Here is a 62,332-nt window from a genome sequence, read left to right as displayed (position 1 = left end):
TGGTAAGGATGTTGGATTCTTGTCTGTGGATCCATATTTGTTTTGATCTAGCCGTCCAGTATCTTTTAGATTTAATTGAGTTTCGGTCAGAAAGTTTCAATCTAATTGCTAGAAAACCTGGCCACGAGTCAAGGTTGGCCTTGCTCGCCCCTCACTCGGCCTTGACTCATCCGATTAGGGTTATTCCAAAACTCGACCAAGTCAACGAGACAACTCACTGACCCAGTCTCAGTCATGGGTTTGCCAACTATGGCTAAACTAGCTCAGCTCATTTCCCTTTTGGTCTTCAAAGTTTGAAGCCCAAACAGGATGCTCCGGACGAGATCATTCAGGGATTGAATTTGGTCCTCACAAGTCGTTTTGGCAAATTCACGGTGCTTTATATAGGTGTTGGATAAAGTTTTTAGGTCCGTTCATCAATGATATCAACGATTAAGGACAGGGGTGATGCTAAGATATGTCTATGCTTACCATTGATTTTGCATGAATAGAGTATGATCATGCATACAAGGTGATTATGTTTAACATATTTTATGGCTTCATGAACATTTGTTTCTTGGTGTTGATCACATAGGTGGTAAAAGGCATGATTGATACGCGTTAATTATTTCTCTGGACTACTTTAAAGGTTCATCAGTGTGCATACGCATTATTGATTGATTATCATGTGACAGCGAATGCTGTATTAAACATGTTATACCAATGCATGTATTTTTTGTTGCTTGATTATCAAGTATACATAAGAACAGTTATTGACATCAAGAGCAGTAAAATTGCCTAAATAAGTATGCATTTGTGACCAACAAAAATGGCTGGGTGCATGAATCGCTATCTACGTAGTTTGATACTGGATTGTACTTAGACTTATTGAAGAAATGTATGCTACCCAAAAGTAGTTCAGTATGTTCAAAGTTTAAGGAGGGTAACATGTGAGACATACCCTAATGAGCTCTTGCACTTCCCTTGGAAGAGCCTTGACAAAAAACTGGATAGAAAACCTACATAATCTATTTTTTTCTTTTTGTGATAATCTTTCATCCACTAACTTAGTTTTGACCTTGTCATCGACGAATTCAACACAAATTAAATTATTTTTGCCAGCATCCTTATTAGAACCATGATTTGTTAGACATACATATATAATACTCATTTATATGTGAAGAAATAGTTTTAATTTATATCATGAGAGGGAGTTCCTTGTGAATTGATTTATTGTTACATAATTATTCAATAATATTTTCACAACCCCGATAAGATTACAAGGGTAATTAGTAATATCTATAAGTTGATCGTATAGATATAAACTGTATGCTCTTCGGGACATATATGCAATGATGTATTATCTAATTTGTTTTTTTCCATAGATAAAAAATATATATATATTTGTAAAAATAATATGTTTGATGTCAGTGTATAACTTTATGGTGTAGAGATGATTGTCACACACAAAATTATGATACTTATAAATATTACATTATCCTGAAGTTTTTTTGGCAATAGACATTTGATAATAGAAATATGATAAGAGATACTAGAGTCATGTTTATCTCTTTGCTGCACTATATACCTTTTCGAAAGCTTTAACTTAACATTGCCGAATAATCAAATATAGTTCCTACGACAATATGCATAGGACTTGTTTAAAATATATTTTCCTCCTTGTCAATTCTTAGTATATTGTTGGTATTTATATTTGATATACAATATCACCCTCTTGACACTATATATCCATATAATTTATTTGAAGCATATTATTTTCATTTTCATTGATCAGATAAAAATATTTTTTACTTTTCATTAATAGTTTTTAAATATACCAAATGCTTCTAATTTATTAAGTACAATGCATCCCATGTGTTTAATTTAAAAAAACATACATACACAAAAAAATGATGAGGCATAACATACCTTTTGAATTGTTATTTTAAAATGATTTCACATATTAGTTGTAATTGTTTCTAACGAATTAAAAAATCTAATGACTTTTAAGGAAAATGGTTCATTACTAATTCTATTTTATATATACATGATCATATTTTTCGAGTAGTTCATCCAAATTGAGTAATAATACAAATTTTATTAGTTCCTCATTTTATTCAAACTTATATTCCTTAATTAAACTACAAACCTTAATATCACACTAGAAATGAATGCATTATCAATATATAAAAGGCAAAACATGAAATCTTATTATTGTTAGTATTAATTTAAAATAATTCATCTACAATATTGGCCAATATATTGTCAGTGTTATCGTCAAACTTGACTTGAAACTTGACCTAACTATGTTTTTTTTTTTTTATTCACCAACTTGCTATCAAAGGAATCTCACTTCAAACGTAGATTAGGTTGGTGCAAACACCAAATTACAATTCATTGCCGACACTAATAACATGTTTGTCAATAGTACTATACTTGCATCATTAACATATAGTACAAACTAAACCAATTTTTTTATGGCATTTCAAACTAAAAATATATATATATATACTGCAAGTTTTCATGAAAGCTTAATGTTCATTAAGTTACTAACTTAAAATTTGGGCCTTTAGTCCACTTGACATGAGAGATTATTTTGTCATGGCTTTTAGAATATTAGATTTTTGTTAAATTTTGACTTGGTGTTTTTAATAGGTGATACTTATTTGGTCATTTACTACCAATTTGCAGCATTGGGAAATATTAGTAATTTGTTTTTATTATATTTTCGCAAGTACTCATACTTGATGAATTATTAGAAAGATAACTTGAATAATACCAATGATTTGAAGTTAAGCTGAAATACACTAGGAACGACTTTATAGGCAAATGACAAACTATTTTTGCTAATATATGACACTTCTTGCCATCTTAGTCTTTAACCATCTATTTTTATATATTTATATGATTATCATATTATTATTTGGTTTATTTGACATATGAATGTAGGTTTGTGATGGCATAATGTCATCATTTTCTACAATAGATTGAAGCATGCCTTTTGCCACTTGTGCCTTCATCCAAAATTTTGGTTTAAGTCGTCCTTCCCAAGATGATAACAATAGATAAAATATTATAATATTTAAAACGTTTTATAATTATTTTTTGTTAAACAAGTTATGTTCAAAGAAATACTTTATTTGCTCTAAAGTCCAAGCTAATAAACAATGGCAGAGTTTGAAATTTCTGACTGAGGGGCACTATTAATTTATAAAAAACTTTTAAGAGGCAATCCATGTGTAAATAATGAAATAATCATGATGTTTCAATATAAAAATATTCAAATTTATGTGGGTTGGTATCTCAAGTTCGGATATATGAAAGTTCATTCTATTTATCTAATTTTTCTAGTTCAGTGATGACAGTCTTGGCAAGAACTATTTTATTTTGTAATTATGTCAAAATAGTTATTAGATACAAAAAATATAAAAAAGGAAACATGAAACTGGAACCAGCTAAACTACATTTAATTGTTGTGCAACACAAATAACAACCTGTTGTTATTTGTGATTTTTAGAATATAATTTTTTTTTTACTGATATATTACAAAAACATATGTATTCACATGAAAAGCTTAGAAGCTGGAATATACGCCTTTGTGAAATATGTCAACACGGTTTTGTGTTTTTATATATATTTCCGACTGCTCTATAATTTTGTAAAGTTAGGCCTCTTTGACTAATATAACGAAAAGGATAAGTGTCTTTGAGGAAAAAGTTTGTTTGATTGGGTGGTACACTGTGCCTTCATTGAATTTAATGTTATTTTATTCAAAGTCAAACAACAGGAAAGAGATGGTTGAAGATCTAGCAATTCGTGTCCGGAGCAATCATTTTTTTGTTTTTTATTATCTTTTATTGAATTATATATATATATATATATATTATATAATTATATGTATGATCAACTATATAGTTAATCATCAAGTCATCACATCAAGACCATAAAAATAAAATAAAAAAAATAAAAAGGTATGAACTAATAGACTATGAAAATATTCAATTTTTTATTGTTTTTTTAACTATTTATTATGTTAGATCGAACCACCCCAATTAAATGATTGAGTGACTTTAAAAAGTTAAAATTTCCATTCAATTTTTTTATATACATAAACACATATTTCTAACCATTTATTTGCCTTTTATTAAGTATGCTTTTAGAACTACTAAAGTTTTTTTTTTTTTTTTTTTGGATGATCCGCTTTATACCACGTCCGAGAGGCATCAGGTAGCATTTTAAAAGACAACAATGCTATGTAATGATCGTTAGACATAAATATTTATGGTCTACAACATCGGCTGCGGGTAGAGCTAAGGTGGGTGTGCTTAAGCCTGACCCCACTTCAAAAAAAAAAATTATTTATAAATTTAAAAAAATTTACTTGTTTTATAAAAAAATTTCGAAAAATGATATTTCGGTTTTAATCAAAATTTAAAAACTTTAATTCTATTCTGCCCCCTGTTATATAATTTTTTGAGATATGAAATTGTGGCGGTCATGAAGGTTTATTGGCAACGACTGAGTCCCTTTCCCGGGGCTGTCATTCATTGACTTTATGAATGGTATTGTATTTTTTACTTGCATATAAGAAGCTCGTGTCATGTTTAATAAAAAGGTTCATTTCAGTTCTCTCTCTTTCTCTCTCCTCATGCAACTCATGGCTTTTTTTTTTTTTCACTAACGACGATTTCTTTTCTTTTTTTTTTTCTTTTTTTGTTTAAAAGTATTTTAGGTGTTTGACTTCTGAATCGGTCTACCGAGTGATATTTCTGATATGGACTTGAGTTTAGAAAAATATCCGTTGTGTTGACTAATCATAAAAAAAGAGCGAGCTTTATTTTTAACAGTTTATGATTAGTGGTATTTATATATGTATATTTAAAAAGAATAAATCAATTTTGACTCTTTCACCAAATAGTTATATTTTTTGGAGTGTTTTATGAATTTACCTCAAAGATTTGACAGATTCATAAAACATTAGAACTAAATAATGCTCGATCTTTAAGCTAAATTAATGAAACAGTGTGTTCCCTTTGCCAAATGATCCCTTGATTTTTAAATGTATCATTCACCGGAATGTTTACAGTTAAATATTTACTGAGAAAAAAGTAAGCTCAAAGATCAAGATTTAGGTCGGTGATCTAAGATCCCAGGATTTGAGATTCACAAATTTAAGATCAGATTCACCTTTTTATGATATTAAATCAGACATTTCTCAATTCAAAAAGGTAAAAAGAGGATTTCAAGTTGGATCAATATTGGTTATTTTGGTAGTTTTTAATCATATATATATTTTTTAATGTGGATTGTTCCAAACTTATTGTTTGAAAAAAAAAAAAAAGAATCACGTGAATTTTATGCCCACATCAAATTCTATGACACGAGCAATTCAAACAATCTTTTTAAACCTATAAAATCTGATTGAAAATTATTTAAACATGCATATAGATTCAAACCATTCTCATGACTCCAAATGTCATGGTTGGTTTGCCAAGAACCAGCACCATTATGGTTGAATGGGTTGGACGAACATATGTCTGATCTCACTATATAAATGTATACATTAAATCCCTATAAACATCGAAAGAATATGAATTAAGGCCACAACCAAAAAATTAGCTGGAGGGGCACTGTTTAGAAACATTTATGTTTGATCTCTTTCGACATTTATAGGGACTTAATATGTGTATATATATACATTAAATCCCTATAAGAGTCGAAAGCATATTAATTAAGGCTAGTGGCAGAACTAGAAAAACTAGCTACTAGGACACATGTTTGGAAACATTTATATTTATAGATACAACTATATATGTATAAAAGTGAATATCAAATTTACTAATATAAAAATAAAAAAATTTTAGAAAGCTAGTGTGCAACTGTCCATACCAACTCACATATCTATGAATTAGCATTAGCATCCAGCAGTATATATATATATATATATATATAGAGAGAGAGAGAGAGAGAGAGAGAGGACCAAACACAAAATTCATTAACAAATTTTGGCAACAAGTCACCCAAGTGCAAGATGGGAAAAAACAAAAACAAAGAAAAAGAAAACAAGACGGAGAGAACAATAGTAAGAGAGGAGGAGAAGGGAAGGGGAAACTAAGAAGGAAAGGAGAAACAAAACAGCGGCGGAAGACAAGCAGCGTCCAATGCAAAGCCCAAGGTGAACAAAAGAGATGGGAGTCATTTTGCAACCGATCTCCACCTCTATTTTAGGTCAACTACAAACTTTTTCAAAGAGAAAATTAAGCGCCACATCTCTTCTAGTTTTCTTTCTTCCGAACTCGAGAAAAAGGATTCGCCTTCGTCACCAAGATCAAAGAGAAAATTCTTCACGTTGTTTTGTTATACCGACTTCCACCTGACCTCACATCTACCGTATTCAATCGTCCTCACTCTGACCCTTCGTCCATATGTACATATCATAGAGTAATGAGGAACTTTGATTAATATTGTTCAGTTATCATATTAGCTGCTTAAGGGCCCTTTATGTTACATCTAATATGGTTCTGAATTTATGTTAACTACTTCATGGCGATGGAGAGAGATCTTTGATTGAGATATTAGCCACATGTCTTGTTTCAAATAAAAAACCTCTGATTTACATATTTTAATTTTTGGTTGAGTAAAAGGTTAACAACCCATCGCTCGGAAAAGAGACTTGAAGGCTCTTGCATTCTCCTTGCCCTTATCGTCTTAGGATGCATGATGACCTATATGACGTACGGTATATCTGTCAAGTTAGAACATTGCGATCCCATGCACCGTTTAAGGTCTAAGGTTGTAGCACATATGAAAAATCAAACCGATGAAAATGATGCACCCTCTACACGGCTTGCCTGCCCGACCAGTTATGTTATGTCTCTTGAGATAATTTTACATATTTACATATTAAAAAAAAAGCACATATACAAACTCATTCTTTATTTGTTTTGAAATAAATTTTTTTGCTTACAGTAATAAATGCTTGAAATTATTAAAAATAATATGGTTTAGGTTTTGTATGCAAGTAGTTGAGCTGCCAACTTCTCATATTCCACTAAGAATGTTAGGAAGGTGAGTCGTCGGTCGACGAACTGGTTTGGTGTGGTTAGATGAATGGCAATTTAACGGGCGGATATTCTACTCCGCAAAGTCAATGTCTGCAAATTTTCTGTTGGTTGGGGAGTGTGGTAGGTTTCGTTAGGCTTCCATTTATTGTTAAACTGGTTCTGGCTTCTATCAGCGGGCCTGTGAAGCACATTGGAACACGACGTATTTTAGTTTAATTTTTAAGGAGGTTGGCGCAATGGACGGGGTAAAGGTGAGCAACTGGTCAGTCTCCATTTCAAATCTCTCCTGTGTCAACTCTTTGTGCTATAAAAAGAGCGCCACTGATGCTCAAGTTAAAGCGCAGCGAGGGTGAAACTTAGAGACACTAAAACCAGGTCATGTATTCAATACGGGGATGAGGGGTTGGGTAAGGTGGGAAACAAAAACTAGTTTCAAACAATGGTGAACATTTTAAATGGAATAATTTCTTTTCAATGTAACTTGAATTTAAGTGGGCTAAGAGAAGCTACGCGGTTGCAATATTTTTAACTGGCATTACTAATGGGCATCAGCTTGCATTCAGTTCTCTCAGTTAGTATATATGACTTGAATTAGCTGAAAATGATTCATTGATACGAAGAATTTTCCGTTGTTGAAATATTGTGATTTTTTTTTTGTTTTTGGCCTTTTTGCTTAATCAGATAAGAAAAAACCGGCATTTAATTTAAGTTTGAATTAGTTGATTCGATTCGGATTTTCTTGTTCAAAACAAAAAGATTATGCCATTTGAAAATCCAACAAATTACAAATAATGGTATATCCTTAACGTTAGCTTTACTCTTCCTACATTTTCCCCTAAAACTGTTGCTCTGTAGACTTTATTGTTTAATTAATAACTTCATTGAAAAAGTTACATCCAATGGTCCAAGAGAAATATTTAATTCATTGTCACCGCATGGTTTAAGTCCACATAACATAATGGCTAAATTAGCTCGCTTTTACTGTTACATCCCTTTAAATAATGGCATTCAAATCCCAAATCCCAACAAAAAATCTGTTGTTTTATGCAGTTCTCCTCGAAACAAATACAAAAATAAAACTTAAAATATGAGATAAGCAAGTCAATGCTCTGTACAAGCACAATCTGATATCCAATCCAAATCCAAATCTGTAGTCAAATTCAACATAATTTGGATCTGGTCATTTATCATATTAGAGTTTTATGATATGAGAATCCAACTACATGTGAGAACTGTCATTCATTTCCAAATGATATGAATCTGCTCTTGAGTTTGATGTAATATCTAACAAGTTGGATATGATAATAGTTGTATCTGATCATGAAGATCGCCCCATTGACGACAAATTTCATTTAAAAGACAATTGCTTCAACATAAACATACAAATGTGTAAGCTTTTGGATGCTTTTCGGCATGAGCTCCACTTTGGTTTGCAACTATGAATGAACACCTGCTTATATTATTGTCCACCAACTAAGATTTACTTAACAGCATTAAATGACAGTAACCTTCTCTAAGTAACAAAAGACTTTTTGACGTGAAATTGTGATAAAACGCGTGAATTTTCAAAGCTTCTTAAATGATAAGTTTGACATGAGTTTTTCTTTTGAAAGTTGTAAGCAAAAAGCGACGCCTAACATCAATGCTTCTTAGAGTTACTTAAAAAATTGGGTCATTAAATTAGGTTTTAAATCAAACACCATGCTTCTTTTATCTTCAAGGCAAGATCCAAAGTCGTCTGCAGTTCTGCTGAATGATGATGGGCGGGTTCCGTTTGGATCAATTTGAATCAAAATTCACATGTTACTTAGAATCCGAAATTTAAATATAGATAGATACCTTAGGGTTTGAGATGTCAGCTTCAAAATTTAAGCAACTCATCTCTACATTGAACTAAACCTGAGAACATGAAAATTTGGAAAGTGTCAGATCCAACTGTGTAACTCATGGGACAAACTAAATCTGCATCAAATTTGGATCTTCACTGAGCATTTTCGAGTTAGTTTCCTACGGAAGCCTTTTAATCAAATAAACTGCGGAAAGGTTAACTTCATTTGTTAGGATAATCTTAGGTTGCTCCAATGGGCTTAGCATAGCAGGTTTGACACCTCAGTAGCTCAGTGGTAGAGCGGTCGGCTGTTAATTGACTGGTCATAGGTTCAAATCCTACTTGGGGGAGATTAAATTCAAGGGCTCGCTGCTTTTTTGACCAAGCACAAAGCCTAGGAGCGAGTGTAGCCAGCCTATAGCGAGTGCAGCCTTTCTGCGAGTGACACCTACCCTTTCGGAACTACGAGTGCAGCCTACATGGAGCGAGCCTCCACATGATCGTGCCCGCCCATCTCGAAATCAGACCTGGAGCGAGAGACTCAATTAACCGATATTCGGAAGCTCAAATTTCACGCTTCCCATCGAGAGGTTTTGCTAGGGCATTTATAACACAACCCAAATGGTCTTTGGTTTGATTTTTGAGAGTGTCAACCCCTTATACAAGTCAATGCAGCTCTAGGCCGTGAGGGCTTAGCTTATTGTAGAAGAGCCATTTTGTTTGACTCCGATGTAAGAGTTATATATATATATATAAGGATTTCTCCGGCCTTCCAGATACTCCGGCATCTCACACATACAGCCTGAAAGAGTTTGGAGTGTGAGGGTGGAGCATCCGGCCAGCCTCAAGATTTCAGCTGATAAAAACACAATCTAATTGAACCAAAAAAAGAGTATCGATTCTTGGAAGATCGTTCAAGCAAATAGTTCTTTTACAGTTTTGCTTTGTCATTTTTGAATACTCATAAGTTTTATTATATATAGAACATACTACGAACGTGTCCATATAATTTTTTTACTTTTTCTTTTTGTCTGCATGTGATGATGGCTCATAGATTGTACAAATTTCACTCAAAGATGCAAATTTTGTTGCAAACTTGAATCTGGATCTGAATCTACGTAAATGGCAAAGAGCACGCTTGTTGTGGATCAGACAATTCCACAAATTTCAGATTACAGTGAAGTTTTCGTTAACGAACAAAGTTGCCAATGTTAATTAATGAAGTGATGGGGACATTACTTAAAAGATTCATCCGCATCTGAGTTAATGTCAATAAAAGTTCTCGTTCTGAAATATTAAATAATAGATTAGGATTGCAAGAATCCATATGGTCCGGATCATGTCCGACCCAATAGTATCATATGTTCGGGGTACTTAATACTTTCTCTCTCTCTCTCATATATATATATATATATATCAATGTTCAAAGCATTGTAAAAATTGGTTCCAACTGAACCAAAGCAATTCATTGTTCATATAGCTCCAACGGATGTAATCTAGTTGGCTGCTGATTGCCCAATCATCAGTTTAATTTTTGTGGGTACTATTCTTTGAATTACAAATGTCCTCAAAGTTTATATAAGTTCCAAATTAATCCTAAGAACGATAGGAAAGGGACTTTAACTTTTATTCGGGCAACTTCCATTCACCTGAAAATTCATATAAAGGTGCAAATGAGTTATATTAATTTTAATATTTCTAAATACTTTTAAAGCTGGTATTTTTCTTCATCACTTGTAATTTTTTTTTTTACCGATTCATGATCAAGCTGAATCGCAGAATCCGTCAATCCCTGCGGACTTTACAACACTGGTTTTTGACATTTAAGTGGCACTCTAAACGAACAGTCTAAGTAAACATGTTGCGATATTCTGTTTACCATTTTTGCAATAGATTTTGTAGGCCATGATATTTTTTTCTCTTTTAAGGGTGCACTCTTCAAGATTCAAGACAAAGGGTTCTCTTTTATCAGTTTAATGTTTTTTTTTTTTTTTTATTTGGCTCTATATATCCATTCTATAAGTAGGCTCTGATAAGAGCTATTAATAAATATAATCAAAAGGTTTCATAAGAGTATTCGCAACCAAACCTCTCTTGTTCTCCAGTCAAACCAGTAATTGGCCAACTAAGAGCAGCCATTTGACCGGAGCAGGGCCGGGGTGCCGACTTCGGGTATGATACTGAGACCATAATTATGTAGGATCAAAATGCTTTCCAAAATGTGATCAAACTTATAAGACAACTTCGAATATGATTCTGAATTCAGGTGAAATTGGACATACGAATCTATGTCTGACCAGATACAAAAAGAAAAAAAAAAATTGGACCTAATAAATGGTTCATTACTGGATATACGATAGGATCCGATCCGTGATACCTTGTTGAAAGATGATGATGATGATGGCTATGGTATAAGATGATGCTCATGGAGCATGCACGCATGCTGGGGGGGAAGCATTGAAGAACGACTCTGGCTTGTGAGGGGAAAAAAGTATACGCGCATTTCGAGTACAATATATGTTCATAGCATTCATAAGGGAAAAAGGGGTGCCAGGAAAGGGAGAAGCAGAGGTGGGGAGGGCGAGAAGAAGAAGAAGAAGAAGAAGAAGGGGTAGAAGAAGGAAGACGTTTTTGTCACAATTCTCCTCCCTCTTGCATCTCGGTTTCACGACGAAGGCGATCCATGGCGTCTAAGATCGTGAAGTAGAACTAATCCTTTTTCTTCGCTGGTTCTCAGAGGTAATTTTTGTCTCTTTCCCCTATTGTGTGTGAGAGAGTGGATTTCTAGGGCGAAAAATGTGGTGATCGAAGAAGAAGAAGCGGGGAAATAAAGAGGTTAAAGAGAAGGTTGGAGAGGGAGAGAGCGAGAGAGAAGAGAAATATAAGGAATAAGGGAGGCCGTTGATCTCTTGCAGCCATGGCCGTGGTGGAGAACGCCGGCGTGGATTTGGGGGTGAACGTCGGATCGTCGTTGGCTGGCCGGAATTTTGGTGACGAAGTGCCGGCTGACCGCTTCGAGGCAGCCGCCACGGAGCCGTCCCCAGCTAACGATCACGAGCAGGCAAAGGCGAAGCATTTCCCTAATTTAGGCCAAGCAGGCGGAGGGCCGACGCAGGGGCACGGCCTGCTGAGAAATGGTGACATGAGGTTGAAGGTGCAGCAAAGGCCGTCACCGCCGGCCCCACTACCGCAGGCTCTCGGCAACCACAGAGCGCCGGTGGCGGCGAAGACGGAGATGGTGCTGAAGAATGGGATTCACGGGTTGCAACATGCGGCACTTGTGGGCGGGCATCAGCACCGCGCAAATGGCCACGACTTATGCGAGAACGGGGATGTTGATGGCGGCGACGGCTTCAAGCGGGATATGAAGGAGCTTGTGGATCTTCTGTCGAAGCTCAACCCAATGGCAGAGGAGTTCGTTCCGGGCTCTGGCGCGCCTTTAGCGAACAATTTTGTATTGCAGAACAGCAACGGAAGCAATGGAAACCTCAGAAGGGTGAGGAGTGGAAGATCACCAAATTCATTTCTACAACTAAAAATTTACTGCTGTGTTATTTTTTGTGTACTCTGATACTGATATTTGCTGACATTTTCGTCAGAAGAAGAGCAGTTATAATCAGGGGAAACGCAGAATGAACAGTCGGACAAGTTTGGCTCAGAGGGAAGAGGTTATCCGGAGGACGGTTTACGTTTCTGATATTGATCTGCAGGTAATTCTACTGTAAATTTATTAGTTCTCTATTAAGAACTATTCTCCTTTAAATTTTGTGCTCTTTTGGGATTTTTTTTTGCCGAAGCTCCTAATATGATTTGACCACTTGAGTGAACTGGATTGTGGACTCTGTCACTTTTCCTTGGGATTTTTGTACATTATTCCACCGTTATTGTTCATTCCGTTGGTCTATCTTCGGACGTGCGCTTCTCGTTTCTAATTTCTGAAATTAAGATGGTCGTAAATTTGTTATACGTGAAAATGGCGATGGTATCGCCCTTTACTTATCTCGTCTTGCCTTTGTGGTGCTTACTAACTTGTATATCTGAATATCTTTGAGAACAATCTCAATTAGGAATAAGCATTTGGTTTAATGAGTGTGGAATGCCCCTATGATTGACTAATTTTATGATTGACTAATTTTTGATGATCATCTAGGTTACGGAAGAGCAGCTTGCCTCCCTCTTCAGCCATTGTGGACATGTGAGACTTACGAAAACTTAGTTTTTCTGTATATTGCGTTACTATGATCCTCGTTCTACTTATGCTTGATCCTTGGCTCTGCAAGGCATAGAGGTGTTTCTTTCTCCTGATTTCATAATTTTTTTTGGGCTGAAGATTGTCGATTGCCGAGTATGTGGTGACCCAAATTCAGTTCTTCGTTTTGCTTTTATTGAGTTTTTTGATGAAGGTATGAATTTTGTTTGGGCAGTTAATACATTTAACTGGTTATCATGCTTATAATTCTTCTAATTCACGGCTGTTGAAATTTCAGAAGGTGCAAAAGCTGCTTTAAGCCTTGCAGGAACTGTGCTTGGATTCTACCCAGTGAGGGTGCTTCCATCGAAAACTGCAATCGCACCTGTTAACCCGACTTTTCTGCCAAGGGTAGATAATCTTTTCTCTCATCAGTAGCTCAGAATAATTTTTTCTCTCATCAGTAGCTCAGAAAATCACAATAATTGGTAGAATCTGGCTTTCCACGCTTGTTTCTTGCTCGTCCATGCCTAACTGTGTTTTTTGGAGCAGTCTGAAGATGAGCGTGAGATGTGTACAAGGACTATTTATTGTACAAATATTGATAAAAAGGTGAACTGTGTTAGAATGAATCATCGTCAGCCATTTTTTTGTGGTGAAGTTATAAACACATTCTTATTTCTTCTTTTAATTTTTCAGGTTACCCAAGCAGATGTTAAACTCTTTTTTGAATCACTGTGTGGAGAGGTTAGAGAACACGTGTTCCTTCACAATCTTAAGATTTCTGGTTTAATTTGACTGTTTTATTTTGAGAACTGCGAACTGATATTTTTATGCTTAGGTTTATCGATTAAGGTTGTTGGGAGATTACCATCACTCAACACGAATTGCTTTCGTGGAGTTTGTGCATGTAAGTCTTACTTGGCAACAGGATCTACTTATGACAATTTTTTGGGGTTAATGTGCTTTATTTCTCATGTGAGTATCCTTGAAATGAATAGTGACGATTTTATTTATTATGATCTAGTTCCAAAGTTTTTGGTGCTGTTTTTCTACAAAAAATTAGGTTATGCATTAATTAAAAAATACCTTTGTGCATTTCCAGTAGTGTGAACCACTACTTGTTTAAAAAAGTGCGGCCAAACTTGATAAACTAGATTGCGTCAGTGAGGCTGTGAGCATCAATTTAGAGTGTGTGTTTCTCTTTCTTTTTGTTATGTTCTTTAGAGTGTGATGATCATCAGACTGGATCCTGTTCTGACCCTAAAAATGTTCATTTAATATTATCGTTGTTTCAAGGTTGATGATGCTGTTATTTTATATTAAACAGGTAATACATTACATATATTAATTATTAACCCATAATGACCTATGAAGTATGACTCTGCAGTGGCATGGGCCACCTTTTCTTGAAGAAACTGAAAAACGGACATTCCAATTCAGTTGCATAATGCTATTTATCCATTTTGTCTTCCATGTCATGACAAATGGTCCAAGAGAATCTCATTTGTGTTATTCAAGTGCATGTGCATTTGTCCATTTATGATTGAAAGGAAACTATGCAGACTATCTATTCTTAAAGTTGAACTAAATTTATGCAACTGACCCATTAAAATTGTAACCTCTCATGTTTAACATGGAAAATCAAAGTTAGTTACTACACAGGCCTGTGATTTTACTGTCACCGAGCACCTTATTTTAAAGTTTTTGTTGAATCGTGATTATGACAGTGACTGTTAGATAGTGCTTGTTGCCAGTTTGACCTGGGACAAAATTATTTGACCAGTCTCTCTCTCTCTCTCGCTCTCTCTCTTGCACACATATTTATGTGGGTGGGTAGAAGAAATTTGGGGAAGAATGTTTTCTGTTTATACTTCTATTGTGTGGCCAAGCCTACACACACACCCCACAACTATGTGACATAGGATGCAACTGAAATGTTCACCCTTAGTTTTTCCTTTTCTGCAGCTCTGTGACCTGCGAAACTTGTTTTTCAAAGCTTTAACTGAATGTTAGAGCAATACAAGCACTGGAGTGATTTACTTTTCAATAAGAATTACTTTCAGGGGTTCAATAAGAATTTGATTTTTGCATATTTAGGATCTTGGTTTTTTATAGTCAAACTCACACTGTAGTTCTCGTGCCTCAGTTGGACATAGTCATATTTCTCAAGCTTGGATCTGATCTGTTGTTCCTTGGTAACATTGCTTTCTAAGTTTCGGACATTTACAATTTGATGCCAATCAAGAAATGCTTTCCACCTACAACACCAAATAATTTTTAATTTTCAGATTTTCTTAATATTTCTCATTGAAGTTGTTGACCATGTTTGTCCTTCTAGCAATTGCTGAACGTAATGACTTGGACATGGGGAAATTGTACATTGTGTGCTTTGTTGTTTGGTATTCAAAATTTCAATCTGTTGCCGTACTTTCCTGGCCTTTTTTTTCCTTTTCTTTTTGCTTTCTTTTTTTCTGATTTTCAAGTTACAACTTGCAACTCTTGGATATCCTGCGGCAGTTAAACTTCAAATCAGACCCTTAATGTCTTCATAGGCGCTTTCGCTACTGAGAAAGCGAACGGTCAGCGCGAAGGTTCCAGACTGAGCCGAGCGTTAGCGAAGCGGAACGAAGCGTCGGTTCGGAGCTGACTTTCTTTGATGCGGCGCCTCGGTAGCGAAGCACCCTAATAAGGAAGCGTCGGTAGCAAAGCTGACAACGCGTCGCGTTAGCGAAGCGAACAGGAAATCGTCAAAAGTGCTTCCAACTTCATGGAAAGGAAATGATGGAAAGGATCAATTGTCATTGTATGCCATTATCCATCAAAAAAAGGAGATGCCATTAGTGCTGACCATACCAAAATTGCAATTGTATGCCATTAGTGTTCACACAAATGGAAAGGTTCTTGAAAAATTCATAGTCACAAAAAACCCGTTATTTTTGAAAAAACGCAAAAAAAAAAGTGAGAAAATTAAATGCCGTTTAAAACTAAAAAAAACGCATTTTTTTGAAAAAAATGTTCAAAAAGAGAAACATGTTTTTTTTGCATTTTTTTTCACTTTTTCATTTTTTTGATTTTTTTCATTCAAACAGTTTTTTTTTTCATTTTCTATTTTTTATTGCAAATCTACTTATCTTTTGATGTTTGTGTTATTGTTTTCTCATTTATTTTATTTTTTCCCATTTTTAGTTTTTTAAAAATTTTAAAAATTTACCCTATTTTCCCCTTTTTTCAAGTTCACTATATTATACCCGAAAAAAACCTTGCAGTTTAAAACTCCGAAACGTTATTTGTGACTATGCTTGAAAGAATTGCTTGTATTGCTTTTCTCTTACTTCTAGCAGTCGGTTAGGGACAATGTGTTGAAAGTTGAAACATGCATTTAGGCATAGTCTTTATGCTTATGTGATCTCATGCAAGATTACTAGCAATTGGTTTTCTGCCTTTAGCTCACTTTCTTCCGATCAGTTCTGTATAAAAAGAATACAGAATCCACCTTCTCTGTGTTCTTGTGTCTGTCACGAGTAGTTGTGCATCGAACATCTTGTAGGCACTTCTGTTCGTGACCTAGTTTTCAGAAAGATATGATTTTAATGCACAAGTTGGAAAGTTCAAAATAGGTTCTTCCTTGGTTGTGTAGTTCCTGATGCAAATTTTACTTTAGCATAATCCTTGAACTGTTCAATTGAAAGTGCTGCTGTTTTTATATTCGTTATCTTGTAAAAGGGTTTCAATACTTGCTATCAAGTCAAACTGCTGTCATCTATTTGTTGATTCCTTTATTGGTTTTATTTGCCATACTGTCACCTTCTAGTCTTATGCACACTTTCCAGGTTGTATAGGCATTGTTTAAGAGGAAAATGAGCACAGGATAGATGTTAGTACAACTTTACATCTATTTTGTTGGCTATGTCACATGAATGTGGGTATGGTGCAGAGCAATTTTAAAAGAATTTGGGTACACGGCCATGGCCATATATATATATATATATATATATATATATATATATATATATATATATATATATATATATGTATGTATGTATGTATGTATTACTTAGAAGATTTAAGCAAGCAACAGTATATTCATTATTTATATTCAAAAAATATGAAAATATACAAAGAGAAAGCACCAAGCTGGATGTTGAAACTCCTTAGTACCTCAGTGCATTTTGCATTTAACAGCAGATTTAGGACAATATGCAAAACCATGGACTGATGCACATGATTGGTGTATTCCAGGAGCAGGACTTAGATGATTTTCAAGAATAATTATGACAATTTTGGAAAGTTTGCCATCATCTGCATCATTGTCAGTTCACAGTCAAAGCAAAAAATTTTACTGGCATCAGTTCATGACATTATTTCTCCAGGGGAAATAAAATAGCAAAAATTCATGAAAATATTTCTGTTGATGATTAATTATGAATGTCGTCTTTAAGCAATGCAAGATGCCTAGTGAGGCAAAGCAAATTGCATTCAAATCTATGATACATCGACACACCATTTTGGGTGCCACACCAGCATCGACGTGGGTGTGGCCTGCAGTTGTTGTGTTGCTTGGGGTGCAGTCACCCAGAAAAAGAGGGAGGAAGAAAAGGAGGGAAGAGGAACAACAAGAAGGAAAAAAGAGTGAAAGACTTACTGGCTGCAGCTAGAAAGGCAGGGCTAGGGTTGAGATTAACAATGGTTAGGGTTTGTATAATTTTTTATGTTCTGTTTTGAACATCTCTTTTAGTATTATTGACAAAAAAAGACATGTGACAAACTTCTCTTTTAACTTTTTGCCTTATTATTTTTTAGTTTTTCTTTTATTGCAATGAAAGACTTTCTCTTTAACTTTTTCACAAGCGTGCGCACACTCACACATGCCACACCCACTCTTGCACCTGCACCACATGCCTGTAATCTAACATTTTGGTAGTTTTGGTTTTACATTCTGATTTTAGCAACGGGCGTTCATTTTATTGCTCTCATATATATATATATATATATATATATATATGTTTTTGGTGTTGATTTGCTGAAATATTCTTAAGTTCTTCTTTGTAACAAGTCGCCTTGGCATTTAATCCTCTACTTTATGACATCATTCCTTAAAGAGTTTTATTATGCTATTATAGATTATATCAAATGTTAGTTTCAGACTTTTAATAGAACCTTAGGTAGATTATGTCAATCCGTCATTACATCATTGTAGACTCATTGTTCTTGTTTGTCTCAAGTTAATATTAACTTTTGCTTCAGAGATATTAATGACTTTAATCTATGAACTATACAGGCTTCATCTTATCGACTGAAACCTCTTTCAACTGGCTTATCAACTTTAAAGTTTAAAGTTGGCATGTTTTTCCATTTCTTTTCCTTTCCTTCTTTTATTTGGTCTGAATACGTGTTGTTCAATGGACACCCTTGTTTCCCCCACCAACTTATTTATGGTTGTTTCTTGATAGTAAATCTGCTGCAAATGTGTGACATTGTGAATTCCAGTTGGAGTTCATATAGAATTTGAACCTGTAATACGTCCATGTATGGAACTGTTGCAGAAGATTGCTTGTCTATTTTTTTATTCAATTTGTTGAACAATGAAACTGCAGTAAATTTTTTGAGTCTGTTTCTTCTATTCAAGCTGGAGCCTGGTGGCTTATGTTTGTGCATAATTTGTTATTTGAAGCATCCAAACACTAATGGCTTGTGCAATCTTCTCTTTCAGGCTGAAAGTGCAATTAGCGCACTGAACTGTAGTGGCGCCATTTTGGGTTCCTTGCCTATAAGGTATGAGTACACATCAAGTTCTGCTTTTACTGGAAAATATTTGTTGAATACTTCTAATTTAGTTGGGCACTGGAAAAACTCTGCAGGGTGAGCCCATCTAAGACACCAGTGAGGCCTCGTGCTCCTCGGCCTCCAATTCATTGAAACCAGATAGCTCTTTAGTGGTGGACACAAATGTTATGTATTTGTGTATCTCTGAGTTTTCCATCAGGTCTAGCTGTTTCATGGCAGTCCCTCCTCGTGGTGCCTTCAGTCTAGATGTTCTTCAGCAGTTCTCTTTGCATGATGGACTTACTTCAGTCTTCAGTAGTGAGGTGATATCCTGGGGATAATTTGTCTTGCTATCTGTAGATTTTTGGTTGGAACTTCGAGGCTTTGGAGTTTATCTCTCAGTAAACTTTAAGGTACATGTTGCAGATGTCCCAAGGACTGTCTGAACTTTAAATTTCAATGACTGATATCATTTAGTGAAAGGACCATCATCTTGTGAAAGGACTATGCAAAGGCTTCTTGACAGCAAAGGGCTTGTTGCTAGAAGTGCTCCAGGGGATGAAAATTGCTGTCAAACTAGTGTAGTTGCTGTTTTGGTGCCTTTGCTAAAGCCTTGTTGAACTAACATGATCTTGACCTTATAAGCAGGTTAATATTCATCATAGACATGAAAAAGGACGCTGTCACAATGTGTATTTTGTTTGCTAGGACTTCCCGTTCAAGTTATTTCTTGTGCAGTTGAAACCGTGAATGTGATGCTAACTAATATCAGGCCGTTCAGATTCATTAACTTTTGCTATCTCGAACAATGGTTTCTTTTTTCTCATGATTGCTGGCTACTTTTAGTTTAAGTGTGGGGACTGTGCACCTAATGGGCCTGATATGAATTCCCATGGAACTCAGTTCTATTCAGAGTAATGCTTTGTCTAATGTAGAATCATTTTTGTTTGTTGAAATGCACTTGCACGTTAGTTTATTGAAACATTTCTATATACGGGCCCATGTTGTGGCCGTAAACTCGGAACTGACATCTCCGTTCTGAGATGCTTGTACGTGGCGGAACTTTTGCTGATAACTGCCAACTGAGGGCCTGACAGTGTTGTCAACATGGGCTTTTGAATCAAATCAGGAATCAACTGCATCAAATAGGACTACGAATCGTTTCTGAATAAGTAAACAATGATTTTTGTATTAATATAAAAAGTCAAAAGGCTAAATACTTTAAAAAAAGGAAAAAGTGAAAATAAAAAAATATTCATGTGCGGCACACGTCACCCTTACAGGTGTTGTATCAAACCCATATTCTCCAGATTTGCTTCTGCCAATTGAGCTTGATTTTGATGGTTTGGACAAAATTGGTTTTTATACTAAGGGTTGTTTGGTAGGAGGGGTATACTGTGTCTCATTAACCTGCCCAATCTTTGAAGCATGTTCTTGAGATATAAAGTGTCTCTGGCTTGGCGACTCTTAGTCATGAATTCTTCATGGTCCCAAGAAATGTGAATGGTTGAGAATTCGTGGAACAAGAGAACATTGGGTAAACACATAGGTAAATTTCTGTCTTAAGAGAATGCTTTTGTTTTTGTTGATGACAGCAAGATGAAGCCACTGATTATCCACGGCAACCATGTTTACCACACTATTCAAATCGATAGGGATCAGAAGATTAGAGAGAGAGAGAGAGGTCAGTGGAAGTTCTCCACCTTACATTCAGTTCACGCCTTCACAAGGTTCCCAAAATCACATCCACAGGGTTCGCCGCAGGAAGAAGTACAAAGCTTCACAGTGTTCAAGTTCTTATAGAGTCAATGATTGCAAACAATCGTTCAATTTCGTTTTTCAGTTTTTCGGCGATTCCCTACAGAATCAAATGTTAACTTGTCTAAACTTCAAATTTGGGAACAGTTGGCTAAAGTTTTATCACAAAAAACTCAAATTATCATTATAAGTATCCATATAGCATCTTAAACTGTCTAATCTGGGCCATTTGCCTGAGCCAGGTCCCAAACCCAGGTCTGAAGTTTGGCCGAGTTAAATGTATGCCATTATCATGCCAAGTTCGGTTCGGGCCGCATTGAGCCAGTTCCAACAGCAATTCCAGTCTTCACTGGCCCTTGACAGATTTGTACATTTAGTTGTCAGAAAACATTGGACCTGTATCATGAAGTTTGAAGTGTAGGGCCCAACTTCGATATGCCCAAAAGGAGGAAAATTTCCCCCATTTTCATCCTAAAGAAATACACATCAAAATCCACATGGTGCAAGGGCGATCCATGAACATGAAGGAAAAGAAATCATATAAGAAAAAGCTTTAGATTCCCTTCCTTCCTCTCTGGGTTATTCCCATGTCATCTAACATGTTCATAACTTTTCCTTCCTTCTCCATAAGCTGGACGACTATTTTTGGACAACTGGTGTCTATGAAGCGGCCTTAACCATTTCCAAGCACGCACGTTCAGGCGGCCAACGTTATGAATAAACAGGGAATAGGAAAGATTGGTCTTTCAAAACCAAACATTTATGGATGGCTTATGGATTCATGGAAAACTCACAGAGCGTCTATTCATGCTGCCAAACAACCTCTACGCCTGAGCATGGACCTTATGGATTAAGGTTGATTGGGTTGACACACATTGTGAAAGCTTGAGCATGCTAAAGCTCGAGCCAGGCTTTACTGGTGAAACTAAGTTCGATCTCAGCTTCAGCAGTACTTCGCTTGTTGAAAGTAGATGCTGGCAAAAAATGGAGGCGGATTCGACACTCGGTTACAAATCTTAACCACCGTAAAAACTGAGTCTATTTTTCTCCTCAGTGAAAGTTCAACAGTTGAACATCAAATGAAAAGAGATAAGGAGAGTTATTAGGATCATATAAGCTGTCCTGTCCAAGTTTTCTCTACCTTTTCCGATGCTTCGTTGTTACCTTCCTTCACATGACCCAACACCAAATCATTTTTGTTAGGGCATTCATCCTAACTCTAATTATGACTAGAAAAACTGAGTTAAGCATATGCCTCTCATGTTATGCAAGCAGGTTTCAAGGATCCTGTCACATATAAAACAGAATAATGTGTAACTTTTCCATGAATATGGTTTAAAGATCGAGGCAGGTGATTCATAAAACACCTTAAAAAGTGTTTTATAAATCTACCCAACTTTTCGGGCATATTCACGAAACATGTACGACTCTGGCCCCCAAGAACTGAGAGGACAAATCTTTGTTGAAATCTACACCAAGTTCTATAGTTCAGCAAAAGCTAAATGTCTGAAGTCTGACTTAACTACAATGGCACTAGATTGTTACAAAGGCCTGAATTTAAATCTTGTAGATCTCAAAATTGAGGATCATGAGGTAGAGGTCATTTGGGCAGTGGCAACCTGCTTCTGCCATGCAACTCGGTCCTTTTCTCTGTGCTTTTCTTAGCGGCAAGAGATCCAATTACCGGTTAGTAGGTTCGAAGCTGTAGATGTAGAAGAAAGTTACAAGATTTCAAGTAGTCGTCAGCAGTCCCACTAGGTCGAAGATGAGCTTCGTCTTTCAGGTTTGAGCCCCTGAACTCGAATTATATGTTAATTAAATTTCACTGATTTTTTTGAAAATTTCTTAACATATCGACTTTTTCGCCTTGCTCTTTGTTTCTTTTTTCACTCTAAAGATATAAATTTGAATTCATTATGGATGGTATCGATTTCGACTCCTGTAAAATCAACAACAACTTGGGAAGCAAACCAGATCTCGTCTTCCACCAGGAATGCAGCGAGCGACAAGAGAGTCAAGCCGGCGGGGGAGGCGGAACACTGTGGTCCCCAGCCGAGGGAGCGGGACGCCACGTGGAGGTCATGTGACCCCGCCGATCGCGGGCCCCACTTTTTCCAAGTCAAAGACCTCATCCCGCAAATGGTGGCCCCACCTCGCAAACGCTTTGTCAAACCGACATGAGTGGGCCCCCCGCCCCTTCTCACGCTGTAGTGGGACCCACTTTGATGAATTTGAAATCTGGAGGTTGTTAAGGTTAACGAACCTTCGTTCATTCAAGATAAGCTCGAATCCCTACTTTGTTCACTACGTGTGGCATTTTGACTGGTGTTCGATTCAGCAACCAGGGACAGAGTTAACAATTTTTCAAAATTTTGACAAGACCAAAATATTATTTTTTTGAAAAAAATTTATATAAAATAAATGATTTTTTTAAAAAATTAGATGTAATTTTTTTTTTATCTTTTTTTATGGGGGTCAAAGCCCAGTCTTGGACTGAGGGGGGCAGGGTGGCATTCAGATCTCACGTATCAATTAATATTTGGTGAGATAATTAAATATATGAAAATAATTCATCCCCTTACCTCTAAAGTTTAGAATTGCTTCAGGACTTCGGCACGAATGCTGCACCCTCCTATTAAGTAGAGTATCACACAACGAATGATGCACCCTATTAAGTAGAGTATCACACACGTCACTGGTGCAGTTCAAGAGAGTATGTTACATGGGAATCGTAACCAGGTCAACTCATCAGCCTGACTAGCTATGTTAAGCCCCTAGAGTTTCAAAGTAGCGGCATTCTGTAGATTTCATGAGACTGAGAGAGGGCGAGAGTTGAACTATTAAAAATTGTATGCTTCGGATTATTATGAGAATTGAACTAACAATTAACTTTCAGTTACTGGTATGACCAACTACACCAAACTCTTTGGAACTAAGGTTTGAGTAATACTAATTGCGTTTTAGAACATGCAAAGGCTCACACGGAATTTGTATCATAGCTTCTCCAGATTGAGTTTTATAAGGAAATGCTCCACCAGGACATGCAGCTAGGAACGTAACTGGTTGGATTTTTTTTTTCGAGGTTCCATGCTCTTAAATATAGAATTCCACGGACGATTTTTATGAATGAGATGGGAATTCAAATTTAATTATTTCCCCAAACAACATCAACTAGAAAGAACATTCAAATGCTACTACAAAGATGATAACAAAATAATCTTTTGTCCCCTTTCGGTCTTTATTAAACTTGGCTTAAATGGTTAAAAATATCATGAAATCTTGTTATTCATGTCTTTATTATGATCCCACTTGTTTCTTCAGAGCACCAAATCATACGAACGCCAAAGTGCTAAAAATGTTCGAAAGATCATGTTGGCTCGACTTAATGTAACTCACAAGAATGTTTAGAAAATATTGTCACTTGTAGATGCGCATGCGCCTAGTTTCTGGTTCATGCAACAATTAATTCATACCACAAAGCGACTTTTAATTATCTTAAATCGTGAGACGTATTGATTATATTTTATTTAGTAGAAGACACATTTTGAATTAGCTATGAAAAACGCGTTTTCTCATGCCGTGCCAACATCTTAAACTTATATAATGATTTTGATGGAGATTTTTTTTTTAAATTATTAAGAATGGCAAAAGTGGCAACCGAGTTTGAGTTCAAAAATGTATCTTACGTCAACTTAACCCCTAAACCACAAGGCATAAAGGTATGTTGTTGTTGGTTATATATATATATATATATATATATATATATATATATATATATATATATATATATATATAAGATGTCAAAAACCACAATTTAGGTCAGAGATAAAAACCAAGCCCTTTGATTTTTTTGTTCAAAAACTATTTTAAATGCAATATAAACATATTAATATATTTATGAAGACAATTTTGATGTAAAACATGCTTTGATTCAAGTTGTTTTACTAAGAAAAGTTGATTTTTTTTTATCATCATGCCATGGAGGCTGTTCATTTTATCTTATTATATAAACACCCATTAAAGTCCAACAAATGCTCAATTTAGTATATGTTATTCATAAACCTATTCTTTTAGATTGCAAAAAAGAAAACACTTTAAAAATCAAAATCAAAATCAAAATCAAAGGGTCCGGTTTTTACCAATTTCTCTATCTACATATATAGGCTAACCCATACACAAGCACACCCAAACACCTAATTTGAAGTCTTCTCTTTGAAACTTTAATTAACTCCTTAAGGGGCATAAGTTGATGAAGTCTTCCTGGGGCATACGCTCCATAAAACCCGCTCTTTCAAACTTAAATTAAGTATTGAAACTTTTGAGTCCAGTTATATGAGATAGTCTCAAGAGATGTAGATCAGTGCCTCATAATCAATTGAAAATTTGTTAACTATATTATTTATTTAGTGTTGTCTTCACTCTAACATATAAACATATAATGTAAATTAAGTATTGAAACTTTTGAGTCCAGTTATATCAGATAGTCTCAAGAGATCTAGATCAGTGCCTCATAATCAATTGAAAATTTGTTAACTATATTATTTATTTAGTGTTGTCTTCACTCTAACATATAATGCTCAAACGGGTTTCCAATAAAATGGCTTACAACTAAGAACCCCCAAGGCTTGAACGTTTGAAATGTTTTCTCATGACGAAGAATGCTGATTTTGCGTTGTAAGTGTTTCATATATGGGCTCAACATCTAGTTCAGGTGGCTCAATGACAAGGAGAAAACAAAAAAAAATGAAAACGAAGGGAATTAGAATCCCAGAAGGCGTATTCACGAATTAGAAAAGAGGCGCCAAAACGTGGTTGTGTTATGACAAAATGAGTAGCATTTGGGAAATTCGCTTCATGAGATCGCCTTTTTGAAATTTCCGCAGAAAACGGAGGAGCTAATGGAAAAGCCAGGAGCAGAGGGTTGGCCACGTGAAGGGCAGTGGGTGCATGTGCCGGAGAACTAGTGGGGCCCACAGCCTTCATATTCCCGTGCTCATATCGGTACGGCTACTGCGTGCCTTCTGCTCGTAGGAAGGCTTTTAAATATCAATTTGTTTATTTTAATTCCACAAAAGAGCTTGCCTTTTTTTTTTCTGTTTTTCCTAACACATTATTCATTTTGATCTTGGAGGTCATCGAAAAGGCAACGTGTATCAAGGGGTTCAATTTCCATAATAAAAGTGTGTATATATTTATATAACCAACCAATTCATCATTTTCCTTTTTTTTTGGTTTTTTTCATACTGATTTTTTTAAAAACAATTAACTGATTTTTGTCATTAATTTAGTTTTATATAGCCAAAACTCATGTTATATGAGCCAGCCGATTCCGAACCAAATTAGCCAATTACTGAGTCAGTTGAGTCTTAGTGTGGATTGCTTGGGTCGTACCCGTGACCTAACAACTGAACGATCTCAATCCGGCTTGGTCTATTCGTGAGTAGGATCGCCTAGTTTGCCAACTATGGCAATGACTTTAACTTTTGTATTGTAAGAGGAGAAGTTATCAGACTTATTGGGCCCAATCGGGCCAGCCTGATAAATTATCGGGCCAGCCCGATGCCTTTTTTTCGGGCCCAAGTCGGGCCGGGTACTCGGTACCTGCTGGCGGTACGATTCGATATCCAGCCTTAGGGGAAATGACTTTGGGATTCTCCCTTATTGGGGTTTATTGTTTAATGAAGATGTCTCATATGTGAAGTAGAGTTTATATTGCAGTTTTTAATTCCAAACAAGAAGCATGTAGATGACATAAACACGGGCCCTCCAGTAATGTTTTCTTTTCTTAAAGCCACATGCTGCCGAAAGTTTAAGCTAACGCACTCTAATGTTCCATTTGTATAGTAATTTGATCTTTTTAGTAATGAAAAGTAACTCTCGCGAGCCACCAGTAGGATTATAAACCTCAATCTATGCATAATTTATGGTTGAAAGAAAGAGGTGATGAGCACACAAGCTGCCTATTGCTTCGCTAATTAATGTGGCATACATCTTCACAATGGACACTTTCATTATATGAGTCAATCCGTAGAAGCACTTCTACATGCAGGGGCAGAGCTAGGAATTTTTTTGTCGTAGGGGTCAAACTATAGTTTCAACATTTTAGAGGTTGAAATAGAAATTTTCAAATTTTATATATATATTAAACTAAAACTTTTTAGGTTTACATATACATTTTTAAAGTTTTTAAAATATGAGAGATAGCCAAGGTCCCTGCCGTGCCCCCCTTTCTTCTGCCCCTGTCTACATCAGAATTAAAACTTTAATAATGAAAACCACGAATGTGTTTATGGGCGTCGTTTGAAAAATAGAATAACATGTGAGTGTTGCATGAATTTGCTTCAAAGAATATGCAGATTCATGATTCATGGATACTTATTTCTATTGTTTAATGAATATGTCTCAATCTTTGAACTGAATTTATGAATTATTTACAAAGTATTTCAACTGCCAAATGACTCTTTAAGTGCCTGCTTGACACTGAAACCATGCATGCTAGAAACCGATTTTACTAGTTTAAAGAAACTTGTTGAGTGCTAATCCAAGTTGCCAACATAGATTTATAGTGAGTACAACATACTATCTACATACTATCTCCTGTTGATTGAAGCAGAAAAATTTTATTGAGAGGCTCAATAATATTTTCAACAAGGAGCAAACACTATTTTTTAAGCACACATATTTCAAGAACACCATCTTGTTAGGAGAAGAAAGTGTATTTATGTCTAACATGTCTAGAAATATTGTGTTCTTTTATATGATAATATATTTTAAGAATGCATGTTTCATACACACAATGTTATTCTAGTCAAATAGCCTTAAAAAAAAAAAAAACTGCATGTGACCCATGCTTTCTTTATATGCCACTAAATCAAAAATGAATTCCAGACTTCCATAATCTTATGTGAGTTGCGGTGTTGAAGTTTTTTTCTTCCTATTTTCGAAGTTCAAGGTTGCTTTAAGACTTGGGTGAACTTACGGTTACTTCCTTCAACTCTGCATTGACATTGTCGTAGTTTGCATTTCGAATGAGTAATAGCCACCGGAATCAAATTCACGATGAACCAACTCCACTATGCAGAGAGGAGATTTTTCTAGCTGGGAGAAACTTCCTTTTAAGGGCCCACCCCTTGGCCACAATAATTCTAAAACAGGCTTCACTTTTTTAACTTTCTAGCCCAGACGATCATTTTGCTGCCAGTTGTAAAATAGCGTGGCTTTGTCCTTTGACTGATCTCGTGTTTAAAGGACTTGATCAAGTAAACAATTTACTTTTTTCTAGTACTTGCCAGGCAATTGAAAGTAGCCGAAACTTGTTCTAAAATGAAGGGTTTTAACATGGGACCTTTATCGGTTAGTTGCCAACCCATGGAGCAGCCTTTATCCGGAAGTTAAAAACATAAGGCTGCTTTCGGTGTTCATGTGGAAAGAAAAGCGGAGAAGTTATTGAGCGATCATATGATCAGATGCTGTCAATCTTGTTTGTAAAAATCAGCCCCCCGAATTGGTGGCAACCCAATTCCAGTTATCAGCTCATACAATGTTATATAATGTTCATTGTGGTTATGATCTTGATTTTTTTTACTTATATATATATATATATATATTCAACTGATAAACCTATGCTAATACTTACTTGGGCCGATTCATTGAATTGGCAGCATGACCCATCTGATTCAATTTTTTAATTTTAATTTCACGACTGGTAGCAATCACCAACTCTCAATGTTGAAGTCCCAAGCGGCGCTATCTGCACCAAAGATCAGGATCTCGTGGGCTTCAAATTAAATTTCTATGATCTATACGCTTGATGACATTTAATAACGTATGAGATCACAAAATCAAAATTCGTATCTTATGGCATGCACATTGAATGTGGTTAAGCTTATGAATGTGGTTAAAACTAAACGCTTTTTTTTTTGAAAAAAACACAAAACAAACTTGATAAATTAACTAGCCATTTAAAAATCAAAAAGCATTTTTTGAAAAAAAAGTTAAAAACAAAAAAACATGTTTTTAACGTGTTTTTCAAGTTTTTCAGAGTTTTTAATATCAAACAGTTTTTGTTTATTTATTTTTTATTTGTTGCAAATCTATTTATATTTTGATGTTTGTGTTATTAGTTTATCACTTATTTTATTTTTCTCCACTTTTAGTTTTTAAATTTTTTTAAAATTTACCGTATTTTTCTCGTTTTGTCAGGCTCAGTATAGTATACCTGAGAAAAAACTTGCTGTTTAAAACTCCGAGACATTATTTATGACTATGGTTCTAGGGACAAGCTTGCTTGACATTTACAAATTTTGTAAAAAGAAGAAACGAGAATGAGATTTCACAAAAAATGGTGGATCCTAGCTTTTAGTTCACTTGGACTAATTGCAGGGAGGGAAGACTCAATATTCTTTGTAGGTTGGCCCACTGCTTTCTCAATAAGCAGCATATCAATGGATTTCAACAATTACTGAGGCTCTAAATCCTTTCAAGTTCAATATAAGTCCTGCTTCGCAACAATAAGATTTTGGCGAGGTCATGGACATCTGAAATTTTGGGTGAATCAGATCCCAGTGTGCATGCTATCATCAGATGGTAGAATCATTTTTCCTTCTTAGTCTAACTACTTATAATGGATTGGCAGAAATAACTTTATAAAAGTGTGTGTTTTGTATGTGCATCCTTGCTTGATCCCATTTTGATCTCTAAGTAACTTTTTTTTTTTTTTTGCAATAAGGGTAGAGATTTATCGGATATCAACATATTAGATTTGAATTGGATATACCTTTAACCACAACCATTTTTCGAAATTTCAAGTTTGAATTCAGATTCGAATACAAACAAAGAAAAGTCATGTCCGATTCGGAATCTGAAATCTGATTTGACAATTTGTTTCTGATCCGAATCGAGATTTTTACATTCATATCAAAATCTGAATTTCAAACTGAACCTCAATTTTCTAAATGTAAGAGCATTAGATCTGAAATATTTATTTAAAGCTAAATCCGATTTGAATCCAATCAGATATTTATACATATTCGAATCTAAATCCGAATCCAACCGAACGCCATTTCTTAAAGCCCCATCTATTCGATCTCTTCTTAATTGACTGTTACATTTTTACTTATATTCGATTTTTTTTTTATCAGTTCAATCAAAACATCCGATCCACAAAGGATAGTTATTCCAAATTGCGGTCCTAGAAACCTATATCTACGTTTTTGATCATCAATAAAGACTGCTGTAGACAGAAAAGTCTGGTTTCATGCCACAAAATCTTTACACGATGCGCAGGCGACTGTTGCTGTACGTGAAAAGTGAGGGGGCCGATTCAGGAGAGGGCGGGGCAGAGCGGGGCAGGGTGCACAGCCATGAGCCACGCCTGTTAAGTGTTAAAGAGTAGCTGAAGACGAAGAGGGAGTGGGGGCGGCGGTTTGTGAGGCTCTGGAAGCGCACGGCGAGTTGGGCAATGGCGGATAGCTTGGGCAAAGGCGCGACAAAGTAGAGGAAGCATGCAGCCTCCCATTGATTCTGGGGCTCCATGCCAACCAGCTGGGCCCTTTCTCCAGCTGTTCACAGAGACAACGTGCCATGGTGACAATTACCATGTGATTTGCTAGGCTGGCCTGAGAGAGATCTTTATATCAACCGTCAGTTATCAACGCCTTTCTCAGCCTTTTGGCTAAGATCAAGCTTCACTTATATATATATATATATATATATATATATATATATATATATATATCAATCCAACTGGATGTTTGAAACATTCAAACTATACGATTGAAAAAGTTGCGGAAATTTAAAGGGCAAGCAAATCTAAGGCTATATTAAACAAAGTGTTTAATAAAATGTCATACATCTAGAAGACTGTTGCAATTCGGTTCGATCATATAGTTTTGGAGTTTTCAAACTCATTCATGAAACCAGGTTTACAACAAAAGATTTCAGGTGTACAATATACATATATAACTACACATCATGGAGTGAAATAAATTTTAAAGATGTGTGTTACGAAAGGATACGTTCTTTTTTTATATAGTGCAGACCTTATTTTATAGGGTGATAAAGATCAACAACGTGAGCGGTTTCATCTTTTATAATGAATGAAATTTCTATGTACATACTGAAACAAAATTATTAATTGTTTGTATTGGTTGTTTTTTTTTTGTCTCTCTCTCGCTTACGATTCGGCTGTTACAACTAGTTTTATATGAACAAAAAATGCCCATCTTATAAGAGAGATGGAAACAGTGATTAATTGAATTTTGTATGCAAAGTCCTAATGTACGCACTGTGCCCTGCTCGAGATCAAGTGAGCAGTCATCTACAACACATTACTCTACATAGTTTGTCTTTAGTAAAAAGCTAATTAATTTCGAGTCATCCCGTTTTAATGTATAAAAAGAAAAATCAATGGCATAAAAATCAATTGTTTACGTGATTTGGTGATTAAAAATGCAAATAAAATTTGAATTATATCTTTGACGTAACCTTCTGGCTAAAGGAATTGAGCAGACAAAAGGAGTCTTGATTGAGTTCTCCACAAGAAACACTACAGCTATGTATAGAGCCAACCCCAGAGGCAATGCTTCCAATGGTAATCGAAACACGCTGGCAAACAATCTGCAGAGTATAAAAACAATACTGATTGCCAACTTTGTCACGATTATGGGTCTGATAATACCTCTCTAACAAGAACTGAACCATGTTGTAAACATTATATTTCTTTCATATTCTATCACGGTATCAAAGCTAGCACTCCAACGATTGCAGTCACCACATAGGACTTTTCATTGCCACCTTTGTTGTTTGCAAGTTTCTTTCTTGTTAACAATCATCATTAGGGCCCGTTTGGTAAACAGAACAGTTCCATGAATATGGCTCAATGATTGAGGCAAGATTCATGGAACACTTTAAAAAGTGTTCTACAAATATGTTTTAATTTTTGGAGCAGATTAATAAAGCAATTACAAACTATTCCTTTTACCAGATGAATCCTTAATTAAGGAGTTTGCTAACAATGAATCAACATAATCAATAGACGCATAGGATGCACACAGGTTCTTTTCGTGTGCCTCGTGGAACTGATGCTTCAGATTATTTCGTCCTGCTCTCCTCAAACAGGGTCCCTCTCATGGACATGTTTGTTATGAGCACGATCTTGGGAAGCCAGGAATATATATGACATCGTGATCCTATTCATGGTGTCATGAGAATTAGATAGCAAACATCCTCATAAGAGTGCTTTGAGATTCACTTTCATGATGTTTCCTTACTAGGCATTGGCGCAGCTCTGGTAATTGCGGAAATAGAGGGTCTAGTGAGGGGTGATCGCCTCGTTCGCCCCAAGCATACTGATGCTAACTGGATTGGATGCCTTAAAACATGAAGTGTATCTTTTGCAAAGAAATGCAACAAGGATAGCTAGATAACAAAGAAGGAGAGAGAGAGAGAGAGAGAGAGAGAGAGAGAGAGAGAGAGAGAGAGAGAGAGAGAGAGCTTAACCTTGGTGGGTGTAGGCCTCCAACAAGAACTGAACAATGTCAAATATTGTATTCGTCTTTGATTTGAAGTCTGTTTTTTAATATTCTATCATAACAACAGCTTTGTACGGCCGCCAGTCTCTCGGCATTTCAATAGCTTCTAGATGTGGCTGGAATGGTCGGGAGCCCAAGTGGAAGTGATTGCTAGTCCGCAATCGGCTCCGAAGGAAGGGTTCAGTTGAGCTGCTTTGCATCGTCCCCGGTCGTTCTTCTTGCTCGGTGGCTGCTGCTCTCAAACTTAAGAGGCTGGCTTCCTCCTCCTTAGAATATCTAGCTTAACTCTTAGGATCTGTAATATATATATATATATATATATAAAGAGAGAGAGAGGAAGCCAAGCCCGAGGGATTGATGGCTCGGTAAGCGGGGTCACCTGGAGGAAGGAGAAGATTGGAGACGGGTGTCTGACCGTTAGTCTACTAGGTTGTTGGTCGCTAGCGACAATAATGATTCCTCTCTCTCTCTCTCTCTCTCTCGCCCTCCGCAGTCCGCCTTCTTCTCTTCGGTTCTTTAAAATAATAATCCCGAGATTTTATAATAAAATAGCCAAAATATACCATTTATTTTGATCGCCTCACGCCATCCCAAAATTAGCCACTCGACGCGCCGCCCAATCCGCCATTGTAGGCAACGACAAGAAAAAAACACGACCACCATCACCATCTCTTTCCTTCTCCCTAGCGCATACATTTGATCCTTCACTCGCCCCTCTCCCTCTTCCGGAGAGTCTCTGATATCGACACAGATTGAAGACTCCGAGAGATGGAAGGAGAAGATGGTCAAGGTATCTTCTTCCCAGCTGATGCGCCCTTCGTATGACACGATCCTTATTAAAAAAGAAGTATTGATGTATGAGGAAAGAAAAATAACATAAAAGGGTTGAAGACAGCAAGGCAGACAATTCCTCTGGTTGAAGTATAGAAAGTGGTCATACATTAAGAGGGGGAGAAAACTGCCCCCTCTTAATCCATTGGACGACTACCTGGTGTGGGAGCCACAAACAAACATTGATACGACCCACATCCTCTCCCCCTTCTCTTCCTCCCCTCTTCTTTTAGATTTCTTCTTCTCTCCTCTGTTTCTTCTTTTTCCTCGTCTCCCTTTTCCTGTCTTTTTTCATAAATTTCCCTTCTCTGAAACCCCATCTTTTGGAATCTGAAAAGGAGGGATAATGCGGCAAGTTTTTGAGGAGATGGGAAGGTTGAGCAGAAGAAAAAGGAGATCAGGATGTGTGTGTCTCATCATGATTCTTGTTTAGTTGGCCTTCTGGGTAGTGGGGAGGGGTTATATTTGCAGCATTTGGTTTTCTTTCTGGGTTGGGGGACGAGGGAATGGCGCAACGCCAACGGCAGGGAAATGCCGGAAGCGGGCAGTTTGGGGACACCACGTACACCAAGATCTTCGTTGGAGGGTTGGCATGGGAGACGCAGAGGGAAACAATGAGACGTTATTTTGAGCAGTTTGGCGAGATACTGGAGGCCGTTGTGATCACGGACAAGGCGACAGGGAGATCAAAGGGATACGGCTTTGTAAGAGTTTCAGAGAATCTTCGCTTTCGTTTTCTTCTTCTTCTTCTGCATTTTCTTCTTTCTTCGATCTTTTCTTGATGGGTTTTGTCTGTAAAGCATGTTGTTGTTTTCTCTGCTTCTGCTTTCCTTTTGTGAAGGTGACATTCAAGGACGCAGATTCGGCGAGCAGGGCATGCTTAGATCCTTCGCCTGTGATCGATGGCAGAAGGGCCAACTGTAATTTGGCATCTCTTGGCGCCCGGACAACAAGACCAACCACTCCCCAACACGGTTAGTTCCTCATGTATTCATTCGATCATAGCTATCAAATCAGAAGCACAAGAAAGGATCAATGAAGAGACACCAACGAACAAAATTTTCTCTTTGTTTGTTACCAAAGGTGGTGGTCGGTATAGAACGGCGATCGGGTCCGCCGGAGCTCCGGCATACCACCCACCGGGAACGTCCTACACGCAGCAACAACAGCCTCAATACCCATTGCGTCAAACGTTTCCTTATCAAACTTACGGGTAACACCACTCTCACAAATCACATTTCATTGAAGAGCAAAGCAACTCGATACACTAGAATTTCTTATTTCGTGTCCTCTTTTTTCTTGTTCTTCTTGCTTTCGTCCAGGTTTACTGGTTATTCTCAAGAGGGCATATACCCCATGGTAGGTATTATATTTCAGATCATTAATGGCTGCATCACATGGTATTTATGGAAGGGAAACCAGTTAATGCATTAAAAAAATGCCTTGCTGTGAAATTGCAGACATATTATAGTCCATATGGAGGTCACCAGATCTCTCACTACTACCCCGGCTTAGGGATGCTCCCCAACCCTGCAATCTACCCTTACTACGCACAATATTTGCAGAGCAATATGCAATACCCGCAGGTGGTTCAATATCCACAAACTTACATTCCTCAACAACAATATGGATCTCCCATTCTCTCCCTACCCACCAATGTGCCATTTACCACAGGTAAAAAGGAAAAGTTCTCTCTCTCTCTCAAATTCTCAATATTTTCCTTTGGCTTGAAGGGTTTCATGTGGCAACACTGAAACTATAACAGTCTGTGGTGAAATGCAGCAGGTGGCTTGCCGGTGAGCACCACAGCACCCTCTTCCTCCTCCTCTCAGGCAGTTGCAGGTGGCAGTTCCGAGCAGAATGCTCAATCTGCCTGACGTTTTCTTCGACGAAAACTTTGTGGGGAGCTCTCAGGGGGACGAAACACAGATTCACATGAAAAGAAATCAGAAAGAATCAACACATTCTTTTGGGGGTTCCTTCTTTATTGATCTCTGCTGCTCTGCCGGTCTGAGTTGCAGTGTGGCGGATTGTTGAAGAAAGCGAGAAGAACGGGATCGAGATTTTTTCGTGATCTTTTATGCTAATCATCATTACTGATCATTTGGGATTCTTCTGAGATTTGAGTCCTGTGGGTGGTTGTTGCTTGTTCTTTTTTTCCTTTTTCCTACCGTTGCTTTTATTTTTAAAAAATATTTCTAGGGATACGACTTGGTGGTCAACGGTTAAATTTGGGATGGATCGTCATTTTGACCAAGACTGACATCTGTGGACAGCTCGAGTACAGACATTACCAGATCACACCTATGCACACACAGAAACACATCCATTTGCATGTGAGCTCAAGTCTGTAATTGACCTTTTTCAGAGAGCACTTTTATATCTCTGGATTCAAGTTTATTCTTACCATCTGCCATTGGAGAGACAACCCAGATCTCTGTTCTGGGTGTTCCCATGTGTAATTTCTACCTCATTTTGTTAATGATTCAACTTCCATTTTTCACCCAAAAAAGAAGGAAAGAAAGAAAGAAAAATGGTAGCATAAATTTTGGGTTGTAATCTGGTTGTTTTGCACCAATGATGAAGTGGGTATTTCTTTACTGTTATTTCCTCCATTGCAATTGAAAGATCGTGCAGTATCCAAGGCACACAGTTGTAGGCGACATGTCTCTGGTTCCTGTCAAAGGGCAAGGAGATTCTGAGCATAGCTTCTAGATGTTAAACATGGTAAGAAGAGAGAGATTGACGCATCTCACGTATAGTGGCTCGGTAGTTTCCTTACCTATCCACTTTCTCCTCACACTGCTTCAAAAGCTTCACCGAGGGAGTTTCCTTTAAATATTAATGAGTTTACGTTATGATCCATTTTCAGCGGATGGATCTTGATTGAATACAATGCAGCAATTGCCATTTCGGTGAACCTCATTATCGACATGACATTTTTTTTTTGTTTTACATGAGGAGCAAGATTTTCCTTCTATCTATTTGAGTGTCTTCCTCTTTGCACCCGCAGGCTTGCCTCTCACAACAGTTCAATGCAAGATCTCGATTTGTAACGCTCTCCCTCAAACCAATCTCTCTAAGATTGAGTTTCGACCTGAAAATTCAAGAACTTTTGGTTCATGTAGTGCTTTAAGGAATATATTTGCAATTTGAGACTTGGAATTCACATATTCACCTTGAATCTCTTCCTTAACAGTTTGTTCTATAATGAAGTGATAATCTACCTTTCTGTGTTTTGTCCTTGCGTGGAAGACTGGATTCATAGCATGGTATTTGGCTTTCAAATTCTACATTGAAGTACTAGTTTTAAGCTATGATTTACAAGAAGCTCCTTCCTTCAATAGGGATTTTAAGCCAGTGATATGAAGTAGCCCCCGTAAATGCCTTGTACTCTGCCTCTATGCATGATCATGCACTGGTGTTTTACTTGGATGATGACTGATATAATATTGCCGCCTAAATATGCCACACAACCTCCCATAGATCTTGTATAATCAGGACATGCTGCTCAATCTATATATCAGTGTGAGTCGTCTGATCTGGATAGTTAACTCAGAAAATGATAGGCCATAATTCAATGTCCCCTTTAGGTATCGTAGAATTCTCTTGTGAGGTTGAGAAGGACATTGCATGAATTGACATGTCTTGTTCACAACAAATGTAATGCCTGGACAAGTAACTGTGGTGTAGTTCCATCTTCAAACGAGTCTCCATCGAATTTGGATAAGGTGGTGTAGGCCTGCATTCAGTCATATTGGCTCATTTTAGAAGGTGTGCAATGTCCTGCCTTTGAGTCATTATCATTCCATTGCTTTCTTTATGGCTTCAATTTCAAGGAAAAATTTTGACAAGCCCTAAATTCTTGATAGAGAACTCTTCTCCAAATCTGTCTATTAAGTGTTGAGTTGCTTTTGTAGAACTTTCTGCAACGGTGATGTCATCTACATAATTAACACATAAACAACATTTTTACCTCTTTTCTTGATTAAAAAGGAAGTGTTTGAAACTACTCTTGGGAACCCTGATCCCATAGATCTGTTTGAAGTCCATCGAACTAAGCCCTCTGAGCTTGTTTTAATCCATTTATTACCTGTGAGATGACAAACCATGACAAGGATGAATTTCTATTGGCTCATGAACACGGTCTCCTTCAAAATTCCTTGTAAAAATGCATTATTCTTGTCCAATTGTCAAATGTCCCATCCCTTAGATATTGCAATAGTTAGGACTGCACAAACAGTAAAAGGTTTCCCCATAGGACTAAAAGTCTCAGAATAATCAATACCTTCCTATAAGTTGTATCCCCTGGTAATGAGTCAGGCCATGTATCTCGCATTGCTTTTTATTCACAATCTTTGAAGTTAAATAAGGGGAGATAATGCCCATGTGTTATTTATGGGGAGCTGAAATTTCTTCTTCCATGGCTTTGATCCATTTTAGCTTTCCCATAGTCTTTTGCTTCAATTTCATTAACACCACATGGCTGATATGTCTTGGGAATTCTGGTCCCATCCATAGATCGAGCAACCATATGATCGGTCTTAACAAGAAGATGATTTTGATGATAGGCACATCCACAACAAGTTTGATGCCCGACGCTTCTGAACCATTAGATTGACCATTAAAGCGCAGTGGAACTTGATTTGTTCTTCCACTTTGAGCACTGGAATGATTTGGAGCCGACTCTGAGCTACCTGAACTTTGATGCTCAAGTCTTAAGTCGGAGTTGGATATGGGGCATGGTTGGCAAATCATCATTTCCTTAGTCTTGCAATTGAAAATTGGATCTAGTTAGAGAACTGGATATGGTTAGAGGCTTAGATCACCAAAATCACTGTCATGGGATAGATTTTTAGTCTCCTCCTCAGGCACATGAGAGGCGGAGTTCGGGAGAATGCTATAGACCCCAGGGGCGTAGGCAGGTGGGGTCTCCGTTTACCCACTCTTTGAAACTTTAATTCAATGTTGAAGCTTGGTGAATTTGGGTCTAGCTAGATAGGGTAACCCCATGGGATCTGAATCACCGCCCTATGGTTAATTGAAAATTTGTTTTCCATATATTTAGTGCCCTATGGAAAAGAATTCCCGGCGCCGCCCCCATATACACTGGCTCGTGGGAGGTGGCAACGGAAAGCACGATGGCCCTCTACCTTGAAGCCATTGCTGAACATGGGAGACAAGACAAAGTGCCTCAGAATATAAAGAGATCTTCATTGAAAACCACATTTCTAGATATATAACTTTGTTTATCCACCAGTTCAAAGCATAGAAAGCCTTTGTGTTGAAGTCCATGCCCAACGAAAACACATGGTTTGGAATTTGGATTCATCTTATTTTTCCCGCAGGGCACAAGGAAAGGGTAACATGTACTTCAAAAAATGTGTACATAGTTGAGCCAAGGAGTTCGGTCGATGAAATGTACATAGTTTTAAGCCAAGGAGTTTGCTCGATTAAGAATTTCATGTGGGTTTTTGTCATGAAGAATTCGAGGGGGTAATCTATTAATGAGATGCAAAGCAGTTCTAAAGTTGTGAACACAAAAATATTTAGGTTAGACTGCATGAGTGAGAAGAGTCATTTCCCATTTAGACAATGTATCTATGTTGCAATCAACAAGTCCATTTTGTTGTAGAATGCGAGGACAAGAAAACCATGGTCATATCTCATGGTCATTAAGATACTGCAAAAAATCCTTTCCGGTGAACTTTCCTCTCCTGCCGCAGTGCAAAATTTTTATGGTCGAAGAAAGCAAAGTTTTCACAATATTTTTGAAAATCTTGAAAAGGTTTTGTAATTGATAATATTCTTAGGTCAAACAAAAGGTTTTTTCTAAGATTTTGTGGCTCTGGTACAATGTCATTCTTTCCTGTAAAATTTCCAAATAACAGAAGGGCTCAAATAACCATAGTCACAAATAATATTTCGGAGTTTTAACGACGAGGTTTTTTTCCGATATAATACGATGAGGTTTTAAAGTTTTAAACCGCCAGTTAATTTATCGTGTTTTTTTAAAAACAAAAAGTGTTTTCTGTGACTATGGTGAGGAGAAGGCCTTTCTATTTTCCTCTCTTTTTCACAGGCAGGGGAAAGTTGTTTCTTAGGTCAAAAGGAAAACTCCGGCATTGAAGATTTGCCTGGTTGTTCACTTCTCAGATAACTGAATTCATCTGAAACGACTCTTTCTTTGTTCATTTTGTGTGCAGCTTCATCAAACTTGACACACAGATTTAGGGATGTAATGCTTCGATTTCATCCAATCTAAACATATATACTTGAAATTTGATCTAGTTGAAATTATTGAATGCCTAAATCCTGAAAATTTGCCATTGCTTGACAGGAAAAGTATTCAATAATGTTTGACAGGAAACATGGCATAGTGTCATCTTTCAGAGGCAAATCAGTATATTTGATATGTAATACTAACAAACCATGAACTAAAACTTCATATATTCACAGGTCACATTCTCACGAATTGAGATCGTGACTTCTACAATCATTGTAACATGCACACCACTTGAACCAAAATAGTAGAAATCAATGGTATTTATAATGTGGCAGCCAGTATCTTCAACACCTTATGTCTTAAAATATATGCCCGTGAATACAACCCAATGACTTACAGCCTGCCACATCAAAACTAACTCTTGAAAAGGAGAACATAAGTAGTGTGATAGCTTCTAAGCCATCTCATCGAATTCATGATAATTTTTAAAATGGTTTTATCTATAAAGAAACCTAATAGTGCTCATCTAATGGTATCCATTTGTCTACCAATTTCTTTTAATATATCAAATACGAACTGCACTCAATGTCGTACAAAAGTGAGTACAAAGTATGGTATGTAAGAAATTTAATAGAGATCATTTAATGCTTGGATTGCATACCCCTAGTTTCACATACCCCTGCATTTTATATATGAAAACCACTTGGATTAAGATATGAAACAAATAACAACCTTGGATTACTTTGTTCTAATTGTAAGTCGCAAAATCAAGAAAATTCAAGTCCATGACGCACAACCCATTAAAACTTGAAGAAATAAACTATCCTCTTTCTCACTGTCACTGAAAGTGACTTATATATATATATATATATATATTTTGAAGCTGGTCATATTTTTTTGCAGTTATTGGGGAGAGGCATTTCATGCCAAGTTGTGAAAGAATCGAGTCGTGCCAATTTTATATGCGTAGGGGGCAAAAGCAGCATCCTTTTGGCGGTTTTGGTCCCCCACTGCTCTTCATCGCGGAGATGGACGGTGGTGAGAGGAGGAGGAGTTAGAAAAGTGGGGCCCACTGCCAACAGTTATACCTCGTGGTGTGTGCCTTGAGGTGGACAATACATGTGGTGCTGGTCATGATTTGACCGTGCTGCCTTCCTCCCTTCACGCCGCGCCTCCTGTCATGTGGCCCTTCTTAAGCTGAGTCCAGTGGTCCTAGGTGGGCTGGGTTCGTGCTGGCTCGCGGTGAGCCCCAGCCAAACCGGTCCGAGCTTGAATGGCCTACCTTTTTTTTCTTCTTTTCTATTTTTCCTTAGAGAGAGAGAGAGAGAGAGAGAGAGAGAGAGAATGCTTAGGTCATAGGTGAGCTGGGTCCAGGGTGGATCACGGTGAGCTCGATCCAAACTAGTCCGAGCTTTAATAGTTTTTTTTTTAAGAAATTCATGAAGTAAAGAAAAAAAAGAGTACTAATAGATATGCAGTCGCGTTTGCCTCTTGTTGAAATCAAGAAAAGTTCTCTCTAAACTCACTTTGCCGGCAAGTTGGTCTAGGTAGGGATGTGTATGTGTTAGATTCGGATCGAATGTATATTTTACTATGTCTTATTTATTGGATGTATTTATATTTGAATTCAAACTTAAACGCAAATTTAAAAAGATCTAATATCATATCCAAATCCAACTTTTAAATTCACAATAGGATCTTATCTAAATCTGGTTTTAAATTCACAAATGAATCATGTCAGATTCGACCAACATCATAATACGACTTTCAAAATATATGGATGCTAATATTTATTTAAAACTGAATCCAACTTCATGTGCAGCTTGCCTTGAATGAGGTTTCCAGGCACATAGACTTGTACAGAGAATTGGTGCTGCAAGAATTATATGTTGCATGGGAATCATACCTTGACCAACTTGCAAAGAACTACTTTGGTGTGTCAAAAGCATGTATTTTGGGTGATAAATATTGCTTACTATGCAAAGAATATTTGAAAGTTGCGGTGAAGGAATAAGGAAGATGACCAAGCCACGGTTCTAAGATCTAGAAACAAACTTTTTGCTTCTATATTAATAAGAATCTAGATCTAATGACCCTAATTCTTGGAAAAGGAGAAGGGAATCTAGGGGGGCTTGTAGCCAAAGAAACATAGATAATGCAGTATAAATATGTAGCATTCAAGCGCCCATCGCAGCTTGGCGCCGGCGCATTCCGAGTCAAAGCTGTGAAAGTTTCCCGCCTCGCCTTCAATACGACTTCCGTCGACGGGGACCAAGCGCGTTGGCGGGGAGGCTGCGGAGTCCATTGTCCGGGAACGTGGTTGGGAAAGGCACTCGGAGGGCCGCTGGAGGAGGGTGGATGGTCGATCAAGGTGAGACCGCCGTAGGGGATGGTTAAATATACCGACTGCGAGAGAAGATTGGACAGCAGAACATTTTTGAGCCGGATGACAGATTGTTCGTGCACGAGTCATGTATGGAGTGAGGGTCCCGCTCCGGAACAAGCCCTAGGAAATTTCCCCTTATTCCATCTCTCTTTCACTCTCTGCTTGTCAACTCGAGGGAGAAAGAAAGAGGCAATACCGCTTGACAAGTGATACTGCGAGAAGCAGCTTCCAGACACGCCTTCGGCGAGGAAAAGGCATCAGTAGTGCTTCCGGCACCAGCCAGCTTTGGCTTTCTGGTACGACTCCTTTTCCCTGCCCCTCAACGATCGGTCCCCAATACGAGAAGCCAATTTGCAATTCATTTGCTAGGACAGTATTACATGACTCATTCTATCTTGCCATTCGCATTTCATTTTCTTGGTTGTCTCTTTAATTTTCGATCATTGTAATTTGGTCGTTTAGGACAAGAAGTTTGGTTTCTCTAAGCAAGCCTATATCATTTTTCTTGCTTTTATCTTAGCGTCGACGGTAGTTGTTACTCTTGACTTTTAAGGAACACCATTATTCTGTTCTGATTTTTGGATCATGGATCTCATGTTTTAGAAATTGGACGATGAGGTTTGTATAAGAAGATGATAATGGTGGACTTCGACTATGCGAAATGATGTTGGCGATTCCTTGAAATACTTCTAAGGTGCTTTTGATCTAACCAATGTTTTCAATTTCAAAGAGTCAGTTTTTCTGCATTTTGTTCTTTGTTACTAGACATAACAGGCTTGGTATTCACAGCAACGGTGATTTGAACTTGCCTTGGTACGTGGCAACTAGATTTTTTGGATTCTGAAGTTCATCTCCTTGTTCCGCTTGTTCTTTAAGATTCTAAATTTATTTGTTTAGGTTGGTTAAGTCTTTTAAGTTTGACATTCCTTACGGTTCTGTTTTTTGTTTTTCTTTGTCGCTGATTGAAGGGGTTTTGTCGTCCAGCGATAAATGCAAATGTTTTGATCTTAAGCAGATCCTCAACCAAGTAGCCAAGCTATACCAGGTAAGCCCTTTCTAAATACTCCAAACTTTATAGCAGCAATTCTTATTTATCAAAATGCATTCATGAAACCTATTTATGGGTTTCTGAAATATAAGTAACAATAAATATGAGTATTAGTATGTAGGTGATTGGATGATGGCGGGTTAGCTTCTCTTTGCTTCTCTGGAACTAATGCATGAAATAAACAAGAAGGGCACTGACCTAATAAAATGGGAATCATCTTTTACATTTTAGTAACTAGAACAAGAGAAAATTTCTTTCCTTGTTGAAGAACTAGCAACTTTAAGTTTAACGTGAAATAAGATATTCCAATGAAGATCATGAACACCTGGTATCAATTATTTTTTTGCAAGAGAGTGGTTTGTACACATCTTTTCATTTCAAAGGCAGTTTTTCTAGTCAGAATTTCTACTGTTATCTGAAAACATCAAGGGTTGTACTAGTGTAAATTAAGATAACCTTTATTTACAAAGGTTTCTTCTTTGCTGCTTCTAAAAGATATTGATTTGAATATTGAAAAATTTCACACATTGTGTATGTGTATTCTATGACTTTTAATGTAACATTTTTCTTTAGGTAGACGTCCAAGTCCCATGTAGATGCATTATGTGTTGGCCTAGGCATGCCAAATGTGTGAGATCGTATTTTCAAAATACACGATATTTTAAATGTGCTGATGTGCTTGGAGTATTTTGGTTATGGAAATATCATAGCGAAAAAAGTCGTGCAATATCTCAGTAATTTAGCTGTTGGTTCTATTTAATTTTATTAAAAATCGTTGTTCAAGAACTCCAAATGAAAATTGTAGATTTCTCTCTTCACAAAATTGGGTTTTACCCATGCAACGCTTATGGATATGATTGTGATGGTTTTCAGTTGAAATTTTCTGATAGTTATCACTTCAATAGTATAGATGGTTCAACTGTTTGTGTACGGTAGCACAACCATTGTCATCTTCTATCGCAAAAATAGGGTGTTTTTTTTTTCTTTTTTTTTGCCGTGATGCTTTTGCTAATTAGCCTTCTTTGGAATTGTTTAAATTTCTACTTTTTGATTAGGTTTCTAACTTTGGTGGAATCAATTGGCCATTGCTTGTGAGAAATTGCTTATGTACTTTAGCTCGCCTTACTTTATCAGCTTGTTCGTTGATATATCTTTGTTTTCTCTTCACGGGCAGGCTTTATCAATCTTATCCAGAACTCCTGAAGCTAATCCAATTTCTGATTCCTACTGTAGTGAAAATGTTTGGTGAAAATGTTCTAGATGCTACCAAGAAGTTTGAGAATTCATCATAGAAAAGAAGGAACTTGATGGGTTACCTGCAATCTGCACTTGCTCTGTTTGCCCAAAAAGACGAGAAGTTCCATCACAGTAAGAAGAAGGTTCAGGTTCGTGTTGGTCTTGACCTACCAACAGGCAACAGCTTGGCTTTCCTTCTTTTCAATTCAATTTTTCTTTCTGGGAATGCAGAATTTGATTTGGTTTGAGATTGTTTAAATTATTGATGGCATTATTTGCATTCGTCTTTGATGACTGCGGAGATGACTACTTCTGCTGTAAATTTTTCTTTCACATTTTCTTATTTGCGTGCAGAAGCACTTGCAAGCAGGGAGAAATTTTGCTCAGTTTGTTCACTTTTTTGCAGTTCTGCAAAAAATTTGAAAGGCACTAAATGAGCACCAGAGCTTTTAAGAAATGTTGTTTTGATGCATCTTTGTCATTATCACAATCCCAACCTTCATCCTGGTTTCTTTGGCTGTTACCCTTCTCCACCTGGGCTCCGAGTCCACCGTCAACCTACTAGGACTGCCATTGTCTGGCTTCTACGAAATAGGCAACCCTAAGGCAGGATAAAGCTTTCCATGCTGATATCAGTCCTACCGAATGTTGGGTCATCTTATCACGAATGGTGGGCACATGAGAGCAGGACATGGTAATCAAAGTATCAAACTATGAAGTTTAAATTTGAGAGAACTTTGCAGTTGGAAGGATAGAACACCTGATCAGGGTTCTTAGGCTACATTTCTTGTATAACTTATTTTCATCAATAGCTCCCTATTAATTGTAGATCTACATTTTGCCGTACCTTCCATTTCTTTTATATAAACACGACATCACTACCTAAGAAAAAAAAAAGAAAAAAAAAAGCAAGTCAAGAGCTCACTTTTATATAAACAAAACATGCATAACTAACGTCTCAAATGGCAAGCATGGGCATCTTTATTATAGATCTATTATTCATACTCTTATTAGCCCTTTATATGAAAAAGACATGCACTATTATTGTTCCAAATGGCAAACATGGGTATCTTTGTCACAGGAAGATCTTTCCCACTTATATTTTAGGGATATAAAGAACTTGTTTTCTGCATGCAAATTGTGATCACCCATTCAGCTTCAGTTCAATAACTTGTTGGGTTACTGGTTTTATCTATTATTCGGATGAAGCAATGACCCAGCTGGCGCCTAGCCAGTTGAGAACCAAGGAACCCTTAATAATAGAAATTCTACAAGGGATCCTTTTCATTCCAATTTTTGTCTTGACCTTTTTAATTACAATTAGGTATTTCATTGCATGTGTATCTTATGCTGGGTAAATTTTCACGTAAGTTGCAGTGTCTCTTTTGACGTGAAAACAGTTTCCTGGCCTCTTCTTGACGACGGTATTGCTTCCTATTTTAAGGAAAATGGAGGCTTGGATGCGAGATGAACGTGGAAATTGCACTTTGTTTGGATTGGGGAGGAACAAAATTCTTTCATAAATAAATCAGGTCGTAAAGCACAACATAAGTTAAGAAGCAATTGATTCTTCCGATGGAGGTTAGTTGTTCACCTCTTCTTCGGCTGCATTTGAATGCTTTATTCTAATTTCAAGGATATATGCAGTTTGGACTGCATTTTACCCTGCATTCAAGCACAAGGGCAACAGTTAGAGGAGCTTTTTCTTTTATGTAGCATTCAAGCGCCCAAGACTTAACGAATCAAGTCCACATAATCAACTGAACCATTCTTTAGAAACATCTCTTCTTTCCTTGAAGTCATTGATGAACGTGTGAAAAGTTTATTTTTACGCCTGAATGAGTTAAAAAGCATACAAATTTCTAACAAAAAGACCATATATAGAAAGGACCCAATTGCTGCTATCTATTATATTTTCAACCTTAGTTCCCTAAAGCACCAGTTGCTCCGGGAAGAATGTTATCCAACCGAGTATACCAGTACCATCCCCTTCGAATGTACAGCACAGTGACGTAATAGACCACCATTTGCACAATATTTTATAAAGGGGAAACACTCAGTATGATTGCTCGACCATTAGAACTTATCTCATGGCTCTTACTCCGCTTAGCAGTGGCGAAGCTTGCAAACCCGCTGCGCAGTGACTGTAGATTTGGTAAGCAATTGACTTCATCAGCTTCACATTAATTATGACTTTCTCTCTCACTCTCACTCATATATATATATATATGATCGAAAGATCATGTAATCTGCCAAATTATATATTGGATATTTGTAATTATGTCATCCTACGTTACAAAAGGTAGTCACCATATACGCACTGATAGTTGTGTGGAGCGCATGGGATCAAATGATGGTGAGGATGTGAGATTTCTTTAGAAATGTAAGTTGGTGGATGACTACTTATGATATGATTCCTCTTTTGTAGCTGAACAATATGAATATATTTGTTGGCAACCAGATCCTATTATGTTTGATCTGCGCAGGTCCATCTCATTAGTGCCTTGTGTGTTTTCGTTGCATCCATTCCTGACCGGCTGTGCGAGGGCATTTGAGAGTCCCTGTTAAAATGATAACAATCAGATCGAGGGAGGCAACTAGCAAATGATTATACACAATCTGCATCTCAATTTTGTTATTTATAATTGTTCATCGATTGACCAAATCATGAGTTATTTCAATCCTTTCTTTTTCAAATTTGTTTGGCCGACTTATCTTATAACGCACTGTTCTATATAGGAAATCTCCTATGATGAAAACGAGTGGAGCATTATTATTATTTGGTGGGGGCGACAGTGGATCTCGTTTGGATACTCATGGCCCATAAAATTCGAATTCAATTGTTTGGATTTTACAAGGGCAAGCGGAGTCAATTAGTAGCTAAATATGGAAGGGATGGATATTCAAATACGAGTATCAAGTTCGCTTGGTCAATGTGATCTCTTATTTTTTTTATTAAAGGCTACATGTGAACCAAATCCAAACTTATTTCCAGCACCAACGTCAGAATTAATGGTCAAGGGTTAAGAAGCATTTCCAGGCTGACTGAAGCCATTCTCCAACCTAGCTATTTGATTTTCTACCAAGAAAGAGAGACTTTTCAGGCGAGATGCCAATGGGACAGATCATTCCGTGTCACTGACCTGAATCCAGAGACCTGATTCCGTTGGCATGGTAGTGGAAACACGATCTACCACCAATTGAATGCCCGTTTCGTTATGAATTTATGCATTCAAATCTGAATTAGATCCAAACTAAGTTCAAAATCCATATCTAATTACATGAATTAAGAGTAGAGCCAGACCGGGCAAAGGCTTGACAAACCCGGCTCGGGTAGGCTGGAAGCCCTTGCTGGCAGCTCAAGCCCCAGATTCTTAGTTATCAGGCTGGACCTAACCATCAGCTTCATGTCGGTTGGATACCCGATTGATTGTCAAACCTTATTTGAAACTCCTAACATTTCATTTTTTAATATCTCAGGAACCCTTAGTTTACATGCAAAGAGTTTATTAGGAAGACATGCACTAAAATTTTCTAAGTGAGCCATCGGCGATTTGCCAAGAATTTCTAAGTAAGCCAGCTGCCGGCATCATATAAAAGGAAAGAGAGAGAATATAATAAAAAGTGTTAGAGGGATGAGTTATAGCCAGCTGCCCAGTGATTTTTTTTTCTTTTTTTTAAAATCTGGCCAGCCTAAGTGTCAAATAACCATCCCAAGCTTGGCATATCAGGGCAGTATGCCCGATGCCCACCCTTAATTAAGAGGGATGCCCTTTATTAATATGGTTCTAGGTTCAGTTTTTTTTAAAAAATTCATGATCGAATCTGATTCTTAGTCTAGTTATTCCAGACATGATTAACTATGCCTAAACCTGACTCAGCCTGAATTGCTGGGGCAGCTTGCTTTTAGAAGATCGTTTGTGCGGAAGACAGAGAAGAATCATTTCGTGTGAATCAAAATCTTCCTAGTATGCCTTTCGTGTTTGAAATTGCAAACTAATGGTGGTTAGGCAGGCTCTGGCAGATTTTGCTGATACGTGCATTAGCCATACGAGACCTTTAGGGCTTGTTTTTTTGCACTTTGAGGGAGGAAATTAAAGTGTAGGCAGGAAAATTAAGATTTAATAGAAGTTTTAAAGAATATTATGAGTGATTTATGGTAGACCTCACTAAAACAGATCATTGTTTTCCTAAGGAAACAAAAGGTGGCTTAGTTGTTTTTCAACTCAAAATTGTTTGAACTAAACCGCAGAGCCAGTAAAGACAAGAGCGCCCATTGCGTATAATACCCTGAAAGTTTAGCTCCGTATTTAAGACTGTGAAAGACTTATAAAGGAGACCAATGAAATGATAGAGAGTCTTGATTTTTATCCCCTTTAAAGATGGAACTGAAATTGGTTGGGGGCAAGTCAGGATCTATCTACCAAACTAGAAGCCCGAGCTCCACATGGGAGTGGGTTGTGTTGTTCAACAAAAGCAGCTATGATTGGCTTCTCTATTTAAGGACCATAATCAAATAACGTGGTTCTACTGGTACTTAACATGGTCACCCACCTGACGAACGTTTTAGTTCAAATCTTTTCTTTATTTTTTGTGAAGAGCCTGTTCAGGTCATATAAAAATGCTCAGCTGAAAAACAGAACTGCTCCTAAACTTCACAAAATTATTGACTTTTAAGATGATTTAAGGTGCAGTTAGCGGTCCCAATAAATAAAAGAATTAGTTGAAGAGAAGCAATGGTGAATTTTAATTTATGAGTAGCTTGTCACTTTGAACTAAAAAACGATCATGTAAATAGGACTTCTGGCTTTTGGGTACCGCAGTTTAAAATTATACCATATAAAGTCAATATGCAATCTTACGCACATTCATCCCAATTCAATTTTACAAGACCACGAAAGCATTGGAATTAGTTGCATTTCAATTTGTTTTTTGTCAGTCAAAGGTCAGCCGGAGACGCCTCTCTTAGCTTAAAGGGCATAAGATAAGAGTATTTGAAAAGGCAGGTCATTGATTCAATTCTTATGAATACTATACTTCTATGTCATAAGTAGTGTATCGCGGTAACTAAGATGAAGGGTGCACTGCTGCTGTTGTAGGCACTAATGCAACCCAAGACCTTAGAGGTAAAGAGAATGGGGTCCTTCGGGCCTCATTTCCGAAAGTTTATCCCACGAACTGTTAAGAAAAGAAACAAATTTGACTTCTTATGAAGACAAGTTGGGTCATAACCACTGTTGTAGATTTAAGCAAGATCCTTTATTTATTTATATATTTATGGAGAGTCAAAGCTCTAACAGCTGAAGCTAGTATAGGCTTAAATTGAAGTGAGAAGCTTACCGAATAATGGAGTGCGGACAAGAAGCTTGACATAAGCATCGCACCCATCCCCACTTGTTTAATAAATATAAACTGGAAGTTCAGAAGGCCACATGCATGCTGGTGAGGAAGAATCAAACCCCAAAGAGAAGGTTCACAACAACTCAAAATCATCTATGATAGTGCCCATCTGAAGGCCGGAGAGGATCAACCACGACGTATCTAATAAGGACTAGATTTAGTCTATTTTATATTGGCCAGGAACAAATGAAGGTTGTTTAGTGGCATTTCAAAGTCAGAGTTGCTCAAGGAAAACATTATATATTTTTTAAACCCATCTAGTAAGAACATTATGTTTTTATTCTAAGAAACAGGATGTGATATTAGATGCTATTTCAAGATTTAACAATCGAATACTATATATAATTATGTAATGCTTTTCGAAACAATAACGTAGTGTGTTTAGAACATGTATTTTTTTTTTTTTAAAAAAACATGCATTCCAAAAACATAGTTTTCTTTTTACCAAATATTGATCATGAACTTTTTAGAGAGATATAATAAACAATGAAATGGGGCAATTGACGGCCACAAAACTGGTGCCCATAACGTCATATCTGGGATTCTTAATATGGCGAAAGAAACGGTGCTGATTGTGACGGAAGGTTACGCACTACGTTAGACGTGAGGGATGTCGGTGTCGTTTTGGGTCAAGATGCGTTTTCGAAACAAATAAAAAAAAAAAAAGTCAGCGAATATTTTAATAAAAGTCTGACGGTCTAAAATTTCAAGCTTTTCCTTCAAACCAACTTGAATAAAAGAATGTTTTGTACCAAATTGGTAGTACTGCAAAATTAAGATCTTCAAATTAATTGTTTTTCTAGCATGCATTTTAAGTAATGAAAGCTTTGGTTTTTAATGCAACTCATACGGGATCCATACTAAATCCTTGCATAATCATTGGAAAGAAAGAAACTTGTGGTTGTTTCCCTTTGTTTTTTCATTTGAATGTCTTTGAACATGTAGAGTATATTCATATATATATATATATAATTCAGACAACTGACCATGTCCTTTTTTTTTACCAAATGAATTACGATAGGGTATATCTTTCGTTTTGTTAAGTCTTGGTCGTTCAATGAAGAGAAGAATAAATTGGCTCGTTTCGATCGACAAATAGTTCTCATGAACTATGTTCTTGTATGCAATTTGAAAAGAACCATGACCTTCTTATTGACAAATTACAACATTTTTGGTTTTCTTCTAAAAGTGTCGTAGTTATTAATTATGGCAGTTCTGTTGGCCAAAGTCTATCACGGTACCGGTTTTAGTTTTTCATTATTTTCAAGGAAATTTGAACAAAAACTGTTAGGGGGACAAGTAGAATAAGATTAATGTGCGGCTTCCACTCCCCCATAAACTAATATATTACAGTTTCAAATATCTAAATTAAGTGTTGTGACATTCTCAATTTTTTGGTTTCCCTTTTCATTCTTTAATGGGTGTAGGGGTGTAGCTAGTCAGACTGGCGAAACAGTAAAAGACCGACAATCAATTCAATAATTCATGTGGGTGTTATTCCTTTGGAGTACAACTAGTGGGTGCACAAGACTTAGTTGATGCATGTCCCATTCTCGAGGGCGGAAAGAAGTCTTGACCCCAAAATTAAAAAAAAGAAAAATACCATTGCAAGTTTATTAGCACTGCTGTCCTATTCCAGATATTTTAGTCACCAAAGATCATAACTACAACGTCCTTGTTCACTATCTATGAAGCTCGATTGTCACAAGCCATTATTAATAGTGCGGTAAATATATAAATGCCCCAGACCATACGCAATACACAACAAATAGTTAAAACAATTCTTTGAATTGCGTTGCTTGAAATTAGCTTTGCCTTTTGATTCATGCAATGAACCTCATAAATACTTTAAAACAGTTCAGTTTCATCTCATGATGAAATTTCAGATATAATTGGTTGATTTTTCTGGGTATATTGCACATGGTGCACACAATATCTACACATGGATCCAAACAGTGGCTCGGGTCCTACACCGGACACTTTTCATGGGGTGGTTGAATGTCTTAATCGGTTCACAGGTCATTGATGATGATCGCAATCGGGTTTTTGATGTTCCCCACAAACTTCAAAACGGAAGCATCTTGATTAATCAGTTGAAAAAAATTAACCAAATTCGGTCAGTGGAAATTTGGGAACAAAAAAGCCAACTTAGCATCTAAACATATAAAAGGACTTGTGCTTACGTATCAATGTGGTAACTGCCTTTTGAGGTGACATCAAAGTTAATAGATGACTATGGAAGTATCAAAACGTTCTCTCAACCACATAAATATTTGTATAAATATTTGTATGTTTTCTCTTTCATTATTTTTTATTTTTATTGTGTTAGTGCATTAATAAAATGTGAAAGAGCTTGGTTCCCAATAATAGGGGAGAAAGAGAAAGAGAAAGAGCATCATTTCCCTTTTGGCTGAACTAACATGGTGGTGGAGACAAGACTCGTGCCTATTAGATTCTTATGAGGATTATGTTTTTTCCTTATATACATTTTGTAGAGTAAAGTGTGGTGTTAAAGATGCCTCATGAGGCATAGTATAGCTGGTCGAAGTAAGAGCCTGTATAAAGGTAGGTTTTTATTTTGATTCCCGTGAGCGTTATACTTCTGTGTCTTAAGGTAGTAAAGCGCGACATCCAAGTTGAAGAGTTCATCGTTCTATCGGTGACACTGATGCAGTTCAGGACTCCAGAAGCAAAGGGAATGGGGGGGGATACCGACGCAGCTCAGGACTCAAGAAGCAAGGGGAATGGAGGCTTTCATGCCTAGTTTTGGGTGGTGGGATGATCCTCTAGTTCTCCCAAAATGTGGCGCCAAGATGAATATGTTTTGTCTCACTGACACAGTCTTAAATGAGTGGGTGGGAGGAGACAAGTCCATGTTTAAACAAATTGTTTGAAAGTTTTTTACACGGGTCAATTGCACTTTTGCAAATTGTATATAGGGGTAAAATTATATTTTTGAACATTTTAAAAATGAAAAATTTTAGCTCAAAAAATTGTTAAGATGCGTACCCCAAATGAAAATATGGAATCATGCCACCGCTAGTGTGTGGCCCAACAACTTGGACGGCACTTCTCACCTGCTCAAGTTGAAATTAAAATTCAGAATACAACTCACTTACAATACAAAAGAGTTCCGCAGTTGGGTTGACTTGACAAGGTGCAGGGATGGTGACCTAAGCATCCGTGCCATTGAAACCAGACACTTGAGCTGGAGGACGTCGCCGACGGCGTCTCGGATGGCCAAGAGTCGAAAACGATGGGGTGCATGTCCCTGTGATGCATCGGTAATATCTCACAAATCTTTCTTTTTGTTTTCATTAATCAAATACTTATGACGCTAGCTCCTTTGGTTAAGAGTGTCAGCGACTCCTTATAAAGGGGGTGCGCTTCTGAATCTTAGCCCGCACCGGAAGAGTCCAATATAAGGAAGGCAAGTGCTCTTCTCAGCAGCTACAGATCAGCTACAGAAGATGGGTAGCCTTCCGAATCACATCTCTGAAGATGCTTTTGAACTGCTTGCTACACAAAGCAAGGTCATCACTTGCAAGGGTACGATTCCCCTTCTCTTCCTTCTGTCTCTGTTTCTCTCTCTCAGTTTCTTCCTTAATCCATTTGTTGTGTACTGTAGCTGCCGTGCTTTGGGGTCCCAAAGAGCCGTTTGTGATCGAGGAGATTCAAGTTGAGCCCCCTCACAAGTTGGAGGTCAGAATTAAGGTCATCTGTACATCCATCTGCCATACTGATCTTAGCTTATGGAAAGGAGAGGTAATGAGCTGATGATGAATCCATGTAACATTTTCTTCATCTGATGATTCTTATCTGTCTCACATGAATTTCTCTTCTTGTAAAGAATGAAGCACAGAGAAAGTTCCCAAGGATATTAGGCCATGAAGCTGCAGGGTGAGTCTAGTTTAAACCATTTAACGACTCCCCATCTCCAATCTTTTATCACAATTCTCCATTGAAATGAACAAAGTGTTGATTCTTTGTTTAACGACTCCCCATTTCCAATCTTTTGTCACAATTCTCCATTGAAATGAACAAAGTGTTGATTCTTCATGCGGCTTGTTGCTTGCGAATCAGGATCGTGGAGAGCGTGGGAGAAGGGGTCGTGGACATGAAGCCAGGGGATCATGTGATCCCCATCTTCAGTGGGGAGTGCGGAGATTGCAAGTTCTGCAAGTCCGAGAAGACCAATCTGTGCGAGAAGTACCGGGTTGACCCATTCCGGAGCACCATGCTCGGCGACGGCCGAACTCGATTCTCCGTCAGGGGGCAGCCCGTCTACCACTTCCTCTCCACCTCCACCTTCAGCGAGTACACCGTCTTGGACCACGCCTGCGTCGTGAAGATCGACCGGGAGGCGCCGCTGGAGAGGATGTGCCTGCTCAGCTGCGGGGTCTCCACAGGTATATGCAAAATCACGGGGAAGATGGCGATGTCGCCGTAAAATTTAAATTTCCAGTTTAATTAACGGAATCAAGATATGCAGCTACATGTAAACTGCCAATAATTAATTTAGGCTTTGCTTTTTTCCTCCGTACTAGTATTTCAATGCTCAATATTTATGACTTTAGGCAGCAGAAGTAACATTGTCTCCATGCCTTTTCAAAAGTTCTTAATTTTCAGCTTACTGACTGGGCCCTTGGCCAGCTGCAATCTGTACCTTTTGAGTGAGCTTGAAAGCCACCCAGGCCGATGGGCAAGACCCCGCCCCCTTCCCTTGCCGGTAACATCAAGGAACTTACCCGGAATCATAACATCCACAAGAATCGAAATGGTGACATGTTGTCTTTTGTGCTGCGACCCCTACCCGTTATGCTATGTCACTTGAAACTGTCTATCAATCAGATTTAATTCACCTAGATGCTGCCAAGGCCCTTTTCTGTACCTATATTAATGTTCTGACTCTCTGCCTTTCCGTCACATGAATAGTCGACAGAAAAGCAAAGAGCCCAGATTGGAGCATCAAAATCCCCACATCCAGGAGATGCAATCCATCTGCAACCCCAAATGAAGCGTTGAAGTTAAATTCGCTACAAGTTTGTGTTGATTTCTTTTGACTGATGGGTTGTCTCCTGCAGGGGTTGGGGCTGTGTGGAACACTGCAAAAATGGAAGCTGGATCGAGCGTCGCTATCTTTGGGCTCGGGGGAGTGGGCCTTGCAGTGAGTCCACTGGCTGCGTCTTCCCTCATCTTTTGTTCATTATTGATCGTCAATTCAATACGCTTTCTCAGATTTTGTCAATATCTTTCCACTTCCTTCAAAGTGACCCTCTTTTAAGGTCCAATAATGAGCAAACGTTCTTTTTTTTGGACTTATATTTTTTAAGGCTTACGAGTAATCAATTGGTATCTTATCCTGCTGCCGCTATCTGTTCCTCACCTATCATATGTCGGCATCGGCGAGTTACTTGCCGATTTTGAAAATGTCAAAATGGTGCCGCATGCAGCCAAGCCAACTACCCTTCGTTTTGGTTTTTCTTCTTTTTAAGGACCTAATTTTAGACCCTTCGAAAGAATTTAGACCTTTCAAATACATAATAAAAGGACTGAAAAGGCACCAATATGCAATGAATAAATTGTGTGGCTCCGTGTGGGCGACTGACCACACTCCCCCCACACCAAGAAAATCCAAGAAGATGCGTTTGACTGTCGGGGATGGCTTCGTCCAGGTTGCAGAAGGTGCGAGGGTGAGTGGTGCCTCCAGAATCATCGGTGTCGACATCAACCCGGACAAATTCATCAAAGGTACTACAAATTCTAACATTAATTAATCGTTTTCGACCATGAACACATGTTATCGACATATAATATAAAGAAGCAGCATGTTGGTAAATCTCGTTCACATTCTATATATTCTTGGAGGTTTTTCATCCGATTCTTAATTTGTTCTTGGTGATGGTTGGAGCAGCTAAAGCAATGGGAGTAACGGAGTTCGTCAATCCCAGGGACTACGACAGACCAGTGCATCAGGTAAAAGAACACAGCTTTAGTGACAAGATTTCGAGGGGTTTAGATTAGTTTCCTATTGTATTTTTGGCATTTAGTATAAATATTTTCATTCTATATAAAATATGATTTTTTTTTATATTTAATTTAATGATGCAGGTGATTAGGGAGATGACTGAGGGAGGAGTGGACTACAGTTTCGAATGCTCCGGCAACTACCAAGTGCTGCGCGAGTCGTTTTTGTCTTCTCATGATGTATGGATTCGAATTCTCTTTTCCATGGCTTATCATTTTAAAGTTGTCAATTGCCAATGTTGTCGAATACAGGCTGATCTGATATGAACTTGTTATTACTTTATTACATTCAAAAGGTAGCTATCATAATAAGGGCCACTTATTTTATATCGTTGAGAACTTATTTTTTTGAGCAAGTCAATTCAATTAACTAAAGTTTGGATCCGAGTTTGTTGGGGCAAACGTACAAAACGGAGTTCAAACTGGTTGAATTAACCTATTCCCATTGATAGCGACGCTGAGAGCCATCGCTTCACCACAAAAAAATCCTCATCTTGAAGAAAAAACAAGCTCTAGTTTGGTTAGCCGAATATTCTTTAATTTCCACACCGAAGTAAGTGTGGGGTTATTTATGGGCCTAAGCAGGTTTTAGGTTGGAATACAGTCAAAGCGTTGAGGTGCGAAAAGATTACAACTTCTCCTCGCCTATGAAACCTAAAAAGAAAGAACTATTAAAAGTTTGACGGTTGTATTATTCTTTACTTAAGTCCTGATGAATCCGTCACAAGGAGAAAATAAGAGGACTTTCCGCCGTTCCAAGTATATTCTCCCCTCTCCATAAACTTTTCTTTTTAGTTTACACTTTGTTGACAAAGAATGTTGTCAGGAGATCCTACACATGCACAGTGTGTTCTACCACTGGTTAAAAATGGTTTGAATGTACAAACGAAGGATTCTCTCTCTCTCTCTCTCTCTCTCTCTATATATATATATATATATATATATATATATATATATATATATATATATTGCAAATTAAGCTAACATTTTTGTTTTCATGTCAACAGGGATGGGGGATGACCATAATTGTAGGGATACATGCAAGTCCAAAGATGCTGCCCTTGCACCCCATGGAGTTGTTCGACGGAAGAGGCATAATCGGCTCCACATTTGGAGGCTTCAAGGGGAAAACTCAACTGCCCGGTCTGGCCATAAGGTGCATGAAAGGGGTAAGACTACCTTCTTCTTCCCTATCATTAATCAATGATGAGTTATATATGCACATATAAATACATAATTTTGCTAAACTGGTTTGGTTGATTTCAGGAGGTGAATTTGGAAGGGTTCATAACGCATGAGCTGCCGATGTCTCAGATCAACCAAGCATTTAAACTGTTGAACGAGGGGAAGACCCTGAGGTGTCTGCTTCACGTGGCCTCCTCTGCCGTCGGCTTGAGCGGCTGAACGCAGGCTCAGAACGTTTACATGCCTATAGCGGCTCACCATACATTTATAAATTGTAACTCGAACCTGTGATGTTTTGACATGGCAATTTACATGTTCGCCGGCCGGCTACTTTAAATGAAGTGCTCGAGCACGTTTCTTCGTTTGGGAAAGTTTTTGCAGCTACTCTTTTGTTTTTGTTTTGCGATGAATTCGAGGCTGAAATGTCCAACCTGTGCTTGGAATGAATTTGCATGTTTGGGTAGCACAAGTACATCAGTTTAAGAGTTGCATCAAGGGACATATTATAGCTGGTCGAGCTAGATGCATATAAGAAAATATTTTTATAGTTTGATTCTCATAGGTACTATGCTCCTACGTTTTATGATGGTGAGGCGAGATAAAGACTCCGAAGACAAAGGGAGGGACCTTTGGACCTCTATTCAGCGGTATGAATGAACCTTTTGGATTCAGCGGTATGAATGAACCTTTTGATCTCCCGAAAACGAGTTTACGCGTCAAACTAGGGCGTGTTTGAGTGACACCCTTACCATTGTTTTACTCTCGGAGCAGGGGATAAGCGGGCAGGCTTCGGCCACTTCAAGATATCTTTCCTTAACATTGTTTTGTCTTCAAAAACAATTTTTATTGTGCATGTGGGCGATGGTTGAGACTCAAAATTAGGTTTTTCAAAACCCAGTTTTGACTAGGTCATTCAGACAAAAGGTTAGTCTCAGGAAGCCGATAACTTGGCCTGCACCCCGGTTATTCAGTATTCACAGAAAACATCGTCCTTTGCGTTGTCAACAATGGCAGAGCGATGAATTTTGTTTGGAGGAGCAGTAATTTTGAAGCTCTCTTGTCTTTACAAACACTATACAAACAAATAAGACTAATAAAAGCGCCCATATGAAAATAAAGGATTTTTAAAGAGTTGGTATGAGCAACAACCCGCATCTCCCATATGTCATATGTGGTTCCACGACTGCCTGTCACTCAAACACATAAACAATGTTTTAGAAACTGGTTTAAAAAACTAAGGAGACCTGATCAGGGGTGGAGGAGGGTCGAATTAAAGTTTCTAAATTTTGATTAGGGTCGAATATATCATTTTCTAAAATTTTTATATAAAACAAGTAAAATTTTTTAAAATTTACATGTAATTTTTTTTTAAATTTTTTTGAAGTGGAGCTATGGTTCATGCAGGCCCTACCTTGACTCGGCCCTACCTTGACTCGGTCTGCTTTTTACACTTTTATTTTTTCCATGGATACTAAATGACAAAGGCCTGTGGGTCCACCCTCAACCTAGAGGTCTACAACGGACAGGACTGTCCACACTTAATGGAAGAAAGAAACAAACAAAATGACGGAGATTACTGAAAAAATCTGTCTCTCCACTTCCGGATCCCATTTGTTCTCCTTCGCACGGTTCTCTATTATGTATATATATATAATATATATATATATAATATATATATATATATATATATATATATATATATAAAGTTAGGAATATTCTGATTTCTGGATGTGTAACTGGGTTCTGTTGTATGAAGGTTTAAAAATCAGTGATCTTGGTTTGTCAGCATATTGAAACTAACCTCAGATCAGAGTAGGGACGTTGATGGTTCCGATAATTCAAATTCAAGTCGTTGTATTCGATAAAAACATTGATGGCATGCAGTATATATATAAGGTTTTTCTGGCTAAATCCTACCCATAACTGATTTTGACCTATGCTAAAACTTCATGCATAAAAAAATTGGGATATGGTCGTGAGTTTCATATCAGAACCTGACTTCTGTTTCGGTCAAACTAATCAATTTCTGTGACCTAATTTCTCCATGGTAGTAAGTAATAACGACATCCAATCCAAATCCAAATCCAAATCCAATCTGTTGAAATTGAATCCCAATCGAAAGATCATACTTCAGTTTTATTTCCACATTTTAAAACATTCCAAGTCAAATTTACCAAAAAAACTAAAAAGTACCAGGCAATGGTCTTCCAGCCAATGAAGCGGGAGGTGGTGCTTTTTCCTTTTGAGAGAGACTGCGCTTTCTAGATTGGAGGCAGATAAGACCACAGAAGCATCCCCCGCTAAGCTATAACTGGTTGTCTGATCTCTTTTTATCTGAGGATCCAACTCAGAATATGGTTTGGGGACTAGAATTCACTGAGCTTGAAAAGTTAGAAGTTTCTTTTATTGATTCCACTCAGCCATTGGAGAGCAAATTTCACGCTAGCTATTGGTGTCTAAGGGAATAATTGAAAGGCCACTGTCAAGAAGTTACGTCTTCCTTTAATTCTAGCTGGCTTTTTCATGCAGTACAGGAAGAAGACGATAAAACAGGCAACACTCCAATTCTTCAATATTGTCGCATGGACTTTAATTGGAAATCAATTCCTGATCATGGTAGGTGTAACTCTAGATCTGACTCTCAGATAGCATAATGTGACTTGGATTGGTGTTTTGACAGTATATTGGATTGACTTGCCGGACGGATGCAATAATTCTGTAAAAGTTACATTGAGAACTATATCAGATCACTCGACCTTGTTGTTCCAGCATAACGGGTTGAATTGATCAAGATTTAACGGTCGTTTGTTTCGAACTTTTAAAATTTCTGCCGTCTTATCCAGATCGTAAAGAAGTGGTGGAAAAAGGTTGCAAAATTATCAAAGCACTCCTAAAACCAGAAGCTGTAAAAAAACAACTGAGAGAACGGGGGGAGAAAACGGTTCATCTTCAAAGTTAACTAAAATTTGGTTTGAAGGGAACGATTTGAATCGAATCAGTCGATGTGAAGCTCACCAACGAAGGGGTTGGGTTGGTGGTGGTAGGTGGGTGGTGAGTTTCCAGAATCAGTCGATTCTTCTTTGAACGACCAATTGAATTTGGTCGATTCACTCTCGATCAGTGGACTCTATCCACTTGAAATTTCATCAATGAAAAGGATGCCACTTTCGTTTTGAAAGTCAAGGCTTTCCATCCTTTTTTTTTTCTGTCTATTCACTGTTGAAGTCTAACTCTTAGAACTTCTGTTTTTTTGTCATTTTTTAGGTTTTTTCTTCATTTTCTTGAGTTCTCTGTTTTTTTTTTCTTAATTTCGAAATGAAAGTACGAATTTAATAAATCTGGTTCACATATGATTCAAACTAATTCCCATTAAACCCACTTTACTCACAGAATCCATGTCCACATATGTTCCACTCAATTGTGTATGCAAATGATGGATGCGGACAGGCTCAGAATGAGCCAAAAGTGACCGGAGAAGGAGCTGTCCGGTTCACAGAGGCCCAGATTCCCAAGCCAACAAGAGTTTCAAAGTGACCGGAGAATTCCTCCTTTTACGAAAAAGAGCATCATGCTTAACAAATTAGTAATCTCCATAACATTTTCAGCTTCAGTCTAGTAATTATAGATGATTTCGACTCACTGAGCAAAATTGTTAATCTCTATTAGGTTTTTAGCTTCGGCCTATCTATATGTGGATAAGTCTACGACATGATTCTTCAGACGTACTTCTATATAGTTTCGTAAATTTACAAATACACACCTAGCTTCTATCATACTTATAAGTAACTATCTAATGTTTGAAAAATTACAAATAGCTACTTGAGTTTGTAAAGTACTTCATGTATATACGGTTTTAAGGCCGAATTAAGACCATTGTGCAGTTAAAAAGAAAAGTTTTTCTCAGAAGAAGAAAATTCGAACACATACATTTTTAGAGCCCATCACTGTATAGTTTCACATCTCTTTTTCTCTAAAAACACACTTACAAGAAAGGTGAAATCATGGAGGCATTGACCAAAAGAATTAATCTAAATAGTAAAAGCTCTTTAGTATGCGCATCTCTTTTCTAAACGTATTTTGAGTTTTTTAATTAATGAAGCGTTTTTAATTAATCAGTGTCTAGTTGATTTTAACCAAACAATAATTTGCATAAAGCCCAAAAATTCAACCCAAATTATGATCGTCAAGAAAACAAATTGCAAATCCAAAAGGTATAATAAATGGTAAAGCTAATATGTCAATGAACAAAAGGCTGAACAAATGACAATGAAGCATTAATATACAAGCCAACCTGACTCATAGCCAACTTTTGTTTGCCCAAAAAAGGCTATGAATCACCATCTATACAATCAGACCACTCACAATTTCTTTTACACGAAAGCGAACATAACATGAGAAGACAAGTAACATGGCCATTGCTAGAGAACTAAAAAGCCACTCTAGGAGGTACGTAATTTCCTCCTAAAAATCTCTGTTGTTAAAATGTTCAAGGTGAGCCCGGACAGGGAGTACCAGAAGGATCATCCATGACCAACATTGAGGTTAGCACACCAGTTGGGAGAATTTTTGGAGACCAAGAATGTGGTTCTGGTCATCCCCAGATTCTGACCTGAGGGGTTCAATCAAAGGCTGCTGATGGTGCTTATGGTAGACCGGAATAGTCACAGAGAGATAAACACAGAGAGATGGAAGGGTCAGACTCCGGTGATCTAATGCTGAGGAGGGGATCAACAACTATGTCACATAGGTGCGAGGCACGGGTGTGAATGCTGGAGTGGAAAATTCTAAAAATTGTAGGTTAGGTGCGGCGAGGGTACTTATTATATATATATATATATATATATATATATATAAGAATTAACAAATGTAAGAGTATACATTGTAGTTTATACACTCTTACGCTACACACTTTATAGGTGAATTATATATGAATATTGTATATTACGTACTTATAAGTTATAATGAATTGTGTATACGAATGTATCATATTAAGCATTAACATGCTTCAAAAGTACAAACATTAAACAACTAAAAAAAAAAAACAACAAAAACAGGCAGAAATGAGAAAAAAAATGCTAAACAAGAAATAACAGTTGTTGCAGCAAAACACAAAATTGAGAAAGTTAAAAAAACTAACAGTCAAATATGAACATTTATTGATTTAAACAAAAAACAAAAAACTAGAAGCACCTGTGCTGTGAGTCGTTAGTTGAATCGGTGACACAACAAAATGAAATACAAACTCAAGAGTGCAACGAAGAAGTGAAGATGGTGGAATCAAGCGAGAGACTGATACAGAAACATCCATTTTGCTAGAAATAGGGTTGAGAAAGATGTAGATGACAATACTACTAAAATAGGGCAGAAAACTCTTCCGTTCCACTGGAAGACCCATCGCATGTCGCCGCTGGCCATCATTTGACCCCCTCAGTCACCGAAAATGATCTTCCATTACACTGGATACTTGAATGGAACCAGCAAACCCCAAGGGAGGAGTGCAGGAGAAGAGAAGAAGATGATATACAATTGTCCCCTAAATGCTCCTTTTAACATTAAAAAATTTTAAGATAAAAAATATCAAAAAGGAGCAACAATAGGCTAGGATTGATACCATTTGACTGCATCCAACTCGAGCCAAACACGAGTCGGATGCATGTCCAAAATGAGTGAAAATGATCAGGTTCAGTTAGACGCACGCGACTCTTGTTGACTTGTACTCGGTGCGAATCCAGTTCACACTTGTTGTCCCGCACCCGTGTCTGAGTCTTGAGGCAGTCATTTTTCAGCGTTGTCTTACTTAGATTAACAACCCACATGAACTATGGAGTATCAGTCAATTCCATTGATTGATAAGAGAAGGAACACCGACATGTTATAG

General features: G+C 37.3%; 3 protein-coding genes and 1 long non-coding RNA gene across 10 annotated transcripts; all 4 read left to right on the top strand.

Annotated features, from left to right (window-relative positions):
- The first annotated feature begins 11,326 nt into the window (after positions 1-11,326).
- LOC116262403 (polyadenylate-binding protein-interacting protein 12-like) lies at positions 11,327-19,531 on the top strand. 2 transcript variants are annotated; one of them, XM_031641743.2, is made up of 11 exons: positions 11,328-11,610; positions 11,787-12,367; positions 12,471-12,581; positions 13,022-13,066; positions 13,202-13,274; positions 13,359-13,471; positions 13,613-13,672; positions 13,760-13,807; positions 13,902-13,970; positions 18,774-18,835; positions 18,922-19,531. In XM_031641743.2, the coding sequence occupies exons 2-11, from the start codon at positions 11,789-11,791 to the stop codon at positions 18,977-18,979; spliced, it is 1,218 nt and encodes a 405-aa protein (XP_031497603.1). In that variant the 5' UTR covers positions 11,328-11,610; positions 11,787-11,788; the 3' UTR covers positions 18,980-19,531. The 2 variants fall into 2 exon arrangements, with proteins under 2 accessions (XP_031497604.1, XP_031497603.1); XM_031641744.2 differs by having other exon boundaries at positions 11,327-12,367; positions 12,474-12,581.
- A 13,272-nt stretch (positions 19,532-32,803) lies between these two features.
- Positions 32,804-35,552, top strand: LOC116261994 (probable RNA-binding protein ARP1). Of its 3 annotated transcripts, none has more exons than XM_031640973.2 (6): positions 32,804-33,650; positions 33,788-33,920; positions 34,030-34,159; positions 34,269-34,305; positions 34,407-34,620; positions 34,712-35,552. In XM_031640973.2, exons 1-6 carry the CDS (start codon positions 33,453-33,455, stop codon positions 34,744-34,746), a joined length of 747 nt encoding a protein of 248 aa, XP_031496833.1. In that variant the 5' UTR covers positions 32,804-33,452; the 3' UTR covers positions 34,747-35,552. The 3 variants fall into 3 exon arrangements, with proteins under 3 accessions (XP_031496833.1, XP_031496832.1, XP_031496831.1); XM_031640972.2 differs by having other exon boundaries at positions 32,805-33,650; positions 34,732-35,552; XM_031640971.2 differs by having other exon boundaries at positions 32,805-33,650; positions 34,729-35,552.
- A 5,831-nt stretch (positions 35,553-41,383) lies between these two features.
- On the top strand, positions 41,384-46,434 carry LOC116263103 (uncharacterized). 4 transcript variants are annotated; one of them, XR_007574494.1, is made up of 5 exons: positions 41,384-41,854; positions 42,162-42,252; positions 42,527-42,603; positions 43,840-43,991; positions 45,287-46,434. It is a non-coding gene; the product is annotated as an uncharacterized LOC116263103 (long non-coding RNA). The 4 variants fall into 4 exon arrangements; XR_007574495.1 differs by lacking the exon at positions 45,287-46,434 and adding an exon at positions 44,197-44,670; XR_004174565.2 differs by lacking the exon at positions 45,287-46,434 and having other exon boundaries at positions 43,840-44,670.
- Positions 46,435-52,611: 6,177 nt separating this feature from the next.
- On the top strand, positions 52,612-56,825 carry LOC116262868 (alcohol dehydrogenase-like 4). Its single transcript, XM_031642395.2, has 10 exons — positions 52,612-52,791; positions 52,871-53,007; positions 53,093-53,142; positions 53,326-53,651; positions 54,327-54,409; positions 54,918-54,993; positions 55,157-55,218; positions 55,354-55,449; positions 56,277-56,438; positions 56,536-56,825. The coding sequence occupies exons 1-10, from the start codon at positions 52,713-52,715 to the stop codon at positions 56,671-56,673; spliced, it is 1,209 nt and encodes a 402-aa protein (XP_031498255.1). The 5' UTR covers positions 52,612-52,712; the 3' UTR covers positions 56,674-56,825.
- The last annotated feature ends 5,507 nt before the right edge of the window (positions 56,826-62,332 follow it).

The sequence above is a fragment of the Nymphaea colorata genome, chromosome 10 (assembly GCF_008831285.2).
Source record: "Nymphaea colorata isolate Beijing-Zhang1983 chromosome 10, ASM883128v2, whole genome shotgun sequence".
Lineage (NCBI taxonomy): Eukaryota > Viridiplantae > Streptophyta > Magnoliopsida > Nymphaeales > Nymphaeaceae > Nymphaea > Nymphaea colorata.
Note: the sequence above shows the minus strand (reverse complement) of the source record. Positions and strands in the feature narration are given on the sequence as shown.

Bases quoted from the DNA above. Each gene is read 5' to 3' on its own strand.
- LOC116262403 (XM_031641743.2), top strand. From the start codon at position 11,789: ATGGCCGTGGTGGAGAACGCCGGCGTGGATTTGGGGGTGAACGTCGGA. The intron at 13,472-13,612 runs GTAGATAATCTT...TTTTTGGAGCAG, and splicing joins ACCCGACTTTTCTGCCAAGG to TCTGAAGATGAGCGTGAGAT. The intron at 13,673-13,759 runs GTGAACTGTGTT...TTAATTTTTCAG, and splicing joins GTACAAATATTGATAAAAAG to GTTACCCAAGCAGATGTTAA.
- LOC116262868 (XM_031642395.2), top strand. From the start codon at position 52,713: ATGGGTAGCCTTCCGAATCACATCTCTGAAGATGCTTTTGAACTGCTT. The intron at 53,143-53,325 runs GTGAGTCTAGTT...CTTGCGAATCAG, and splicing joins TTAGGCCATGAAGCTGCAGG to GATCGTGGAGAGCGTGGGAG. The intron at 54,994-55,156 runs GTACTACAAATT...TGGTTGGAGCAG, and splicing joins CCCGGACAAATTCATCAAAG to CTAAAGCAATGGGAGTAACG.
- LOC116261994 (XM_031640971.2), top strand. From the start codon at position 33,453: ATGGCGCAACGCCAACGGCAGGGAAATGCCGGAAGCGGGCAGTTTGGG. The intron at 33,651-33,787 runs GTAAGAGTTTCA...CCTTTTGTGAAG, and splicing joins GATCAAAGGGATACGGCTTT to GTGACATTCAAGGACGCAGA. The intron at 33,921-34,029 runs GTTAGTTCCTCA...TTGTTACCAAAG, and splicing joins ACCAACCACTCCCCAACACG to GTGGTGGTCGGTATAGAACG.